The sequence below is a fragment of the Quercus lobata genome, chromosome 4, assembly GCF_001633185.2.
Source record: "Quercus lobata isolate SW786 chromosome 4, ValleyOak3.0 Primary Assembly, whole genome shotgun sequence".
Classification (NCBI taxonomy): Eukaryota; Viridiplantae; Streptophyta; class Magnoliopsida; order Fagales; family Fagaceae; genus Quercus; species Quercus lobata.
Window position 1 is genome coordinate 60,062,507 of NC_044907.1, and position 64,732 is coordinate 60,127,238.

Sequence of the window (64,732 nt, forward strand, 5' to 3'; positions counted from 1 at the left end):
AACTATCTGCATTGCACGAGTTGCATTTGTTAGCAACTTTTATATATATATATATATATATATATATGAAATTAAGAATAATTTGACATATTTTTCGAGGTTTATTTCTTGTACTGTGCCTTGACTACCACAAAAATGCATATGTACAATGATATAATTGAAGAAAACCCCTACTAAAAGGGAACATGTATATTTAAGACTTAGAGAAGTACCTGGATAGAAAATCATGATTGATATAGGGTAAAGATTTCTATCTTAACTACTTGACATTACATTATCCTGATATGCTTTAAGCACAAATTTACTGAATGGTTGTAAGGTTTGTGTGAGCGGTTCATCTCATATATTTCCTAAATGATTTCAGGATATACAGTTTCTTTACTAGCATTGCTTTTGGTTGGATTATCACAAATTGTGCTAGCCTTGCCTCCCTAATTGATACCATCTGAAGAAGAATGATGACGATATTTAGTGAAGTTGTCATATATAAGAGCCTCGTTGATGTATTCTCTCAAATCCTTAAGAATGAGTGTTCCAAATCTCTCTTCAAGGGAGCTAGCTAGTAAATATCCTCCATATATGGAACCATTCTTTACCTACTTTTTTTATTATTTATTATTATTTTTTTTTCTGAAAATTCTTTACCTACTTGAATAACTTAGAATACTTACACTCCTAAAAAATTGTTGCCTTCTTGAAATTGGTTTCCTATAGTTTGATTGTGTTATTTAACAATTGAAACAAATCTCTAACTTACGACAGCATCTCAAACTACAACGAAATTAAAAAAGACATATTCAAGAGAAGAAGAAAAAAAACACCAAGATATTATTAAATCTAATTTTCAATAGCTTTGTCATGCATTACATGAGTTTAATTGATCATACATAATATGATTATGATATATAGATAAAAAGCTAAAATTTGGCTACAAACATATTTCAAGCTATCATTTTTTAAAATCTTTATGTGACAATTTATAAAACTATTAATATAAATTATTTTAACAAGTCCCATGACTCATTGAAAAAAGTCATATAACTAAAATAATACATGGATGGTCTCTTTAATTGCCACATAATAGGTAATAAGTTAGAGGAAGATAGCTCTAAACATGTTAGAAGCCAAACTTTTTCCTCATCAAAATTTACTAATTGGTTGTTAGCATGAGTAATAGAATTTTGATAGATGAGTTTGAAGTTTTTTTTTTTTTTTGGTGTGCATGTGAAATGCATAGTTTTTGCATATTTCTTGAGTACTTTGATGATTTTTTTCCCCTTTATTATCTGATGCTTTGTTGATTTTCAGAACAAGATAAAAAAGCTTTTTGTCCTATGGGATGTTGATCGAGTGTGAGTTTGGGAAGTGTGTTTTGTGCGGGTGTGTTTTTTTAGTGAGTCCTGTGCATTGTTTATAGGACTTACAAGTACTTTTTTAGCAAAAACAACTTTAAAACTAGGTCTCACGATACTATTCACATATTTAAAAATTATTTTATTACAGTGTTTTCAGTTTTCAATAATAGAGAGATGCTACGTTCATAATATTTTTACAACATTTTCACAACAAATCACAGGTGGTTAGTTGTTATTAGTTCAAATTTGAACTTAATACTAAGATTACTTTTTTGTCTCAAAAATAATTACCAGTAACAATCTGCCACTTATAATTTATTGTAAAAATATTGTGGACGTATCATTTCTCTTAAAAAAAAATAGTATCTAAACAGAGCCTGATTCGAAAATGACATAAATTCAAATAAATTATTATATAAGGTATGCTGCTGCTAAAGAGAATTCTCTGGTAGGTGCCGATAAAGGTAAAAAAACAAAGTCTTGTGTTAGTTTTATCTACTAGTACTAGCACGTGGGTTGGATTGGTTGTTGAGGAGTAGAATTGGAAACTGAATAAATCATTAATCACTTCATTTATAAATTATTATTATATAAACCCCTGTAGCGCTTTTATCATTAATCACTTCCGAGTTTATGTTTCAAAGTACGAAGTGGTGGGGACTGTGCAGTAGGACTTCCAAACTATGGCTCACCCGGAAGATCAGCAGCCGCTGCTAAATGGGCTTCACTCAAATACTTCAATTTCAGACTTGAAATCAGATGCAATTGAAGAGTTTTTAGAACACAAGCCAGTATCAGTCCGATGGTGGATTCGTTTAGTGGGGTGGGAGTCAAGGCTCCTCTGGATTCTATCAGGGGCTTCTATTATTGTTTCTGTATTCAATTACATGCTTACTTTTGCCACTCTCTCCTTTACTGGGCATTTGGGTTCATTAGAGCTTGCTGGGGCATCCGTTGCTAGTGTGGGAATTCAAGGTCTTGCTTATGGGATTATGGTACGACTCCTCTTTTTTTGCTAGAGAATTTATATGTTGCTTGTTTTTCAAGGGAGCAGAGTTGTAGGAAAATTGTTTTTCACATTTACCCATTTCAAGACTGTCGTGCACACCACACAAATATTGTGGATAATGAATGTCTGCAATGTTTGTGTAGTGTGAAACGGAGAGTGTGAGACAATTACAATCCAAAATTCTAGTTACACGTTATATGTATATATATTGTCTTTCATTATATGTTTCATGTATGTAATTTTTTCTTTATGATTCAAAAAAAAAAACAACAGTTGGGCATGGCCAGTGCTGTGCAAACCGTGTGTGGACAGGCATATGGGGCCAAAAAATATGGGGCATTAGGCATCATATGCCAGAGAGCAATAGTTTTGCATCTGGGAGCAGCAGTACTCCTTACCTTCCTCTATTGGTTCTCGGGCCCAATCCTCATAGCAATTGGCCAATCTGAGAGCATAGCTGAGCAAGGCCAAGTTTTTGCACATGGTTTGATACTCCAACTCTATGCATTTGCAATAAGCTGCCCCATGCAGAGGTTCCTCCAAGCACAGAACATTGTAAATCCTCTGGCTTACATGGCTGTTGGGGTATTCCTCTTGCACATCTTACTCTCATGGTTAGTGGTTTATGTTTTGGATTATGGCCTTTTGGGTGCTGCTCTTACGCTGAGCCTGTCTTGGTGGATCCTCGTCATTTTAAATGCACTTTACATTCTTCTAAGCCCCTCTTGCAAAGATACTTGGACTGGCTTCTCTATGAAAGCCTTCACAGGAATTTGGCCTTATTTCAAGTTAACTATTGCTTCTGCTGTCATGTTGTGGTATGTGACTGCTCTCTCTTGTTTAGCTGTAAATGTTTTTGTCCATGTTTTTATACAAGATCTAAAAGAGTATGAACATGATGCGAAATAATGTGGATATTACTGAATGTGACAGTTAAAGCCCTTTTGTTCTTACACAACTTATTAAGTGGGCTTTTGTCATATGTTAATGTAGTTTGGAGATATGGTACAGCCAAGGACTAGTATTGATATCTGGGCTCCTTTCCAACCCAACAATCTCACTAGACTCCATTTCAATTTGGTAGGACCACACTATTATTCTTTCTTTTATTTTCTTTTTTTTTTCACTAGCATTGTTATCTAACTCGTCAATTTCTGTGGCGCAGCATGAATTATCTGAATTGGGACATTAATTTCATGTTAGGCCTATCAGCAGCAGCCAGGTTTGTGACAAATTTGGTGGATCAAATAAAATTAGAACTTTCGCTAATTAGTTTGCACCCTGGTTTAGTTTTCTGGGCAAGAAAAACACATAAGTAGTAATAGTCAAAGAAACAAAATTGACGAGTTTTAAGGGTGATTGCAGTGTTCGAGTGAGTAATGAGCTTGGGGCAGGGCATCCAAAGGTGGCAAAATTTTCAGTATGGGTGGTGAATGGCACCAGCCTTCTTATTAGTATAATTTTCAGTGCATTGGTTCTAATTCTTCGGGTTGAATTAAGCGAACTCTTCACAAGTGACACTGAGGTTATTGAGGCAGTGTCAAAATTGACTCCATTGCTTGCCATTTCTGTTCTGTTAAATGGAATTCAGCCTATACTCTCTGGTTAGTAGATGAATGAAATTCACTTATTTTAATTTAATAATAACTATTATTGATATATCATCTTCATTTTTTTCTTAACTTTTCAGGTGTGGCTATTGGAAGTGGTTGGCAAGCTATAGTGGCTTATGTTAACCTGGCCACTTATTATGTAATTGGTCTCCCCATTGGATGTGTTCTTGGCTTCAAAACTAGTTTAGGGGTAGATGTAAGTTCAATTTCTCTCTCTCTCTCTCTTTCTCTCTCTCTTTTAACAATGTAGCCAAGAACTTCCTAGTTGGAGGTAAGCCATTAGGCCTGTTATATATATTAGCATAAACATGACCGAACCACGTAATCCTAGTATACTGTCTCTCTTTGCTTCCGCATCTTCTACAATTTTCTAGTGCTCTCTTAATTTGAACGGATTGAATGCATTTTCAGGGGATTTGGTGGGGAATGATTATTGGAGTTCTTCTACAAACAGTGACTCTTATTATTCTTACGGCCAGAACCAATTGGGACACCGAGGTAAATTAATTACTTTTTTTTACTAAAATATCATTTTATGTTAAACTATCACATGAATTTCATTAAAAAAAAAAAGAAAAAAGAAAAAGATATCATATGATTTGCATTAGCGCAATGTTTTGTCAATGATCATTTTCTTTATTCTTATTTTCTTTTGGGTGTGTAGGTTCAGAAGGCCATTGACCGCTTGAAGAAATCCGCAAATGAAGAGACCTTAGAATTGCTGACCAGCATTTAGTAACTTAAACCTCTTGAAGGACACAATATTAAGCTTTCTTTGTTCTTATCTTGTTTTTGTTTTTTGTTTTTTTTCAAATTGGTCTGGACCTTTTATGTTGTTCAGCCCTAGCGTTAGTTACACAAATCTTAGACACAAGTGACATTTCTTGTGTCAAGAATCTTGCAATTCAATGGCATTAGCTATTCTACCTTGGGAGAAAATTTTAGATTTCAATTCTTCTCCCCCACTTGAGGTAAAAGTTACAAAAAAATAAAAATAGACAATGTAACTCAATAGTATTACTAAGTTTTTAGTTATGAAAAAAAGAAGTTAGAAGTCTCATTTTCGTCATTATCAATTGATGAATCAATAAGCTTCTATTTAAAATCAGTGGGAGTGATGGAAAGTGTGTACAAGAGACGTGCTTGAGAGAAACAAAGGTTAAGAAGTCCAATCACCCGAGCAAAGTTGGGAAACAAATAGTGTGCAACTATTATTTTTCTTTTTAACATTCTTCCCCCACTTCCTTTTTGTTATCACCGCTTTTTTCATCCTTTACTACAAGATGGGACATTCAGACTGAGGTTGTCAATTTCATTTTGTTTCGATCGATCACTAAATTTGTCTTTTAACGCTTCAACAGTTTTCACTTCATCTTCCATAACACCTATGATTCTGTCTCCACTATTTTCAACTTCCCATGTATGCTCTTTAATGCTATAGACTCTCACTCTCCTCACTACTTGCCTCTTCCTTCGCTTTGCACCCAATTAGTTATATATGTTTAGTTGCCACCATCCCTATAAAATCAAAGAGACGATACATAAATTATTAGACGTCTTCTATCTCTCTTAACCGGAAGGAGAATGATTTTGGCCTTAACTCCTGCCAGGAAAAAGCTCATTTCAGAGCAGCAAACCTTTTTTCTTAAATGGAGATATCGTCTATTCTTTAAAACCATATGGTCTGTCAAGTGTGATTTATATATTGAAGTATTATTATTATTATTATTATTTAAATCTCTTTTACAATGAATTGCTACCAATATTTGCTCTCTCTTTCGATGCTAAAGATAATTTCAACATTTGCACTTCTATGTTTCCACAAGTTTGATAAAATGACTAAGAATGATTTAAAAAAAAAGAAAAAGGAAAAAAAAAAAAAACAAACAAACAAACAAAGATGGTCGAAGAAGAGATAGGAAGAACGAATATTGGAAAATACTATCTATAATATATTATAAAAGTTGGATCCTATAACTAATAACTGTTAGATGTACACAATTATGACAAGTGATGCAATATTCTATCTATTTAGAGTGATAATGACAAATAGTGCCACATAGTAAATGGCAATTTGCTCATAACACATTTGACATTTGTCAATACATATGGCAATGACATGGCTAAATAAATTAAAACATAAAGAAATAAATGCATTGATTTAAATTATTATTTGTGAGCATTAATGCATTACTTATATGGTACAAAATTTAATGGCATATGAAATTCCCTAATTTTTAACTTTTGAACTTCTGCACCACGTGGCTTTCCATCTTGAAAGAGGATTACAATGTTTTTTTTTTTCCGTCTTTCTTGGGAAAAATGGTGATCATCCCACGTTTTTTTTCTTAATATAAAAAATAATTAAAATAATAATAAGCTTAGCATTTGATAATAACATTAGCAGATTCTAAAATAAATAAATAAATAAATAACCTTAGCAGTGAGCATAATTAATGAAGCTTTTATGATATATATTGGGAAAATTATTAGATACTCTCAGAGTACCATAAATGCGTAATCTCTCCTTTCACATGAATGGTGAGTCCCACCATAAATTTAATTAGTAGCACTCATCATTCATGTGAGAGGAGATAATACGTATTTATAGTACTCCAGGAGTATACAATAATTTTCTTATATATTGAAGGTCATTGAAATGGGAAGGAAACTTTTCAGCTTTCTACATATAAATTAAAGGAAAATTAGTGGCATTATAATACATTAGCATTAATTTCCTATAATAATACCCTTTTGTAATTAACATTAAATGCATAATAACCAAGAATTACAAAAAAAAAAAAAAAAATACTAAAAATGTTCCTTTGACAATGGCCTACGAGTAATGCTACAGCCACAGAATATTTTACAAAATTTTTACAAACTATTTATGTGGCGAATTCTTACTAGTTCTAATCTAGGCCAACCACTAATATTATATTTTTATTTACCGATAATTATTTAGAAAATGCTAAAGTCACATAGCAGTTTGTAAAATTTTTGTATCTATAGCATTACTCATGGCCTATCCAATAATTACCACAAAAAAAACAAAACAAAACAAAAACAAAAACTTCTGAAAGAAGAGATGGCTAATTAAACCAATAATTAAAAAAAAAACTACAAAAAAAATTTAGTGGCATCACAGCGCTTTTGCATTAATTTCTTTTAATAATCCAACACTATAATTATTATCAAATTCAAAATGGCTAATCTCTATAAATAAATAAAAAATCAAAATTATTATTTTAGCTGTGTGCAATACAATATATTAAAAAAAAAAAAAAAGTCTTACAAAAGGATATTATTACTACTACGTATTATTTGATTAAATCTTCCAAATTCTTTTTTTTAAAAGATTAACATTGCAAATGACGTAAAAAACAATTAGCAAGGTTACCATGAAATCTCATTAGGGAAGATCTAGGGTTGCATAACAGTCTTTGGTTTGGTTCCACTTTGATTTAACCTTTTGTCTTCTTTAACATATTCATTTAGTAAGCACTATATACTTGAATGTCAATCTCTTAATTGGGTATTATCAATTTTTTCTTCACTTGCCCAATCCAAAAGGTACATGCTCTTTTCTTCATTAGTTGTTTTGATGCATTATTTATTGTTGGGTTTGATTTATGGATTATGTTTTGTTCATTTTGAATTATTTTTTTGTTTATAAAGTTTCACCCACCAGTTGTTTGATGTTTTATGTTTACTGTTTCTTTCTTTTAATTTCAAATGTTTGGTTACTGATGAACCATAGAAAAATAATTAAAAAAATCTACATTTGTCTTTGATTTTGTTGATGTTAATTTTTTTATTAATATAGATATCTCTTTTACTTTGAATTTTTGCAAAGTAAAGGAGCTTTTCTTGGTTTCTATTTCTTGATTTCTCTCTATTTAATTGTTTAATAAATTGTAAGAAAATATTCTTAATTTTCCTTGTGTTTGCTAACATATCTATTTGTAAAAAATAATATCACAATGAAAGGTTCTCTAAGTTTGTGCATATAGATCAATGAAGAGAGTTTGAAACTTCCAATGGTTGCTTGAAGGAATCTTCCTTCTTTATCATTTACCGGAAGATACCTATTGTAGACAACCCAGTTTGTATTTTTATATAAGTAATAGTTATATTAAAAAAATAAAAAATAAAAAATAAAAAACTCATGTAAGAAACAATAGATAATGTGGGGCTCAAAAATACAAAAATAAGAGAGCTATTTGGATGTACTTGATCTACACAACTAATTTGTGGAAGAGGGTGAAATCCACAATGGGAGAACTAAACAACTAATCAAAGATAAAAATGATTGAATCACTACTTTATATATATGGAAAAGGTTTTCTCGAGGGGGGTACAAGTAGGGATGGCCATACCCATTGGGTAATGGATATCCAACCCTACCCAATCTAAATGTTTCGGGTAATACCCGGTTCTTCATGGGTAGAGCTTAACCGGGTAGGGTATAGATATTATCCGAATTGTTCGGGTAGGGTATGGATATTATCCAAACCTGACCCATATTAAAAAAAAAAAAAAAAAAAAAACCCTAAACCTCTCACCGTCACTCACACTCTCTTTGCCTCTCCTCAGTCCTCACCGTCACTCTCTCTCCTTACCGCTTCTGCTCTATTGGTTTTGTGTTGTGGGTTTCTAGGTTTGACGTTTTGGAAAGGTTGTGTTTCTCACATATACACACATTTATTGGTTTTGGCATCGATTTTTTGCTTGATTCTCGTTCCTCATTCTCTGCAAATCAACTAGGTCTTCCTACCACTCTCTTTCCTCAGGTAAATGACTCATTCTTTTGCCCTTTTTTTGCTAGTTTGGTTTCAAAAGAAAATTCTTTTCTGTGGGTATCTGGGTTTGACGTTTTGGGAGGATTCTGTTGATAATTAGCTTTTGTATCCTTTTCTAGACTGAATTTGTCAACTGGTGAGTTTTTTGTTCTTTGTATGTTATTTACTTGTGTTGTCTTGTTGAATTTATCGCCTAGGTGTGTGTTAGATTTTGATTTTAGAGTTTGAATTCAACTGGGTATGTGTCAAATTTGGTTTTTGATTGAATTTTATCAATTGGGTATGTGTTAGATTTGGTTTTTTATTGCATTAAGGTGTTTGATTCTATATGGGGATATGTCTATTTATAGAGAGGAGTGAATATGTCTAAGTTTTTTCACAAATGGAGCATGTAAGACTTGGTAATTCTTCAAGTGTTTTCAATTTCTTGTTTAATGGCTGAACCTTTCATTAAACACTAATAGTCTGTACTTTGTACACATTTGAAAAGAAATCAAATTGGACCACTTTAATGCTATTGTGAAGTTTTTGTGTTGCTTTTGATAAACCACAAATTAACCTCACGTTCATGGTATATTTAACAATCAAATGATTGAAGGACCCATGTATATATCTTGACTCTGTCCTTATTATGGAATGTTTAATAGTCAATGGTGTGACCCATATAATTAAGTATGCTAGGGTTGAACTAATCTTTCTCTCTCTCTTTGCAGTTGCCTACATGTCTATCACATCCTCTACCTCAACCCCAGCCCCAAGGCCCCTAACTAGCACGACATCAAAATCACAATAGTTGTTTGAAGAGGAAGTTAAGTCCATTCCGGTTGAGAATCCACAACAACAAGACACTAAAAGAAGAACAACTTCAGACGTATGGAATCATTTTAAGAAGAAGAATATTGATGGGAAAGTTAAGGCCTAGTGCAACTACTGTGGAAGACTTATGGCTGGAGCAAGTACATTAGGGACGACTCATTTAAAACTGCACATAGCAAAAAGTTGTCCAAGTGCTTCGAAGGAAGCAAGTCCTTCGAGGAAAGGAACAGATATTAGGAAGCAAGTTCTTGTCAAACAACACAATAGGGCAAGAAGTAAAGGGATCTCAAGCCCTAGTGTTTTTAATGAAAAGGATCAGAAGGCTTCAAGGAGGGACTTTGCCCGAATGGTCATTTTGCATGAGTACCCTCTTGCAATTGTTGATCATGTTGGGTTTCAGGATTTTGTTGGTGGTCTTCGGCTAAATTTTAAGATAGTAGGAAGAAACACATTGAAGCGAGATATCAAAAAAATTTATAATGAAAAGAAGCAGAAGACTATGGTAGAAATTGACAAGAATGCAAGTAAAGTTGCAATCACAACGGACTTGTGGATTGCAAACAACAGTAAGAGGTCATTCATGGTAATCACAGCACATTACATAAGTGACTCTTGGACTTTGGAAAGCTGAGTTATAAGGTATTTTTTTTCTTTGAGTCATTTTGTTGTACTAGTTTTTAGATTCTTAGGCAAGCTTATTAACTTTCTACTTTCTTTAGTTAATCATATTTATGTTTAATTTTTTTAGGTTTATTCGTATGCCATCTCCACATGATAAGTATTCTCTTTCTAAAATGCTTTTGGAATGTCTTTTTGATTGGAACATTGATTTGAAGTCATCTACCATAACTGTAGATAATGCTAGCAACAATGATGGCATGATGAAACTTGTTTCAGATAAGCTTCAAGCTAGTTCACTTATTTTAGGTGGTAAATTGTTACATGTGCGTTGTGCAACACATATTCTGAATTTGGTTGTTCAAGAGGATTTGAATGTAATTGGTGATGGTATTGAGAAGGTTCGAAGTAGTGTATATTTTTGGACACAATCACTAAAAAGAATAGAAATTTTTGAAAAAATATCTCACCAATCACATATTGCAAGTACTAAGGAATTGGTACTTGATTGTAGGACTCGTTGGAACTTTACATATTTGATGCTTTCAACTGCCTTGATTTATAAAGATGTATTTCCTAGTTTACTGTGTTGTGAGCCTTAGTATTAGTCTGCTCCAACTAATAGGGATTTGGAGGTAGCACAAATTGTTTTTGAGAAGTTGGGTTACTTTCATAAAGTTACTGAGTTGCTTTCTGGTACTGCCCACCCTACGGCTAATCATTATTTTCCTTCGGTCTTTTGGTTGAAGTTGGAATTAAATTAGTGGCTTTCAAGTGAAGATGAGTTGGTTAAGAAAATGGCAGCAAAGATTTTAGCTAAGTTTGATAAATATTGGAGTGACGTTCATGATATCATGAGTTTGGCTATTGTTTTAGATCCAATATATAAATTAATGTTATTGACATTTTATTTTAATAAAATGTATGGTAGTAAGGCTAACGAAGAAATTGACAAGGTTAAGAACCTTCTTTTTGAGTTGTTTGCGGAGTTTGACATAGAAAACATTGATAGAGGAATCATTTATTCTCAAGCTTCATCTTCTACATCTACATCAAGTGCTGCACATGAACATGATGATACAATGAAGGACTATGATTTGTTTGTTAGTAATGCGACTACTAACATAGGCCAAAGGAGTAGGGATATTATATCGGAGTTTGAACTTTATACTAGTGAGAAAGTGGCACCTAGAATTGAACAATTTGATGTTTTGGGTTGGTGGAAGCGTAATGCTAGTAAGTATCCTACCTTGCAACGCATTGCAAGGGATATTTTGGCTATTCCTATGACAACAGTTGCCTCAATGTCGACTTTTAGCACTAGCGGGAGATTGTTAAGTCCACACCGTAGCCGTCTTCATCATAATACCTTAGAAGCATTGATGTGTGGGTAGAATTGGTTATGGAGCGAACTTAAAGGTGTACCTAAAGATGCTACCATTCAAAACGTTCTTGATGATTATGAAGAAGATGAACTGGAGGAAAGTCATGCCATGGAGCTTTCAGTCTAATGGATAGGTATTATTATCCTTGACCTTCATGTTAAGGGATTTTGTAAAATTTATTTTAGGAGTTGGCATTTGTTTGACAAACAACTGAAGAGGCAGAGGAAAATGTTGCTTCTTTATTTTATTTTATTTTATTTTTTATCTAATTCTTGATGAGGCTCACGAAAGAACATTGGCAACTAATGTTCTGTTTGGACTTCTGAAGCAAGTGTTGATAAATAGACCTGATCTGAAGCTAGTTGTAATGAGTGCTACTCTTGAGGCTGAAAACTTTCAGAGTTATTTTGATGAACCACTTATGAAAGTTTCAGGGAGGCTTCATCCAGTGGAAATATTTTACATTGAAAAGCCTGAAAGTGACTTTTATTACTATGACATTGACCTTCATGTTAAGGGATTTTGTAAAATTTATTTTAGAAGTTGGCATTTCCTTGACAAACAACTGAAGAGGCTGAGGAAAATGTTGTTTCTTTATTTAATTTTATTTTTTTAAATTTTTTTATCTAATAAAATTTCCATCTCTATCTCAAAAACAAAAAAAAAAAAAAAAAAAAAAAAGAAGCAGATACAAACTAATCAATAATTTTTTTTTAAAATTTTTTATTGATTAGTTTTTTCTTTTTTAAGATTGGTTAGTTTTTACATTAAAATGTTTTGGATTAAAAAAAAATTAAATGGGTTTCGGGTAGGGTACGGATATCCATGAATAATATATTTAGGTAAGATTCGGGTATGGATACTAATGGATATTGATAATTGGGTATCCATGGGCAAACTTTTCGGGTAGGGTATGGGTATACCCGATCCATACCCTACCCATGGCCATCCCCAAGTACAAGGATTCAGAGGGATGAACACTTGTGGAAACTCTTCTCACTCTTTCTCTCTTATTCTTTTCTCAATTTTTTTGAACCCCCTACCCTGTTGCTCTTCTCCTCCTTTTATATCCCACCTCCTCCTCCAGTTGCCCTGCCCTTTAGCTTGATTTTGGGGAGATACTTGTCCCATTAGCACCCTTCTTGCCATTTTTGATAATGAGACAGATTTTGGGGGTGCCTTCCCTGTTCAGGCCAGTTAATCAACATTTAATACAGTCAACATTAGGTTAGAGAAGTTTTAAATGCAAAGGTGACTATCGCATTGGGTTTTGCATTTTTCTCGACATGTTCTCGTGGTGGTTAGATGGAGAGAGGCCTCTTCAGCAACACGGATGGGAATTCCTCAGTTGGATTGCACTTTCTCGGGAATACAGGCTTTGCGAATCTCCTTGGCATTGTCGTCTGTGACTCTGTGAGAGACTACGCACCCAGCCTGTTTTGAAATTGATTGGTTTGGGCCAAACCCACATGAATGGGTGGAGTCGTGTTATTGCCTCTCAAAATGGAGGTTCAACTAATTATATTTTTCCCTTTGATTAAGAGTTTTACAATGGAGTTGCAACTTATTTAATTATCAGAATAATAAGAAAACTGCAATTAAAAAATTCATAGGAAATTACACGGCTTTGGTCCTAAATACAATCTGAAACAAAACCAATCTAGAGATTGAAAATTACATAGATAAGTACTTGACCTACTAACCCTTAATCTAAGCTCAGAGGCTATATTATAAGATGGGAAGATATTAGGCACCCACCTTGCATAGTGAAACCAATCTTCTAGACTATAGTGGCCTACATTCAGGTCATATCATCCAACATATTATCAATCAATTGCATGTTCATTGTGTTGTTTGAATTTAATGTGTTTACATGTGATAAACCCTAACTCTATTTATTAATCATTACATTTGGATTGAAAAATAAATTTTAGTGAATGTGTGTAAATGGTGGTATTCTAGATTCAAGTATTTGGAAAAATTATGAAATTAACATGTTTTTTCATATTTTGGATATAAATTTAAGATCAAAACTAATGTCATGCATAAACATGTGATGGAAAACCAAGAACACATGAACAACAATATGAACAAAATTCAAGCATGTCAAGAACATTCAATCATATTTAAATAATCCACTAGCATGATCTAATCTTAAATTCACATTATAGGAACATTAAAAAAAAAAAAAAAAAAAAAAAAAGGTTGGGTAAAGGGATTATACCTGCATGCAAGATTTATACAGTGGAGGAGGAGGTCTTTGATGGAGGTCCTAAGGGTGGAGTAGAGGAGAAGAACTAGAAGAGGAAGAGTGAGTCTCATTCAATACCTTGAGTATCAAGAATACCAAGATATGACAAGACTAACTCTACTTCATTGGAACTCAAGAGGGGAGAAGAGAGAATGTTTTTGTCTCCTTTCGAATGGAGGAGTTGCAGTTTATATAGTAATAGTAGAGAAAATATAAATGGAATGGCATTTAATAAGGCTTGACAAAGGATCAAAGAGAATCATGACCCTAGACCCTTTTTTAGTATTTTGAGAAAGTTTGTGTATTAAATTTGGAGGTTGGTGGGAGTAATGAGAAAGCAAAATGACTAAAACCTCAGTTTTTCCTTTAGCTCATATAACAATTCTTAGAGTTAACTTTGAAAAATCACATTTTTCTCAATTCTAATCGAAATTACCTCATTCTTATTCCCAAATTGAAGGCCCAGATGTCTAGTTTCTAGAAATATTAACCTCACTCACAAATTCAAAATATATTGAGAGATATCAACGAAATGATGAGTAGAGGTCATTTGTTGAAAAATAGTTTCAGCATAATTAACATTAATAGGCCTTAAATTAATTTCCAATTAACATTAATAGGCCTCAATTACTTCCATTTTAGAATTAATCAGTCACAAATTTACCCTAATTAAAAAGATAATTACACAAATTACTCATTGAATAATTAATGTTTGATTATCTAATTAATCAAGTGTGCGCAACTTTACCATAAGCTATAGTCCCAGCCAATCAAATTTTGACATGTCATTGATTTCAAATTGATTATAATTACAACCAATTGGAATTAATTTTTTATAATTACATATAGTCAAACTTAATTTGTGATAGTGCATCTCAACCATTAAAACTTGATTTGATGATAACTTTTAATCTGATGGTCCAATAAAGGCTTATAACCAGTCATTTTGATTATTACAACATCAAGATCACTATGAATAAAATGAAATTAAGGATCTAGTTGCCACAATTAAGATTTCTATTTCTACCGTTAAATTACTTTTTTATCCTTCATGTAAGGTTAAATGGGGGTTGCAAAATGGGGTGTCAAAAGAATGCCCCTCATTGACAGAGCTTGAAAAGAGAATGTCAATGTATGAAAAAGACACCAAACTTTGCAAGTAGTATTTAACTATGGTGAATGTATGATGGATGTAAATCAAAATGTGGACCGAATCTCGAGGGAGATTGCCTACGTACCTCTTAGTGAGAGGATTAGGTCTAAACGTAGTCATGCATGCAAAGTTTCTCTTTTTTCTTAGAAAGCGTAAGTGTAGGACATACTTACCAGATGTCAAGGAAAATGGGGGACCTAAGATTAAATTTGAGAGACTCAAAATATTAAATATAGTTGTGGGAGAAAAGTTGATAGACTCATTAGTCAAGAGACTAGAAAATGAAGTTGAAAGACTCTTCAATCATGAGATTGGAAAACTTGAACAAAGTCGATAGACTCTCCAATCAAGAGATTGGAAAATTTAAACAAAGTTGAGAGACTCTTCAAGCGAGATATTAGAAAATAAAAACAAAGTTAAGAGATTATTCAATTGAGAGATTGGAAACTAAAGTTGAGAGACTCTTCAATTGAGAGATTGGAAAAAGAAAGTCAAGAGACTTTTTAATCAAAAGTTTGAAAAATAAAGTTGAGAGATTCTTCAATCGAGAGATTGGAAAACAAAGTCGAGAAACTCTACAATCAAGAGATTGGAAAATTAAGTTAAAAGACTCTTTAATCGAGAGATTGGAAAACAAAGTTTGGGGAATCTTCAATCGAGAGATGGAAAAATTTAGTCGAAAGACTCTTCAATCAAGAGATTAGAAAATAAAGTCGAGAGGCTCTTCAATCGAGAGATTGGAAAATTTGATCAAAGTTAAGAGACTCTTCAATCAAGGGATTGGAAAATTTGAACAAGTTCATAAGGCTCTTTAACATGGATCCTTATTTTTGAGAGGTTTTTATTTCCTTCTCAAATGACATTATTCATGTCACTGTATGTATGCCTTGAAATATCAGGCCTTTTACCCTGGTTCCTGCAAAATGAGTATTTTCAATTAGTAACAGAGTTATTCATTGAAAGGAAATGGACATACCTGGTTATGCCCTTAGTTTGTGGCATGTTGCAATGCTTGGATATGTTTTGAGATGAATACTTTGATGTTAGGCTTGCTTTTTGTGGGGCCATCACCTTTTTGGTTTAGAAATATAGGAGAGCCACTATTGATCTTATAGATTGTTAGGGTACATTTTTTTTTACACCTAATATTATTTAAGTAACACCTATTTATTTTCAAATACCACTAATAAGTTATTGGTTTTTCCCAAATATTTTTTACTCTAATATTATGTTAATCACAAAAATTTCATATCTCATTATCTAAATTGGGTCATGATATAAACTATCACAAAAAACCTAAAAAACTCATATTTTATCCAATTTTATTATCATTATTTAGCTAAGCCCAAAATCGGCCAAGCCCAAAATCGGCCCTATGAGCCTCTATTTAAAACCCAAAAATATTTATGCTTGGCAATATTTGAAAAGCTTATGATTCAAGTCCATGGCAAAACAATTTTATCAATGGAATTCAAATCCATAATCAAAGCTCATGGTTTAAACCCATGAGAATTTATTTATCCAAAGCCCAATTCACATTGGCAATATCAAAGCCCAATTCTCTTTGGCAATATCAAGGCCCAATTCTTGCTGACATTATTTAAAACCCAATTTTCACTGGCAACATCAAAGCCCAATTCTCATTGGCAATATCAAAGCCCGGTTCTCGTTGGCAATATCAAAGCCCAATTCTCATTGGTAATATCAAAAGCTCAACTTACGTTGGCACTATTAAAAGCTCAAATTAACTACTTGGCACTATTTTATCAAAAGTCCAAGATTATTGCTACTTGGCAAAATACTATATCATAATTATTTCATTTTAAAGTCCAATAATGAACAATACTTTAGATTCTTAAACCTATTACTATAATATTACAAGCTCATGGAATTTATGAATTATCTATTCTCAAAACCCATGGCAATCATCTTATAAGAGTCCATGGAAAGTTATGATTATTTATCTTAGACCCATGACATTTATTTATTTCATATCATATTATAAACTCATGTTCACTATCTATCTTACATCATAGCATTCATGATATTTATTTCCAAAACTCATGACAATTATTCACCTTACATGCATATTATGATAAAATAAAAAAATAAAAAAACCATGAGAATATCACATTATTCCACTATAGTGGTTGTTACCATGTTTTATTTGAAACCCATGGACATTGCCTCTATTTAAAACCCATGGTAAATGTTGTTCTCAAGAAATATTGGAGGTCATTATTTAAAAGCCCAAAAAAAATATCATTTACAAAAATAATCCATAGCAAAAATTATGAGAAACTATACAAATTGTTATTTAAAACTCATGGAAATTAATACCCAAAACCTATCATAAATATTTATTAAAGCTCATGGATTCATTTTATTTCTACTAACAACTATAGCCCATGTGGAATAAAAATCCATGACAATATATAATAGCTTTGTCCATTTTGTAGAGCTCACAATGAGAAAGCAAAAGGATAAGTTAGAGGCCCAACAAAATACTCAGCCCTCATGGCCAAGCCTAACATGAAATCTCAGCCAAAACAACCCATGTGTGCAAACTGACCCCGCTGGAGAACTCCATTTAATTTTGCCTTTCGTTGGAGGTCACCTCAAGAAGTAACCAAACTCCCAAACCAAATTAGGAGCTGGCCACCTGTCCTACTGCCAACTCTGATGTGGGCAGTACCAGAGGCTAACATCTAAAGGCTAATAGGCAATAAATATCATTCCTCCCCAAGTTTTGGTCACAACTCAAGGAAGCCATAATCAAGACCTCCAAGCTCATGAAATCCTTAACCAAATAGTTTATTTTATTACTAAAACTGTATGTAATTGGTTCATGAACCAAGCCCATGAATCCTAAAGGGGAAAATTTGGGAACATGTGGTTTGGATGGCATAAAGAGATCTCTAGCGGAACCCTCTGAAGTAGACTTAAACTTTGACACCTGACTTGGGGTGTTGAATCCTACTTCCTAGGGTCCAAATCTCAGTTGCAACACTAGGATTCCTCCTTAATACCTGCCTTAATCCCATTGACTGAACATAATCTCAGAATTCTTAACATTTAATGCAAGATTATGTTGATTTTTACCCATGTGTGACATTGCCTAAAGAAGCAAAACAGTCCCAAAAGTAAATCTCTCATGTTAGGCTAAATTCTAGGATAATTATATCAGTTATTCTGCCCTAGAATCAGTCCTACGTTTTGGATTTTTTCTAATTAATGCTCCCTTAAACTCCCCTATACAAGCCTAAGCATACTAGCTCACAAGACACCAACCAACCAATCTGAAATTTATGATTTTCTTGTCACTTTACTTGTGGTTCAACTCTCCCCAAGCTCATAAATCATTCCCCTTAGCCCACACTCACTTAACTTCAAACATTCCCTTTCTTTTTCTGCATATTCACAGCCCATAAATGTTTCCTAATTAGTCACAAACAACTCTTTACCCAGTAAAGCTTTAGCCTCAACATTAACTCCATCACAAGCTTAAATACCCACTCACTCAAAAATAGCCTACACTACACCATTCATGCCCCCCATATAGATATTCCAAAAATCTTAGTTCAATATGTGCTGTACTAAGTTGGAATCTCTCTCTCCCTTCATTCCATCCTATTTTTTCCTCTTTTACTTGTAATTATGGAGTTTTTAATCCTTGTTTATTTTTATTATGATGAAAGCCATAATGTTTTGGATACTATGGAAGTTTTCCCTTATGTTGAATTAATAATAATAAGAAAAACATATGATTTTTATCATGTAAACACACTAACGAACCTATTAGACTTCTACCGCTAGAGGTCTGTCATGTTCATTACTGGACCATTTTTCCTCTTGTGTACTTGTTATAATGGGCCCACTTTTATATTAACCAACTAATGAAGAAATGCATAATTTTTATTATGCAAATACATTTATTGATTTTCCAAACATCTACCATTGGACTTTTCTCTTACTTACCGCTAGACTATTATTTAAGCACTCATTGTGGTGGGCCATCCTTTATTCTAGCTTATCTTTGCAGGAGGTATTTTGGGGTCTAATTATAATATTTATTGGATGTAACCTAGACCTTGAGCAAAATGGACCTTTCACACTTCCCTAATAGTCTTTGGGCCATGTTTCAAGTCTAAAGTCGAGTCTCAGTCTTGACTCCCCTAACATCATATGGGCGATGAAAAAAAAAACGCCCTCGACATAGATTTTGGGAGAGCTACAATCAATCCCTTGAAGGTGGGAAAACTACTGTTGATCCTACATTGTATAGGAGAATAAAGGTCAATCCTATAGGTTTCGGGAGAACTAAGATCGATCCCTTGAAGGTAGGAGAGCTACTATCAACCCTATAATGGATATGAGAACTAAGGTCAATCTTATGGGTTTCGGGCGAACTAAGGTCGATCCCTTTGTCAACGCCTCGTAGCTGCTTAACCACCTATCGCGGCGATGCTTGCGCACTTCCCCCTTTCGGTGTGGGAGGAATATGGAGGTGTGCTGTACCTCGAGTGTGTGACTAGAATATGAGTTGATTTTAAGGAAATTACTAAAGGTAAGTGAAGTCGCCACCAATCATTGGGCGACTTTCTCCTTTCACACTTCCCCGACGGCCTTTCGGCCATGTTTCAAGTCTAAAGTCGAGTCTCGGTCTTGACTCCTCTAACATCATATAGGCGACGAAAAAAAAAAATGCCCCCGACGAAAAAAAAAAAAAAAAAAAAAGCCCCCGACATAGATTTTGGGAGAGCTACAATCAATCCCTTGAAGGTGGGAGAACTACTGTTGATCCTACATTGTATAGGAGAATAAAGGTCGATCCTATAGGTTTCGAGAGAACTAAGATTGATCCCTTAAAGGTAGGAGAGCTACTATCAAGCCTACAGTGGATATGAGAACTAAGGTCAATCTTATGGGTTTCAGGGGAACTAAGGTCGATCCCTTTGTCAATGCCTCGTAGCTACTCAACCACCTATCGCGGTGACGCTTGCACGCTTCCTCCTTTCGATGTGGGAGTAATATGGAGGTGTACTATACCTCGGGTGTGTGACTAGAATATGAGTAAATTTTAAGGAAATTACTAAGGGTAAGTGAAATTGCCACCAATCATTGAGTTTTTTTAGGTGTGATTGGTCGCTTAACTCTATTTGATTTTATTACTGATCTTAGGCTAAGAAAAAGGTTGTTTTTCCTAATTTAATTTGGATAGGTAAAAAAATCTTGATTCTTAAGTTCGGAAATTTGATTACGTGTGGGGAAGGTGTTAGGACCCCACAATGCCTGTCCGTAGAAAGTCATTTGTTTTGGTATAATCATAACTTTTAGACATTAGTAGTTGAAAATGAGCTAGTGGCATTAGCTTTCGAGGCTTTAAGCGAATTAGGCTTTGAGGTTTGGATTCGGAAAGGGTGTGGTCTCGATTGACACTTCCCAAGTGTGTTTGGAGTCATTGCCAAACTTCCACAGTGAAAATTCGACAGTATTTCGCCTTCTTTTTATGGCAAAAATCTAGCAACGCTTCACCTTAGATGCATTATAACACACAAAATGCTATTCTCACCAAGCTTTCGTCGTGAGAATACAGCAATGGGGATGCCCCATTTTCATGGCGAAAATATGGTAGAGTTTTACATTTGGTGTGCTATGGCGCACCAGCAGGGTTTCATGCCTGTGTATACAACGCATGCCAACGTGCTCTTGCTAGGATGAGCTAGTGCCCCTCAAAGCATTAAGCACATTGATACGTGTTGCATACACGGGGAAACCGATGTCACTTGGTTTCATGGATCAGGACGATCACATCGTGGTGACTATGCATATAGTATGACACGAATATGCACCTACAGCAATCGCTTTAAGCACATACCCATGCCATAACGTCAAGAGAACTCATGGCTAGAAAGGGTCACTCATGTAACCATGGGAGTCCATCATACAAAGTGCATGATCACCCACACACATGCAGGCATATATATATACATACATCATGCACAATACTATCACACAGGGCAGGAAAGTAAAACAGATATTGCCAACGTTCTAAAGGTATGGCCCAGCAAGGTACAGGAAATGTAAAAGAGACATTGCCATACCTAGGGAACGCGGCCCAAACAAAGAGTAGGAAAAGAAAAGGGAACAAGGAAAGGGAGAACCCTAATACATACTTTAGAGAAGAGGCTTATAGAGAGGGAGAGAAAGAGAAAACCATTCAGGAGGGGCTAGGCCCCCTAATCTACTAAACATTGCCCTTTGTGGGCTTGCATCCTTGCCCATTTTGCTTGCGCCTAGGTAGTCACACTCTTGCTCCAAGCATCCATGCTTCATGCGTGGACATGCAATGACAAAATAAAAAAGCCAATAGACGAGCAAAGAAACAAGTAGAAGGGAAGCATGCTAAAAGACAAGCTATCAAAAGGTGCCAAATAGGGGTAAACAAACATGTGTTGCACACAGAGTGGCAAACAAACATGTTATCAAACAAAAGAGGGTATCCTAGGAGGACAAATGTAGGTTTGGATCAAATGTCCATAATTTCATTGGATTGGAGTATGGACGACACACAAACTCATACATGAACATGTAGGCAAGCATGTAAAGATGCAAAGAAGCAAAGGAAGTTGTATGGGTGGCACAAAGCAAGCAAGGCAAGCATATCAACATCGTACAAAGTAGAGAAAGGTGTGAATCAAGTACACCAACACCACGGAGGTGTATCTCACAAGTGGTTACATCCAAACAAACCCTAGGAGGGACAGATGTAACCACAAAAGCACATGGCCCCAAAGACCAACAAGCACAAGCCCACGGAGGGCACAAAGTATGGCAAAGCCTAGATCTAGACAGGTAATCATGGATATATAAAATAGAAGCAAGCAAGCAAACATAGACATGCATAAAGGAAATGATCCAAACCCTTTGATATAGGCCTAGGTGTATAGGTGTAGGCCTAGACCACAAGATCTAGATTTACACCCTTCCAAAAGGGCCAAAAAACAAGAAAAGGGAGATAACAAGAGATAGAAAGGCTTTAGAAGCTCATGACATAGCAACCAACATGTAGATCTAGACATATGAACAAGGCATAGAGCACTCTAAGATATAGATTTGAGCAAAAACATGGCAAGGAGCACATACGCATGTAGATCTAAGCATAAACATGGCAAGGAGCACATACACATGTAGATCTAAGCATAGATATGGCAAAGAGCACATACACATGTAGATCTAAGCATAGACACAAAATTTAGGCATATCCTAGCCTAAGAAGGCTAGGCTAACATCATCAAAGCATTAAAACATGGCAAAAAGCAAGGAGATATGCTAGGAAAGCTATAGAACATGCTAGGAAGCAAGAAAAAGCTAGAAAAGACAATAAAGCAACTTATAAAGCAAGATAAAGCAAATGGTGTAGATTGTAGATAAAAAGCTACATCTACACCCTTTAAACCTCAAGTCTTAGGTCCTAAGACCAAAAACAGGAAAAAAAGTGCAAGAACACTTCCTCTTGATTGTTGAGAAAAGAGAGGAATCAAAAGTTTTTTGATGTGTTTCTGGGAGAGAAATGTAGAGAAAAGAGAGAATATGCCTAGAATCCAACTCCAAAATCCCAATTTTTCGTTTTTTTTTTTTTTGGTTGAAATCTGGGGGTCTACTGGTTAAAAATTTTTTTGGCACACTTCCCAAGGCTTCGGGTCGGCAGCCCTTTAGTGGCTATCAAGTCCGTATGCTGACATCAGCAGTTTGACTTTTTCTAGTTTTAACTTTGACCACATATTTGAATTCATTCCTAAATTCCGATTGAGCTGATCTTAGTGTCCCTAGAAAGATTTGGATGTCTAGTTTCTATAACACTAAAGAAATTGAAATTCCAACAGTTGGATCAAAAGTTATGGCCTTGAGAAGCGAGCTGATGTGTTTTTCACAGTTTTCAAGATATCTCAACCATTTTGACTCCGATTTCAACCCATGAATATTCGTTGAAAAAGGAATTCAATAATATTTGCAATGATGCTAGTCCCAACTAGTTTTGATGGTCAGATTAAAATTAGGGTTCCTAAGCGCCCTTGGGAGTCAACTTCGGGTCAAACTTGACGAAAATTTCCAAGTAGCTCGGGTTTGATATAGAAACATGAAAATTTTTATTTTGGGATGATTTTGACCACTTTGACTTTTAATCAAACTAGGGTTGACCAGGGGCATCTTGGTCAATTTGACCTAATTGGGCACTTTAAGTGCTCCGATGCCTGAACGGGTTACACCACGTCACTCTAGATGCTTTCACAGCCCCTTAGAGAAAATTTAATATTTTTGAGATTTTCATTGTCTAGCATGCAAATCGAGGGCGGACAAAATACAGTGTTTACACACTTGAAATTAGGAGAGCTATTGTTGATCGTATAATGTATAGGAGAACTAAGGTCGATCCTATGGGTTTCAGGAGAACTAACATCAATCCCTTGAAGGTAGGAGATCTACTATCCAACATTTTTGGGTAATGAGTAGTGTTGCCGAGCTTAATAGGAGACTAGGGCTGCACTTGACCGAGCATGACATAAGCTTCATCTAAAACTGCCAAGACAGCAAGACCTTGGATTATTATGTTAGGAATCATCATGGTGAGGTGAGGTTGATGTCCTGACTCTGACAGAGAAACTGAGGTGGACTTTCTCGTGATCACTGGAAACTAGCACCCTAGTAAGATACCATGCTTGATGTCCAGGGGTAGGGTAGGAGGGTAATATACTAGGTGTGTTCATTCTCTTTTATGGGCTTAATGTAGTATTTCTCCTTAAGTCCAATTTTACAGGCCAAAATTGGACTTAAAATAGACAAGATATTACCAAAATACCAAAAATCCTAATAAAATCCTCACTTTTTTTTTTTCAAGAAAAAACAGACAGTTTTTTACTTGACTTTGCACAATAAAATGTACCAATTGAGCAAGATTTGGAGTGATCCGACTGGACCATATTGACGAACAAGGTCTTATCTATTTTTCATAAAAACGGCTCGAAATATCTACCCTGGATTGGAAGATACATAATTTTTAAGAAAAAAAGTCACATAATTTTTCAACAGTGCATCATCTTACTTCCGAGCTTGATATTTCGATGGCTGTAAATCCAAATTGGACAAGTTAGGACCATTGAAAACTAGACATCTAGAGTTTTCTAGGCATATAAAGTTTGAAGAAAACAGAGCTCAGGAAGGCCTCCAAACCGCTGCATGAAAATTGAACCAGAAAATAAGAAAAAGACAAAATAGCCTAATGATGTGGCAAAAATGGGAGGCTAGTTGAAGTGTAACATGTTACACTTTAGCTAGCCTCCCATCTTTTTTAGAATCTCTTTAAATACCCCTTATTTTTTTAGAAAATATATAAGAAAAAAGCAAGAGAAAATAGGAAGATAAATAGAAAAATAGAATAGAGAAATTCTGGAAAAATCCCTAGAAAATTCTGGAAAAAAAAAATTTATTTCCCCCCTTTTTAGGAAACCCATCACCCAAAAAAAAAAAAAAAAAAAAAAAAGCCTCTTCCATTTTTACTTGTAATTTTTTGTGGGTAAGCTTGTAGGGATGGTGTAGTTTCTTAATAACTACACCTTCCCATTTTCATTTTTTATAACGTAAACATCATTTATATATATGAAGTTATTTTCTTTACATTGTCTCTTTATTTTACTTGCTATATTGTTGTGTAAATATCTCTTTTTATCTTTGTGTCCATATTACTATTGCTTGTTTCTGATATTGTGCCGTTTCCCTTGATGGGTATTGGACCATTTCTTAGGATTTGTATGGGAAGTACCTTTAGGGGGAAGAAATCACATCCCACCTAGGCATCTAGGGTTTTATTTTTTATTGCTTTACATTTATGCCGTCCATTTTATTTTCAAGTAATCCCTTCCCCTTTACATTTATGTCATCCATTTTATTTTCAAGAAATCTCTTCCCCCTTTACTTTTATGTAATCTCCTTAATTTCCTGCACAATCTCCATTCCCCTTTACTTTCTTACACTTATATATGTGTCTATATATATATATATGTATGTATGTATGTATGTATGTATGTATACTATACCTAGACACCTAAATAAATAAATAAAAAAAAAGATTTTCTATTTCCTCACTCTTAAATGGTTTTTAAACTTCAAATAAAGCACAATATGGGTATATCTCATAAAATGGTTGATGGCTTAGAACTCCCATTTCTTTATGATAAAGCACCCATAGGGCTTGAAAGAGATTAAAGTCTATTAAGAGAGACATAAAAACCTTTTTAATCAACCTTTACAATATTTCAGCTCTTTACTTTTATGTCATTTAAATTTTAGCTCTTTATTTTCCTCGTCATTTAAATTCTAGCACTTTATAAAGGACAAAGTTTAGCTACAAAATTGTTTGTAATCTTAGGCTACAACCTTATTTAATAAAATAAAAATTATTACATATTCTGAAAATCTAACCGTTGAATTGTATATTCTTTACTCTTTTAATACATATGTCAAATTTCGTGTCAATCAGATATTATTTACTATATGACCTATAAGCTTATATTTTTTGTACAATTTTAAACTACAAAAACTTGCAATTTAAACAATTTATTGATGACATATGAAGAGCATAAAATGAACATGGACAATCTCATTCTACTGGATCAAACATGCGCGACGGTACCTTTTTGGTTGAAATCAGGATGGAAGAGGACGAATTCTTTTTAAAGGACACGCAAGAAGACGGACGAGTACAATCCAGACGGTAACAGGGTCACATAACATCCGCATGATGTAAGACTGTCCTCAAGGTGACGGATGCAATATGGATGGTGATAAGGTCACGTGACCTCCACGCAATTTAAGTAATCCTCAAGAAACTTAAAAAGGAAATATCTTGTGCTTCACGACTAACCCTAATCAACAAAATCGCTATATGGAAATGATCCTGCAAAATACGTACTTTTATGAGAATCTTCCCCATAAGGAAAGACCCTCTTCGTCAAGAAACGAATGTCAACTCTACACTACAATAAAAACTCCAAAGCCCTCACAAACCAAGATATGCATAATTTACCCCAGCTCTAGCACTCTAGAGTTGTGAAGAGTTCTCTAACTTAACCATCGGAGGGTTTTTGGCCGGTACCACACCGGTACTCTCCTAAGGTCTTCTTTTTTTGTGTTGTGCAGGTGTTGTCTTGAGCACGTGAGAACCGTGTAACTGACTGGCGATTTTCAGCATCATCAACATAGCTATTGATCTTTAATTTTCTAAAAATTTTGCAAACATGGAGTTTATTAAAAGAAAATGTAATCCAATGGTGGATTTGTCAAAATTCACCTCCAGATATTGAGTAAGGTTGTAGCCTTAGGCTACAACCTTACTCAATATCTACAACCTTACTCAATATCATTAACATTCCTACATATTTCAAAAATATAACTGTTAGATTGCATGTTCTTTACATTCTTAATACATATGTCAAATTTTGTACCAATCAGATATTATTTATTATACGTAATCTATAATATTATATTTTATGCATAATTTTAAACTACAAAAACTTGCAATTTCAACAATTTATTGATAACATAGTTATTGATCTTTAATTTTTTAAACTCTTACAAGCATGGAGGATATAAGAAGAAAATGTAATCCAAAGGTAGATTTATCAAAATTCACTTCCAATAAAAATATATTAAGATTGTAGTCTTAGGTTACAATCAATTTTGTAGCTAAATTTTATCCTATATCAATATGATTTGGTAAACAAATTCATTTAATATGCATTTCTAAGGAAATGATTTCCTAAAAAAAAATATATATATATATATTCCCTTTTCCAAAATTGCATTTTGATCCCAAAACTTTTCCAAAATTGTATTTTTACTTCAAAGCTTTTTCCAAAATTGCATTTCAACCCCTAATTTTTTCCAAAATTATGTTTTGAACCTAAAATTTTTCCAAAATTATATTTGACCCCAAAACTTTTATAAAATTATATTTTGACCCTAAAATTTTCCAAAATTGTATTTTGATCCCAAAACTTTTCCAAAATTATATTTTGACCCCAAAATCTTTTCCTTACTTTAAAAATGTTCTTTCTAAAAAATAAATATCTTTTCCTTGTTAAAAAAATAAAAATAAAAATAAAAATCTAGAAATGGGGTCTTCTTTTAAAAAAATGAAAATAAAAATCTTTTCTCCTTTCTTACAAAAAATGATAAAAGTAACCTTTTCTAAACTTCCTCCTTTCAAAACAAAATCTTTCTTCAAAAAATATGTTTTTTTCCCCCAAAATTTCCTTTCAAAAATAAAATATAGGATTAACGTTATATTTTTAAAACTTTTCCTTAGAATAGTGCTATTAAGGATTTGTGCCTATTGTTCAATTCCATTGGACCCGTAGGCACCAATCTTGCTTACATTGTCCCTATCATTTTCTTTGGCACTAATGTATTTAGTTTGTCATCTTTTTTGCATGATAAAAATGAGAAAATTGTGGATGAAAATAAGGTGCTACTCTTCCAACTCCCTCTTTTTTTCTTTTTCTTTTTTTCTTTTTTGTGTGTGTGTTGTAGTTTGTTTATTTATAATAGCTAGTATTCACATGCTCTCTATATATTAAATATTCTACTCACATGTCCTTGTAATTATTTTTGAATGTTCTCTCACATGCTACCTATGTGTATATATTTCACATGCTTTGTTTGTAAATATTTCATTGGAGTTAATATTCACATGTTAAATATGTGGTAAATATTTACTCACATGTATATACGTATGTATATTGTTTGCAAAATCTTAAAAAAAAAATGCCAAGTATTCTATTTCTTTACAAAAAGATAACGTTTGAAATAAATTAAAATGAGGTACTATCTTTGGATAGGTGTTGTGGGTGTCTAACACCTTCCCCACACGTAACTAAACTTTTGAGTCCATGATCTTTGGTTCGAGACTTTTGGTTTCCCTCAATTAATGAACCCTTAAATTTTGGTTTAGTTAATTAGGTAACCTAAAATGAATTAGACCTCTGGGTAACCAATCACACCTAATACAAAACCAATGGTTGGTGGCGATTCCTAAAATAAAAATAAGAAAAAAGGGCTCACATACATACACCCCACCCTAGAAACACAAGCAAACAAGGGTCAAGTTGCCAAGGACCCAATGTGTGACAAAACCTGAAAATTCAATTTTTTTGGGGCATCCATAGTGCTAATAAGTGTCTTTTGTAAGGTTGAATTTATTCAACCATCTAATTGGCTTTATTCCATACCAAATTTGCTTGTAATTCAGCATTTAGTAACCCTGTATTTAGGTGGGTTTGATGTAAGGGTAGTGAGTGAGATAGAGTGAAGATTGCTCAAGAGTGTGCAAGAAAACAGAGACTCGCGGCTGGGACTCGCGAGTGACTCGCGGCTGCAAGCCGCCAGAAGCAGCACACGTGCCAAGCATGCTGGAAGATGAATAGTCATGCTAGCTGGAGCACTACAGGACAAAATATGACAACTGGCCATATGGTTAACTTGCGACTGGATCTCGCGACTTAGTCAAGCCGCGAGGTCAAGCCGCGAGCCACCCTTGTTTTGTAAAACCTGACGTTTCACATTCCTCTCCCACTCCAGTATAAATACCCCTTTTACCCACGATTGTAAGAGAGCTTCCAGAGAGAATTTTGAGAGAGAAACCCTAAAGAAAAACCAGATTGTTTCACCCACAATCTATAATTTAGAGTCTCTTTAAATTCCTCAACTCTCTTCCTCTCCATTGTCAAATCCTTGAGAGGCATTATACCAAACCTGGTTCTCACCATCATCATCATTGTGAGACAGCTGTTTGGATTTCTGGGAAGCAGTTAGGAAGGAACCAATCTTCATTGGTTGATGCTACGGTCTAGTAGCGGAATCCAGGAAGCTAGAAAAGAAAAAGGTTCGGCGCAACCTCGTTGGAGCAAGAAGCTTGGAGGGCTTAGGTGCACTGGGTAGATTAGGCTTGGAGGGTCTATTGCTGTCCTTGTATCCCAACTGTATTTTCTAGTGGATTGTTTACCGCTTGGAGGGCGGCGGAGAGGTTTTACGCCGAGGGCTTCGGTTTCCTCTTCGATAACACATCGCGTGTTGTCTTTGTGTTTGCATCTTCCTTCCTCTCTATCTTTGCCTTTTTATTATCTGCTGTGGATTTTATTTTGTTATGGCTTAGATAGTTTTTAACCAATTTCATATTATAGCATATGTTAAGTTTCCGCACACTAGTTGTTTGACATATTGCTTGAATTGGTTAAGTTGTAATTTGGGGGTCTAAACGTTCAAAGGTGTTTTTACACGTTTTTAAACTTTCATCTTTCTTTCCTCACTCGTTCTGTACTCCTCCCTTGCATTAGTTTTTATATTTTTAACCAAGTGTTTGCTATATAGGGCTACCAATGTACCTCTTTGATACAGAGGAGGTATGAGGGCGTGAAGGAGAAATTGAGGGAGATTTAGGTTGACAATGAGGACCTCCTGAATAAGATCTTGGACGTTATGTAGTTGATGAAGTCCGAGCGACTTTGGGTTGAAGCTGAGCAAAATACCAAGGCTATCACTAAAAGGAAGGATGCCTTGGAGAAGGAGCTCGAGGAAACCAAAAAGGCCTTCGCAGAAAAGTCTGCCGAGCTTGAGGCCACATCCCAAGCCATCAACATGGAGCTTCAAAGGGTCTACAACCAAGGTCAGCATAACTACATTTCCTTTGTGAGACCTGAGGTGCAGAAGAACCTTCAAACCTACTATGCCTTTTGTAAGGTTGAATTTATTCAATCATGTGTTGGCTTTATTCCGTACTAAATTTGCTTGTATTTTAGCAATTAGATACCCTATATTTAAGTGGAAATTATGTAAGGGTTGTGTGTGAGAGAGTGTGAAGAAAACTCAAGATGTGTGCATACAGAGAAGCCTCATGACTAGATCTCGCGACTGGCAAGTCGCCAAAGTGGCACACGTGTGAAGTATACAGGGAACTGAAGGGTCGTGACAGCTAGAGCACTACTGGACAAAATGTACAGTTTGGGCGGGTAGTTAGCTCGCGACTCAAACTCGCGACTCATTCCACTCGCGAGACTAAGTCGCCAAAATGCCCTGTTTGGATGAAAACTGACTTTTCGCATTCCTCACATACACCACTATAAATACCCTTATACCCATGAAATATAGAGAGCTTTCAGAGAGAATTTTAAGAGAGAAACCCTAGAGAAAAACAAGATTGACTCATCCACAATCTTTGTTATTTGATTCTCCAAATTCCTCTATTCTCACCCTCTCCATTGACATATTCTTGAGAGATACATTTGCCAAATCCTTATCTCACCATACCCATATCAGTGAGAGGGTATTTTGGTGCTTGGGAAGTAGTACAGAGATGACCAATTTATTTGGTTGATGCAATGGGCTTATTGCGGGATCTGGGAAGCTAAAGAAGATAAGGTTAGGCGTAACCCTGTTGAAGTAAGAAGCTTGGAGGACTTAGGTGCATTGGGTAGATTAGGCTTGGAGGGTTTTCTATTATTCATGTATCCCAATTTTATTCTTTAGTGGATCATTTGACCGCTTGGAGGGCGGTGGAGAGGTTTTTCTCCGATTTCTTCGGTTTCCTCTTCAATAATACATGCCGGTGTTATCTTTGTGTTTGCATCTCTCTTCTCTTACTCTTTACCTTTTAATTGCTACTGTGTTTGTGATTAATTATAGTTTAAAGTATTTTACCAATTTGGATATAGCTTATATTTATCATTCCGCACATATATTATTTGTATATAAGCTTGTGTTGGTATTGTTAATATTGGGGGTCTAAACATTCATTAGTGTTTTACACACTAATTGAACTTTCACGTTAGGTTGGTTCACTACCCTGGATATGCTGTAGGTTGTGGCCACCTCCTCTCTCCAGATCGCCGACGACATTCTATATCCCAAGGACTTAATCATAATTCCTAACCTAGAGATACAGGAGATCAAAGACGATGTTTCTCCAGTTCGCGAGGTGGAGAACATTGCAACGGACCCCCCAATCGAGGCCATGGATCTAGCTGCCAAAGGGGTGGCTTAAATTTCTTTATAACTTCCCCGTTATAGGGCTCATATTTTAATTGTTTTTGGAAATTGAATGAAACAGATCATTTTTTTACTGTGTTGTTATTGTTTGATGTATGTTCTCTTTTTTACTTTGCACACTTAGTCTTGCTACTTCAACTATTTGTAAAGAGGTTTTTCTTTCAAAATGTGGACTTGTTTTACCACAACTGAGCCACTTGCATACATTAAACTTTGGCCTTGCCTCAATTTTCTTCTCTGTTAATGACCATAAGGTTGAGCTAAGGTAGAGAGCTCTATTTAGGGCATCCTCAAGATGAAGACACAATCTAGTGCCCTGAGGAGTCGTTGAGTCACCCGAGGCCAAGTCGTTGTCTTGCTGATGACTTGCATAATTGAGTGTAATTTATCACTCCTCAACTTTAAACTTTAGTCTAATTTTATTTTATTTTATTTTTTGATTTTAGACTTCATTATTGTTATTTAAATTTTATTTCAGATTTGAAGAAACTCAAATAAAGAGACATGAAGCAGCTGAAAAAGGTTTTGAGCTGAACACTTGGGCTAAGAAAGGGCAATATGATGTGGCTAAAGGCAGAAAAGAAAGGCAAGAAGAAAAGAAACAAAAAGAAGGAGGTGTTGAAGTTGAACAGAGATTTTTGGGCTGAACTGAAAAAGTATTTTGGGTTGAAGAAAAATTAAAAACGTTTTGGGCTGAATGTAATATTTTTGGGCTGCAACAGAAAAGAATAAAGCAGAAAAAAGAAGAAGAAAGAGTGGCTGAACTGAAGCTGAAAAAAGTTTGGGCTGAAAAACTTTTGGGCTGTGTTAGGCTGCAACAAGTAAAGGGCTGGACTTTAAAAACATAGGGCAAAAAAGAAAAGCAAGGAGGAACGCTGGAAAAAAAAGAGGACAGCCGCTGAAGCAAAAAGAGGTCAGCCGCTGAAGCAAGAAGAAAAAAAAAGTGCTGAAGCAGAAAGAAAGAGGGGGCTGGAACAGAGAATTTTTCAGCATTTATTTTCTTTCCAATCTTCTCAGAAAAAATTATGGTGAACTCGTTTGTGTTGGATTTAATTTTTAGCATGAACTAAACTTTCTTTATTCTAGGAAAACGATGTAATCTAGTTTCGAACTATGCTTGCTTTTCTATGTTAATTTGAACAAATTCTCTTTATGTTTGTCTGATTTATTCTAAGCTTATTGCTTCTAATTAACTGGCCATTAATTAGATGATTTTAATCTTGTGATTTGCTGTCGAAAGAGGGGATTATAAGATAGATCTTGAATATTTCAGCATAGATAAATATAGAGATCGAAAGACTTGTATGAACCTATGTAGTATTAAAATCATTGGTCTTAATGCTTTCTTGCTTTATTAAATTGCATACTCTTGTGTAAAATAATGAACAAGAATGTTTCCAATTGACTATCGAAAGAGGCTGTTGGATGAGTTTGGAGATTGCTAACAAACAGAGAAAATTAAATTAAATTAGCTAGATAAGTAAAGCATAGTGAGAAATTAGGTGAAATCGATGTCCTAGAAGTTTCTTTCTCATTAAGTTGATTTTCAAGCAACATCTTTCTTTTCCTCTGCGTATCTTTTATTTAAATTGATTTTATTTTGAATTCCAATTACTAAAACCTTAGTGACTTCTCTAGATAAAATCAAGATTAGAATAATTTTGGTATTTGTCAAAGTAAGTTACCAATCCCTAAGGACGATACTCTTCTCATCACTTTACTATAAAACTATGATACTGTGCACTTGCAGTTTTGCACCGTACACTTGCACTCTTAGAACTTTGTGCATCACCCGAGGCAAAGGACTGGTCTAGCATCCCCCCGAGGGGGGGGGGGGGTGTGGGAAGGGGGTTTGTTGCATTCCACATGTTCGATTAAATCCCCTTTAGACTTGATATGTGTCGTTTGGATTTGATTTTTCCTGTCCTTATACTATAATAAATCTAAATGATTTATTTCATTTATGACCAATGAATATGAACAAAAATTTTCAAGGATTAAGTCTATAATATATCAGCATGGTGGATAAAATGAATTATGAATCAAATATGAGATGCAATTGGTGATATTACATAACATGTAAAAAGTTTTTTTTTTTTTCATAGCTATGTGATGGTGTGTGTACTTATTGCAGATAGTGTTGCATCACAATTTCAGATGAATAAGCAACAGTCCTCCAAGAACTTCTCTCGCATTTCCTACCCAAACATCAACCCAATTGTATGTACGTAATTGATGGTCTCTACATTAGAAATACTAGTGTATGGCCCGCACAATGTGCGGGCTAGTTAGTTTTATTTATTTATTTTGAATTAGGATACTCTTATTTGTTATTTATGGTAAAATAAATAAAACTCTCTTACACAGCTTGGCTTAGTTATTTTGATCACTAAGGTGAACTTTTTATTTATCAAAACAAAAGAACCTTGAAAATTATTTTCCTCAAAAGCTAAACACAAAAAAAAAAAATTAAAATCAAGCTAAATTATATTGTATTCAAGCTTGCATAGCCCCCAAATCTTACAAACAGAAAATGGTAATTTTCTGTCTTTCTAACATTTATTTTTCAGCATTCAAGAAGCCCCATAGGAAATTGGGAAAAAAAATCTCTTAATTAATTGAAAATGTTAAGACCCACAGACTGAAAAGCTTAAAGTAAAAACATTTTCCAATATGCTCAAATACCATATCCAATTTTGAAAGGTTTCCATGTGGAACATTCTCCCCTCCCAAGTCAAAGATTAACTTATGACTGAATAGAAGTTTAGCAATTATATATTACAAATTAGAACCAAATCTTACACGAATACCCACAGCAAAACTGCTTCTAACCTAAATACTACCTTAATTACAAAAAAATTCAAATTATTTAAAATAAATAAATCTAACCCAAATACCTAAATCAAAACCAATCCAATCAAAATACCCATGATATTTAACACCTAAGAGATTAGTAGTTTATAAAAGAGATGAGATGGGTAGAGTATTAAGTCAACTACTAATGGCTAAACTTCATACAATAAAAAAGTGTGAAAAAAATGTATTAATTTAGAAAATTATTATAACACAAAATAAATAAATAAATCCATTTTCAAAAGAAGATTTACATTTAAATCATCATTGATCCAAGTATATTGCATACGGAATTATAAACCTTTTTAAGCCCTTTGAACATTTCTGTAAGCTTTCTATAAATCTTGAATATAGAAAAACTACTATGCACTGCAGTTATTTTCCCAAAAAAATGCATCTAAGACTTTTCTTTTGCCAACAAATTTCTATGTACAAAATATAAATGTCTACACTAAGCCAGCAAGTCTCAAATGTCTTCCATCACAGCTGTTATTTGCCAAGGCAGAGCCCCTTTCTTAGATATATCTCCCCACCAATCTTTATCATCAATTGAGAAAATAATCCAAAGGAAAACTCTCAAAGATAAATATTTTAACTTTTTTTTCCCTTCAAAATAAAGCTAAAACAAAGAGTTATTTGGCAACCTAGAGAACAAAAAGGGTAATAATGATTTTAAGCAATTCCTTTGAATTGGGGTTAGTTTGTATATCAAAAGAAAAATTATAAGTAAAACCATCGAAAAGCACAGGAGGTAGCATGTCAAACACATGTTTCTATAGGCCTCCCAAGCATCTTTGGTGTCTCTCTCCACATGGTGAACCAAAACAGAAACTCCTGCAGAAAAAAATCAAGGCATCCATGTTAATTTGTTTTAAATAGGAAAAAACGAAACCCCTATTCCTAGCAAGAGTGAGTGAAAGTTTTGTCAAACAAATGGGGTCCATGTTTCAAATGGAAATGAAAAGAATGTCATATGCTATGAATTCATAAACAACTCCAGACTCATTCTTACATTGTCAAACAAATGGGGTGCATATGTACTTCATCTTGTGGAGAATTGTGCTAAGAAAAAAAAAAAAACTCAAAGTCAGGGGGGAAACGAATAAAAATTGCAGAGAGGGGTGAACCTTAGTGAGAATCATATCCAAAGATGATCTTGAACAACATTGAACAAACAATTTTAATTATGAAAACAAAGAAATTATTTTAACAATAAATAAACAAAAGGCAGTTAAACAAACAAAACAAAATTGAATGTGAACCACTTTAATTAAACAAAGAAAGTATTTACACTAACATAACCGCTTATTTCATTATTCACATCATCCCACTTCAGTGACTCGTCTCACTTTGAGTGAACAAAGATATGATTGACAGATACATACTAATACAAATCAAAGTCACACCTCATTTTAAATAAAACTTACTAATTTAAATAAATAGGTTCACCGTCTCTCTCAAGCCAATTCTAAATCAAAATCAATCAAACCAAGATAACCACGTCTAAGTCATTTTCCTCGAAAGACTACTAATGCAGTTTAAAAAACTGTCAGCTTTGACTATAATTCAATCATAATTAATATCAATCTTAAAAGGAATAAGAATTTTAGGAGTTAGGAGGTTAACTACTATTCAACAACATTGGCACCATATGATCTGGTATTGCCTCTGTTTACCCTTTGAAAAAAATATTCAATGGATATGAAAACCTCTATTTTGGTTCCATACTTATTTCATTATATGGTGTTCTTATTGTCAAGGAAACCCTACATAATAATAGAGTAGGCATGAAGATGTAGCAAAAGCCGGAATAAATATGTTTTAATATTATTATTAAAAGACTTTTCTAAGTAAGGTTGAAGAAGATCACTAAACACCAATCCAATCTAACTAACAACACAAATATACATCAGAATTGAATCTCACATCAAATATTCATTTTTAAATTGCTACACTTCTTAATGCCTGCCTCTCATGAATTCCTTCCCCATTCAAATATTTATATTTACTGAAAACAAAGAAATTGTATTTGTAAAGAACCTGTGATTGGTGCGATTCAACACCATTTCAATCTCTTTTACCAAAAAACAATAATCCCAAAAAGAATCAAATCTAACCCAAATACCCAAAACAAAATCAATTCTAACCCAAAGACCTTAGTTAAAACAAAATCTAACCCATATAATCATCATGAACTGATATCAAAAAACCTATAGTTAAAAAACAATAGTTAATATCCGCACATGAATCTATATAAATATATATATATATATATTCATTTAATCTAAGTATATAAAAGCATACGAATGATGCGAAGCTCATAATTCCATAGATATATCAGAATCATAACAAAGATTCTAGTGCTTCAACTGTTATATGATAAAACAAAGAAGTTATATCATATCTGAATAAACCTAGAAATCTCATTGGCAGCGTGCATCTGTAACCATAGCTTTTACGAATCAAGTTTGTACCCATTTAAAATTATATATATGCCAAGCCACAGTATCCGAAACTTGAATGAATTTATCACATATATCAATCACAGCACACAGATTTATCGAACAATAGTTCTAAAACAAAATTATGCGGGAAAATTACTGCAGAAATTTGAAGAATCAATATTCTAGGGTTCTGCATTATTGTCCATGCCATAAGAATCAATTTTCACAACAAAGCACCAAAAGGGGAAGAATGAACACAGATAATTGATGCGTACCTTTCGCCACAATAGCGCCAATCTCCATCTCCGTATCTCAAAAACTTTGGGACGTTTGATCGTATTTAGCTTTGACGGATGCCGGTTGTGACGGTCTAAGTTCGGAAGGGTATGGCGATGTCTGGCCGTACGAATCTCCACTTGATCGCAGAATCTGAAGAGAAGAGATCGCTAAGGTTTTTTTCCTTTTTCTCTTTCTCTGTATCACAATATCGCTAGGGTTTTTTCTTTTTTTAGAGAGAGAAAATGTTAAGCAGTCTGAAGAGATTGCTAGGATTTTTTAGTTTCTACGTTTTTTTTTTTAATTTTTTTTTATTAAATATAAACAATCACAGTCAAACGGTGTTAAGCTTTTGAAAACAATATAATATATCGCTTTTTAAAGTGAAACATGCCTGAATTTTGGATAGGCATTTTTTCTATTTGTCATCGCCTCCTTAATTGTAGAAATTCACTTTCTCTCAGCTTTTGTTATTATATATAACAAATGGTTTGATAAAATTCTAATGTTGCTTTTATCCTAAAATTTCATTTTCTGTTGCTCATAATCTAAGTTAAATAAACGATGTGTATAATTCTCCCTATATTACTTACATGACCTGACTACCTAAAGCGTTCACTATCTATATACATTGGCCATGCTCAATATTTCAAATCTTTGGCTTCTTTCTCATTCGGGTTTGTATCGGTTTATATTATATTTTGTTTTTGTTTTTATGGAATGAGTCCTGTAATTCATATATTATAATTGTTTTCTTAATTTTATAATCACTATGAAATTAGAGGAGAGAGAGACTTAATCTGACTGTAATATAGGTCAAAGATTAGTGAAAAGATTGGGCAATGATGGAGTTATCCTTAGAAAGAGCAAGTAATTCAGCAGCTTATCTCTATCTTTTGTTATCTGATTACATGAAATTTCAGGATACATGAAAGGAAAAGAGTTTTTTGAGAGGAAAAGAGCTGAAAATAGATGATAAACTTAAGACGAAAAGAAGACATTGGAAGAAACTCATCTTTTCGGTTAAAATTACAGTGTCAATTTTTTAAATATGATAATTGTTTTCATGATAGCTCCTATTTAAGGTTCTATTTTTCATTTTCTCATACAGGTGGTGTACGTGGGAAAAATGAACTTACTCTGACCGTGATATCAAATGCTTCAAATTCTCTCTTTCGAGTTTGTTTTCTACTAAATTGTCTCTTTTTTTTTTCTTTTCTTTTTTTATTAATACTTTGATCAGCACTATATATGATTTTCATTATAAAAATAATAAAGCATCTTATTAAAGTTACCTAATGTATGTGATAGATGAAGATGACATTGCCACTTTTATTTTTGTGGAGAAATTGGTTATATGATTTTATTCCAAGGCCATGAATTCCGTGTTTTTGATTATTAGTAAAGTGAAAAATCGCCAAAATCAAAAGATGAGAAAAAGGAGAAATAAAGGAAAGTCAAAGAAATATTATTTTGTAGAATCATCTTGAGTTGAATCACATTTCTAAGTCTTGGAAGTATTTTGTGTCGTGATATTCCTCTTCCAGCAAATGACATTTTAAGGATTATGATAAGGGTAAAATTGTAAACATACTCATTTATTGGACAGACACAAGGTGATGTTCCAATCAAACCCGCCAACTTGTCTTGTGCCCGCTGGCAAATGACAGTAGAGAGTCTACGGCTTTAAGCTGACGAGGTTATTTGGTGAAGACAGAAAGCTGATGGCACTAAGCTGAAGGGGATACCTAAGATTGACGGTTCTGATATAATCCTAGCTTAGTCTCCATGTATACACGTATAAGGAAACATCTTGTGTCCCACGGCAAGTGTTAGTCTCCTATAAGGAAAGGATTTCACAAAATACACATATGAGGACTCCTATAAGGAAAAGACTTCCAAATCAAGGAAAAGATATTAACCCTCTACTACTATAAAAGCCCAAATACCCTCATTAACCAAGGTACGCATAATTTACCCGCTCTAGCACTCTAAAGTCATAAGAAATTCTAACTTGACCTTCGGAGGGTACTTGGCCGGCACCACACCGGTGCTCTCTGTGAGGTCTTCTCTTTTCGTGTTGTGCAGCTATTGTTTCGAGTACATCATCAGATTACAAGGAGTTTTATCTTTAGCAAAACCTATATTAATTTTAGTTACTAACAAAAAAATTAACATGTTTAGTGGGTTTCTTGGTAGATTTCTATTGATGATTGTTTGTTCTAAACTTACTTTATTTTTTTTAATGTTTTTACAAACTGATTGTAACTTGAAACATCATGACTTAATTAAATCATAGTTATTTTGTTAATATCTTATAAACCATTACATATTTGAAGGGATGCATTCGTGGCATTCTAACTAATATTAGGGCTTTGTAGTTTCAGCCGAATCAACTTATTAAGAAATATTGACAAAATGACAGGCGGTAGTTATATAGTTGTTACAAATCACAAGAAATGTTGGTTAAGGTTGAAAATTTGATGAGTCTTTGTTTCAACCTATATGCATTGATCTGAAGGATAACACACTCTTTCATGTTTACGAAATTCTGTATGTATTATTTTTGTCATCTATATATTACGGGTTAAAAATTTGATAATATAAATGTGCCAAACCTTTTAACAATTGGATTTCTCTACCGAAACCATGCAAGTTTAATAAGTATTTGGAATTTTAAAAAGATGGGAAATGAGTCCTCTTTTTTCTTTTTTCCTTTGTAGACATTGAATAATACATTTGGTTAATCAAATTTATTATTATTTGTAAGGTCAAAGGTAAACATTATTCACATTTTTTACCGTGCAATTTTGTTTCTTTTTTTTTTTTTTTTTTTTTTTTCATTATTACAATCTCTTCCTTCTTTCTAGTTAAGTTTCACTGCTAGGAAAACATTTAAAGATGAAAAGTAATCAAAAAAAAAAAAGGCTATACAATATAACTTGCTTTGTCAGGAATACATTTAAAGATAAAAAATAACAAAATAAAAAAAATTAAAATTAAAATTTAAAAAAAAAAAAAAAAAAAAATCTCGTGCATTGCACAGGTTAAAGGCTAGGTGCATTAATTGCGGAGTGTTTGTATAATATAGAACAATCACAAGTAGGAGGCTTGTCTTTCCTCAATAAGTACATTGTTGAGGTACAAATTTTCGAGCCTTGATTTTATTAGCCCACTCACAAAATACCCACATGAGCTCACACATTATTTAAAACCCACATAAATATTTCTCATATATATTACTCAAATATTCTCCATGTTATTGGGCCTTCACAAATACTCCATACCCAAGCCCATAAATTGTCATAAGCCCTCTCACAAATATTACCTATTATATCCCACATTTCATCCAAGTTAAATTCTCCACAAAATATGCTCATCATATTACTACCGAAATTGGGCCGCAAAATTTCACTATCCCCACACAAAGCCCAACATCATTTGGCTTGTGGGCAAAACTCAAAGAAAGCCCAAATTCCAAAAGTCCCACTACAATGTGGCTAATTCCAAAGTCCCACTACGATGTGGCTAATTCCAAAAGTCCCACTTCCAAAAGTCTCACTACAATGTAGCTAATTCCAAAGTCCCACTACGATGTGACTAATTCAATGCCCGCTACGATGCGACACTATTTACAAAGTCCGTTGCTACACGAAAATTATCCACAAAATATGCTCATCATATCACTACCAAAATTGGGCCGCAAAATTACACTATCCCCACACAAAGCCCAACATCATTTGGCTTGTGGGCAAAACTCAAAGAAAGCCCAAATTCCAAAAGTCCCACTACGATGTGGCTAATTCCAAAAATTCGACTTCGATGTGGCTAATTCCAAAGTCCCACTACGATGTGGCTAATTCAAAAGTTCCACTATGATGTGGCTAATTCAATGCCCGCTACGATGCGGCACTATTTACAAAACTCGCTACGATGCGGCACTATTTACAAAGTCCGTTGCTACACGGCATCTTAAAGCCCGTTGCTACACAACAATACTTTACAAAATCTCAAAATCATTTTCGCAAAGCCCAAATACTTATTTGGCATCTATTTTTTACAAAGCCCAAATACTAATTTGGCACTATTTTACAAAGTCCAAATTCTAATTTGGCATCCATTTTACAAAGCCCAAAACCATTCTAGCAATTATCTTACAAAGCCCAAAATAACATTTTGGCAAAAAACAATTACTTTATACTCAAAGCCCAAATGTTAATTTGGCACTTATCTTGCAAAGCCCAAATAATCTTTTGGCAACTATTTCATGAAGCCCAAATGCTACTTTGGCACATATCTACTAAATTCAAATACTATTTTAACATTTGTTAAATCCCCAACTCATGGGAAATACAAATTACTCATCTCTCAAAAGAATATCTCATTTACAAAATTTTATGGGAACTATGTCTATTATTTCCATAATCAACTAACTATAAAGCCCATGAATATCACTCATGGCAAAACTACTCATCTTGTAGGGTTAACCAAGCCCAAGCAAGCTTATCAACAAAGCCTAGCTGGGTCAGGCCAGCCCATACACAAATCTCAGCAATTGAAGAACACGTGAACTGGTCAACCAAATTTTAGCAATAATTGAACAGCTGGAGCCCCTTCCCATCAGGTCCCAACTTGTCTAAATTAGATCAGAAAACAAACACGTGTCCACTAGGGGATGAATCCTTTCTCCACAAGCTGAAATCCCATCATTTCTCAAGTAACATAAAGCTGAAGGTGATGTGACAAAAAGCTGGGAAAGCTAGGAAAGCTGGGAAAGCTTCAGTCAGCTGTTACTTTTTTCTCCTTCAACTCATTCAGTCAAGAAACCAAAGCTGCTATGACCAGACCATTAAAGCTCCTAAAACGACACAAAATCAGTTCATTTTCATACTAAAAATATGTATTTTCTGGTTCATGAACCAAGCACATGAACCCCAAATGGGGAAACTTAGGGAAATGTAGTTTGGATGGCACTAAAGGGGATCACAGCAGAGTTTTCAGCAAGGGCTCCAAGGTTGACACCTGGCTTAGGGTGGTCCAATATGTCCTAGGGAACTCTGATTCTAATTGTAGCATATCCAAAATCATTAGTCTTAAGCATGCTCTAATCCCATCTGCCAAGGCTAATTAGCATTCAATGCTAATGCCAGAAACCCAACTGTTATTACCCAAAACAGCAGAAACCTTCTAAAGTTAAGCTTACTACTCTTAGCTAAAAATCTTAAGAACGATTCTCTAAGGATTTTCTGGAGATTGAGGAAGATTCAACAAAGATTATTTGCTAATCACCCCTTGAAAACCCTAATATAAATGGAGCTCTCCATTAATGCTTCAACAACCAACAACACACTAAGACATACACCAAAAAAGATTCTGCCTGAACCTCTCTGCTTAAGTTTTCTCTAAGCTTTGAAAAAGCCTCTGAGTACTTAGTTTTAAGCATAGAAACTAAGTCCCCCAGCTCCTAACTCACAAATACTTTCTCATAGCTCTACTCTTAAACAATTATTTGCCCCAGCAAAACATTCCAGCAGTACTACTATACACTCTCACTCATTACTCATACTTCTCACAAATGATTCTCTCTACTCACTACATATATCACATTCATGAGCATGCCATGACACCATAATGATCTTGCTGTGCTAGCTGGGATCTCTCTCTCTCCCTTCATCTCACACTAAGTCTTCTCCATTATTTGTTATTATGGAATTCATGATATTTACTTATTCATTTACTATCAATGGTTATGTTGTAACTGTTATTATAGAGTTTTTCCCTCATATTGTTGTATTAAAAGACTCCTCTCCAGAGCTAACGGATGATGAGTCTGAAAGCATAAATATTTCCCTTAGTCTGTAAAATAACTAATGGCTGGAGACCTATCTTGTTTTGCTTTACTTTACTGCTGGGCTGTTTTCTGCAAAAACATTTCACTATTGGGCTATTTTCTGCAGAAATGCTTTACTGCTGGGTTATTTTTTATAGTACGTTTTTCAACCATTATGACGTGTTCACTGTAGGAATTGTTCATGGGTCACTCTTGTCAATTCCAATCTAAGCCTAAGACATAAAATATAGTGGACTTTTTGGATTTTCACCGATAGCCTTTGGGCCATTTATCAAGCCCATCATCGAGTTTCGGTTTAGACTCTCCAACTCAACATAAATCTTATTTGTCAAGAAGGAAACTTTTTTCGCCCCCGACATACATTAGATTAGATTAAAAAGAGAATTATCAAATTTTTTAATAACAAAAAAGTAGCCACTGAAATTTTATCAAAAACGCCAGTCTATGCTTTAAACAAAATTTCAATCTAAATCTAGTTCTCCCTAATCCTAAAAGGCTATATAATATTTTATAGAGTAATGTTGGAGATTCAAACTTTTTTACAAAAAATTTAACAAACGACTGATGTGGTGAGCGGTTATGAATTTTTTTTTTCCAAAATAACACCATTTTTTAAAAAATTTCATTAGCTAACATCTCGAGTTTGTTAGACTTAATTTTGCTATAGCAACTCGAGATTTACAAACTTGATTTCTCCCTGGAAATCGAGTTTTTAAGACAAGATTTGCTAGCAAAATCGAGCTTATCAAACTCGAGATGTTAGTTTCTTAAATAGTTTGGAAACTATGTTAACTAACAAAATTGTTTGAAAAAAAAATGTTATTTTGAAAAGAAAAAAAATCTAGTGGTTATTGGTAAATGAAAAAGTGATATTAATGATGAGTTTAGATGAAAACCAATAAAAAGTTGGACACATCAACAATTTGTAAAAATGTTGTAAAATAATTTGTGACTGTAACGTTACTCTATTTTATAAGCCTAAACACATCACAGCAAGTGTTTGCTTGGTGATCATTCATATACAAAAGTGTAGTCCATTATACATTTCTAACTAATTTTAGTAAGTTTAGTTGCATGCCTGTATAAAAATTACAAGTTCTCAACAGGGAAACCGGTTACAGGTCTGATCTCTGAGGCCAGAGAGCGCAGCTCATATATTTCTTCATCAGCAAGCCTCCAGCCTAGTGCACCTGCAAATTCCTCAGCTTGCTCTGCTGTTTTGGCTCCAGGTATTGGCACAACATTCTCCTGTGCTATAAGCCAGTTGAGGGCTACCTATAGAGAGAAACCCTATTCTTAGTAAACCTCAGCATCACAAATCAGTCATGTAAATCATTTGGAAACCCAAGAAGCCTCGTAGTATTTTCAGGAATTTTGTCAATGATAAAACTATTGTTATGTAGTTTTACTGTTTGATGAGAGTTTACAGTAATAATCTGCTTGACTCAAGCCACTGAAGATGGACTAGATAAAGGGAAACCAGACTAAAGTTGTTTGAGATGTAAGGTGTACATATGTAAACGAAATGAATGGGAAAATGGAACTCATTATCTGTGTCTGATACTTGTGTATGTACCCTAGCACAGCTTAAGTTGCTAAAATAAAGATTTGTTGGCTAAATTGGTCTTGCTAATTCCACAACAGGCTTGAGACAACAAGCTTCTATGGTGATGACTGACGCATTAGTTTCTTGGCTAAATTGCTGTTGCTTATTCTTCAACAGGCTTGAAACAACAAAACTTAGACCTTCTATGGTGATGACTCATGATTATAAGATATGTGCTATTCAAAGGACAGAAACAAACCTGTGTGGGAGTTTTACTGTAGCCCTCTCCTATTTCTCTGATTCTGTTCAGCAGAGGTTGAAGCTGCACAGCACAAAAGTATATCAACAATTCATTTGGAACTTAAAGGTAATGGATTTTCATAATGTTTCACAAGTCTTACCCTTGTTAGAAACTCAGGAGTGTAAATCCGGCTTCTAGGACCGGCTGGTGGATTTTCTGGCGAATACTTTCCCGTAAGAACACCTGCAAATGTTAAAAGATTATATATCATTGCACTTCTGACATTATATAGTCTAATTATATACCACATTCAGCCTACACTATATCAAACCTGGACCAGGCTAAACGATCAAACTACAACATGTAGTCTAGGAGCACCCAACTTAAAGTAACAAGATGTGTGCAAATAAACTGAAGAGCTTATAAGATTAGAAGTATAACGTATCATTGTAGACTTCTCTATATGGTAACCATATTGTTTTCCCCGTTCTGCTTTCAACATGTTGGCATCTATCGTCCTTTTTTTCTTTTTCAAACAAATTTATCAGAGACCACAAATTTTGATGGGTGATTAAAAGATGTATAACTTGTGAATTGGATTATAATGGCACAATAAGGGTTTGACTTTAAAAAGCAAACTGTATGCCAATAAAAAGAAAAAAGAAAAACACCCATCACCTATTGTCCCACTGACTTATGTATCAACATTTGCTGGGCAAGGTAAATATTCCTATTTTATCTACAGTTAAAAGCAACTATACTCAACTGTAACAAATGCAAAACTGAATATGTTATCAGAAGATACATATGCAGGGGCATGTGCAAGCATGCACTCACATATATAGAGGAAAAGTAATAGATCAACAAATGTACTTAAAAAAACAGCAACAATAGAAACCACAGAGATAAGAAAATCAAAATGTTGAAGAAAAGAAATGCCTGATGTTGAATTCTAGGGAAAGCCATTTCAACCTCAGATAAAACTTTTGCTTTTTAAATTTCCAATTGAGTTGCTCAGGTGTTTATATCATTGATCGTCACCATTGAATACATGATGGGACGCCTAAGATGCATTGAAATGAGAGTTTTGCTTTTTAAATTTCCAATTGAAATGCTCAGGTGTTTATATCATTGATTGTCACCATTTGAATACATGCTGGGACACCTAAGATGCATTGAAATGAGAGTACATTGTTTCTTCTGGCACATCTTACTGCTAATTGGAGCTCATAAAAGACGATTTCAGTGGCTAGGAACTATAACTAGCAAATAAATAAACATAATGGAGCAATACCATAAAAGTGTAGGTTCCTCACCTTGAGCTATTGGTGAATATGCAATCAAAGATATCCCAAGTTCATCACAGGCAACCTTTACACCATTCTCCTCCGGAGCCCTGTATATAAGGCTGTAATTGACTTGGTTTGAAGCCAGTGGGATTCCTCTTTTTTTAAGCTTTTCATATGCATCACGAAGTCGCCTCTCTGAAATAAGGAACAATATTTGCCATCATTCTTTCAGAAAATTGGAAAATAAAATAAAAGGAACTAAAATGATGGTTCAGTGGAAGTTAATTTATGCATGGATTAATCTTCATAACTGTGAATGGTAGAAGTATACCATTGTAGTTTGAAACACCAACAGCCTTCACTAGGCCCTGCTCAACAGCATCTCCAAGACCATCAATATACCCTGAAAATATATTTTCAATGACCCAAGCCTCTTCAGAATTAGGGTTTTTATAAACATCTGATTCTAACAGCTACATGAAGCCAATTGTTCAATTAGATGGTGTACACATGAAGTCATAAACTACCTTCATTCCCCCATACTCCAGGCCTGAAATTATCAAGGAACACTTGGTTAGCTAATGTTGTCTTAAGCTGACAATAAATGAATATTTTCTAAAGAACACGTGAAGCAAAATCACAAAAAGGGCTCATGAAACACAGACCAATGGAGTTGATAGAGTTCCACTGAAGAAACTCCAAGACGACAGAGGGAATCCTTAAGGGCATTGAGGACACTTTGACGGCCCAGTCTCCATGGCAAAGCTGCAAACTTGGTTGCAACAGCAACCTCCACTTTTGGATCCTTTTCTTTCCTTTCCTTAATAAATCTATAACATAGTGTAAAAACCTTAGCAGTTTAATTTATATAAGTACTTGATCTGAATGTAAAAATCTAAAGCAGAATCATAATCAGAACATACCTTCCTAATAGAGTTTCTGAATTTATGGCACCCAATGAGAGCTACAAGAACACAAAATGATAATGTTGTTCAGAAAGCTAACAATTTCACTGCATTTCATGGAGAAAAATGGAAGGATAATAGGACCCCTTTCTCACCCGAGAGCCATAAACTTCAGCAGTATCAAAGAAGGTTATATCACAGTCAACACTAGTATCAAATGCAGCCTTAGCAGCCTTCAATTTTCTATCTGCAGTCATCACAAAGAAAAAGGAAAGATTTCTTCAAACTAGAAATTTAACATCTTCGCCCAACTAAATAACAAAGAATAGCAGATCATCAAATCAACTACAAATGGAAAATCAAATCCAAACTAAGGAAATATAACTTTTGTTCCACTCACGAAGAATAACAAAGAATAATCTTGAATTCTGGTGAATTCATTAATATAAAAAATAAAAATAAAAATGAGAATTCTTTATGTGAAAAATAACCTCACAGAGAAACACCTGCAACAGTTTTACTAATTACCCAAATTCAAGATTCTGGAAACTATTTTATTAAATATATGATATTCTATGTAGGAACACAAACCAGAGGAAATAACCTGTATGAGAAAGACATGAGCTCTAGCTCAAATTACACTTTATCCTCTCACAAGAATGGATGGAGCGTGAGGTCTTGGGTTCAAAACCCATTCAAAAAGAAATAAAGGGAAGAAGAAGAGTACGTGTATAAAAAGATAAATTTTAGCAGGAAAAGCTAATTAAAAACTTAGTTGAAAAAAAAAAAAAAAGCATGAGAAACAATTTGTAGAGACTCAATTGGTCTTATTTAAGGGGGAGATTGTGGATTCAGTTTTAATTACTCATGATTATTTGGATAGAAGCTTAAGGCATGAATTCCAGGATGCAAGCTGTTGTAGGTCTAAGATTATTTTTCCCAAATTGTTCTCTACAGGCAATAATTAGGAGGTCTTGTGGCTAATCACTTAGGCTGGTGTAGAAGGTTATTTCTTTTGTGGCTACTCTCTCTGAATAAATACTGGGAATTAATGGCAGTATTTTTTTTGTCCCAAGAAAAAATTGTGTTAAAAAAGGCTGAGTGATTTCTTAGTACACTTTGTATTAGATTAAAATTTTAAAAATCCATGAGAATTAATTGGTGTGTAAATAACAGGTTAACCATTCAAGGCTAAATCCCTTTATCACAAGTTGAGCAGAACAAAATGAGCTACGCTCAATTGGAAGAGTATCTATTGCATTCCTGCAACTTCTAAAGTACTTTATTGGTTTGACAGTTTCCTTGGGCAAGAATCTCAGTGTGTAGAACCTCATTAAGCATTAGAAGATTATTATGAATTGGTTATGCATCTGCAGGAGCAATGGGGATCAATGGATCATTTTCTACTTCATTTTTCAGTTGCTAGAGATTTTATTTATTTATTAAGCAATAATGAAATTTATTAGAGGAAGGAGACACCTTAAATATTAAGGAATATATAAAAAGGCTCAACTGAAAAACACAAGCTAAATTCTTCTGGTCCATAAAATTTAAAACAAAAAAACCTGGATCTAGACAAAAGCGAACATCCAACCATACTATAATGTCAAACATACATATTTAGGCTAACGCGTGGAAAGTTCAACTAATTTAAAGGTCCTAATGTTCCTCTCCCTCCAAATAGTGAATATTACCTATAGAGGAGTAGTAATTCATACATGTCCATTACCTTTTTGTCAAAACAAAACCTTGCAACAAAACTGTACATCAATTGTCTGCATAAACATCACATGATTAACCCCAAATAAACAGAAGACAATATAACATAACTCTATAGCAACCGAATAATGGAGCAATACATGCTCAACATATTTGCCACTAGGCTTACTCATACAACCCCAAATTACAATGATCATAAACCTTTTAATGAGATTATCCAAAGCTAAAATCCTAACCAAGGAAGTATGGAATCCAAAAAAAGCTTCATACATAGGAACTTTGCTATGCCATATATGTTAAGAATATCTGTCAAGATGCACTAGTCAAGCATTGCTGTTGCTTTGACTGTGCATTGCTTCAATATTGATCACAGGCTGAGGTGTACTCTGTTGTATTCCATCACGAGTTAATTGAGTTATTCACATTTGTTTATTAGGCTTGACAGATTTAGTTAGAAGATCAGATTTAGTTAGAAGATTAGTTAGTTGTTAAATGGTTGTTGGGCTGTTAGAACAGATTGTTAGCTTAACCAAGTACATTGAACTCTTGTATAAATTGGCTCATTGGCCTCAGTTAGTATGCAGATTACTCAGTTCAGCTTTTCTCTTGCTTTCTTTTCTCTCTTTTCTTGAAACTTTTTTATGCCCTTCCCATGAAACACCACCTCCTTAGATCCTCACAGAACATAATAAAAAATCAAGGTCAAATTTACAAATATGCTTGAGCTTCCAAAAGAGAGACTACTGGTTCTAATTTTCAATCCTTAAAAGCACAACACAAATAAACTTAAGAACCCTTAAATGAACCATCTTCAGATAAGTCTAAATAAGAATAAACAGAAGCATCACTTATCTTAAACAATTAAAAATATATCAGGATAATAGTCTTTGAAGGCAACATCCTGCACCACACATATTTCCAAAAGCAAATTTCCATACCATCCCCACCTGAAATTTGCAATCCAGAAAACCAATTCCAGCCTCCTTTGTACTTATCCAAAGGCTAAACCTATAAGGTATTCTGATGAAATCTGTCGGTCTACTCTATCCCTTGGACTCCCTGTATTACCATAATTTTTTGATAATTCAATAGATACAATGGGGGAGAGAAGATTTGAACCCTGAATGTCTTTATTGGAAACGCCAGGAGATGCCAACCATTTGAGCTACAAGGCTCTTGGCAACCATAATTAAGTGCGTCAAAAAATGATATCTTTCTTTAACAAAATGCCCCAACCATTTATGCAACAAATCTTAGTTGAAGTGCTTAATTTGCCTACTGTAATTCATCCATATCTGAGAGTGGAATAAACACATTCCAATCCAGCAAGTGAAATTTAAACTCTCACCAATCCTCCCAGTATAATTTTTTGCTTCAATTTACCAAACTGTTAGCCATGCGACAAAAGTTTAGTGAAATTGAAAGAAACAAATATGTGGGTAAGCAAAAAAAAAAAAAAAACTCTTGATAAAAATAATTTCCATTCGGAAATAATTTAAGGTATGGAACAACCCTAAAAGCAAAAAATTGCAGCCAACTCCATCAACATTCCCCACTTGGACCAATTAACTTTTTACCTAGTTAACCCTCAAACTTGATACTGCTTCAAAGCATAAAAGAACCAACCCATATTTACAGCAGTCAAAATCATTGTCACTAAGAACGATGCTATAATCTGCTAGAGGCAAATGTAATAGATTTGAATCTCCTCCAGAACCCCTCACAACCTGAAACCCAGAAACAGCCCCCATTCCACTTCCGTTATAAGTATATTGTCATGAATTTTCATGGTTATAATGAATAATTAAGGTGATAGTGGATCAAGTTGCCTAAATCCTCTGGAGATATTGAAAAAAAACCATATAGGCAGCCATTAACCAACACTGAAAATATAACAGATATATGCAAGAGAAAATCCATTTCTTCCGTTCTCTCCCAAAAATATATATATTAAAAAAATAAAAAATAAAAACGGATTTCCTAAGCAAGGAAATTAAACAACCTTAATTTATGTGATCATAGGCCTTCTTAATATCCAAATTAAAAGTAACTCTAGGGGTATGACTCATGATTATGCAACAACTGAAAGGATGGAATCCAAAATCTTTCTTCCGTAAACGAAAGTGTTCAGCAATTCCAAAATAATTTTCCCCAAAATCCTATTGAGTCAGTTATCCAATACCTTAGCCAGAAGTTTGTACAAACTTCCTATGAAGCTAACTGGCAAAGACATCTAATGTTACGAGCCCGGACAGTTTTGGAATAGGCAAAGACCACTTGGTCTTTCCTGCAAATTTTGAATAATTTAAACTTTTGAGCTAATCTTTTCGTTTAATTTAAAGTTAGTGAAAAAAAAAAAAAAAAAAACACGTTTTAAACATTCACTTTCATTGCAAAAGCATACATTGCATCAAACAACTACATCAAAGGTCACCTAGGATAAGTAGAAAAAAAAAGGACAAATGTGGCAATCTGGGAACTCTAAATCGTAAAGTTTCTTGTTAAAGAAATCGAGGGTCAATCCTAGTCAAGGCACAAGTATGTTAAATAACCCGAATTTATGTTCATTATATCTAATCCTACTTGGAGTGCAAATAAAGTAATCATAATCCTACTTGTAGTTCAAACATTGTCGGTTGTTTATTGTAAGTCGTATTTAGCCTGCTATAAATAATACCCATGAATGGATTTATTGTAATATACATAGCTTAATAGTAAAGATGTAAGACATCAAAGGTTTTCCATTGTGGATGTAGGTCTCCAAGGTCAAACCACATTAATTCTGGTTTTTGTGCATTCTCTCTGTCTTCTTTATTTTCTTCTTTCATATTTTCTCAAACACTTTATACTGGTATCACAGCTATGTCTCATCTTTTCTTTTCTAACATGGCAAATAAAATGACATAATAATTTCTTAAATGAAAGATTTTCTGAGTGAATTTTGAAGGGACTTACCATCCCATTCAAAGTTGTTCCAATAGCTGGTGTCACCCCAAGACCAAGCTCCAATCCCAAGCCTTGTGACCTTCAATTCAGAGGCCCCCAACTTCAGCTTCTCTTCCTCTGACGATTTCAAAGCAGCGAAGTCCTCAGAGGCGACGCCTCTTCTTACTGTTGTCGTGTGAACTCTCCTATTCCCATGACTGAAAACACGAAAAAAGCATGTAGCACTGCTAACTTGCAATGCCATTTCGTTTCTTAAATACGAAAATCTTTTCAAAACAGAGCACAGGTTTGATTCCTGAAGAATTGGAGAAAGAAATCGAATGGATGGTTGGCGCGTGAGCGTGTAGACGAAGACGCAAATTTTTGAAATCCAGAGAAACAGAAATGGTTGTCAAAAGTTGGGTACACGTCAGAAGGTGCTTTATTTGGCCAGACTCCTCCACACGATATTTTCACACGATATTTTCACTGGAGGCTTTTTGGTACATTTGGTACACTAAATGAGAATTATGATAAGAATTTTAATATTTATTTATAGGAATAAAATGTGTTATAATGTAATAACTAAACCTATTCATTAGTTTGGTTGTGAGTTATAACATTAGAATGAAATTTAACATTTATTTTAGGAAATTTCTTACTTATACAATTATATTTCCTTAAAAATTGTTATTTTTAAATTTAGGAGAGAAATGTGTTATTTTTTATAATTTTTTATTTTTATAATTGTTAAATGTATATGGAAAGTTTGTTTACTTGGAAATATATTAAGTTTTGAAATTATTGCACTTACTAAGGAATAGCTAATACAACCTTTTAAAGAGGAATAATTATTCCTCATTTTGAAGAATAGCTATTCATATGGAATGATTATTCATTGTAATAAAAATATAATCAAACTAAAGAATAACTAAACCATAGGAATAACTATTACATTACAGTGCCTATTACAGTCTACCAAACATGCCCTAATTCTACAACTTTGTCAAAAGTTTTTTTATGGTTCGATAAGAGATATGAGATTCAAACCCCTCCTATACCAAAAATTGATTGGTGTATTGGTGATAAAGAGGTATTATTAGGAGCAGATATCATAAGTTAAAACTCCAAAAAAAAAGAAAGTTTTAGTGGTAGTTGGTCGGTCCACTATTAAAGTGATGTGGCTTCAATCGCAAATTCCCAATAGGTCATGTTAGGGCTTTTGTTGTGATTTATTTTATATTTATTAAGATTTTGTTGTTATTGGTTTATAATAAAAGTCATGAAAATAAAAGTTTTATATATATATATATATATATTAACTTGATATATTTTTTTTCTTCAGAAGGTTGATAATAGTTGTTGATTTAGGATGAAAGTGATAAAAATAGTGTATAGCATTACTCATCTAATATCCATATTTAATAAGCTGCAATATTGTATACGTTTGATTTTTTAATGAATATCTAATTATTTATTGGTTTTGTTTCAAAAAAAAAAAAAAAAAAAAGCTCTCTAGGCAAATGTATTAGCCTATATTGGCAAAAATATTATTTTAGTCTCTACATTTTAGTAATAGTTAATTTAGTCCATGTTATTTTTAACTTACGTTAAATTTCTATTAGTAAATTTACGGTAGAGATCAAATTGATTGCAAGTTGAAAATAATAGAGACCAAACTGAATAATACCAAAATGTATGAACTAAATTGATTGTAATCACAAAATGTAAGGATCAAAATAGTATTTTCCCTAGATATGTTTGGTTGGTGTTTTTCAAATGCGTTTCTAGCACTTAAAAGCAAAATCGTATGAGAGCCATTAATAAACTTGTTTGATTGACTATTTTCAAAAAACATCTTTAAATTAAGGCCAAAATACACTATTAGAGCATTCACATCAGCCTCTCTAGCAGTTTAACTAAACTAATCCCAAAAACTCCACTTTTATTATTTTAGCAAATAGACACGTATAACAGCCTCAATATTTATTTCTCTACTCTATTCAAGTATTATTTGTTCTGTGTGAAAATAAATAAATAATTCTTTTTCTCTTCCTCACCACTTTGACAGCAACACATTACACACTTTTAACAACACCACCACCCAACCCACTTGCACCACCGTTCATCACCAATTACCCTTCCCACCACATGCACACCATTCATTGCTAATCACAAACATTCACTATAAACAAAATCACAAACTAGTGAAATCACAAAACCATCAAAAAATCATAAACCCAATGAAACCACAAACCCCAGCACCGTCGAACCAAACCACATCTACCACAAAAGTCAAACTTAAAATAAATAAAAACCTAGCAACCGCCACACCCACCATCAAAGCCACCACACCCACCTCACAAACCAAACTGAAAATCAACAAAAACCCAACAACCATCGCATTCACCATGAAAATATCCCTACAAACCCAAATCTGCCACATCTACTAGCACTGCCAGATCGTAACATCTACCGCCACCACCAAATTGCGACAAAACTAGCACCGCCACCACCGATGAGATAGGAGAGAAAGAGAGAGATGAAGGGTCAAATGATGAGAGAGAGAGAGAGAGAGAGAGAGAGAGAAACAGTGTCATGCAGAGAAAGAAAGAAAAGGGAACAAAAAAAAAAAAACATTTTTATTAGTAGTAGTAAGGAAGTATGACTCGCTGGTTGTGGCGAGTCAATGCTCAATGTTAAATATTTTTGGTAATTTGTTGAGACTAATGTGTGAGTTTTTTGCTAAGATTTTAATATAGGGCTAGTTTGACTAGCCTAATGCGAATGCTCTTAGTCCCTAAAGTTTACCTAGTGAGCATTTTTGGTTCCTAGAGTTTCAAATAAGCGCTATCAGAACCTTAAGTTTAAAAATTGAGCATTGCTAGTCCCTCTAGTAACTTCTTTTTTCTTTTTCTTTTTTTTTTTGAGAGGAAACGATAGTAAACTTTATTCATTCAATATCATGCTATACAATGGGAAAGAGAAAAGATGAGCATTCTTCTAACCAAATGGTCTCCTCATTCTCTTTTGTAACTTTAGCTAGAGCTAGAGCAACACAAATACAATACATCTTAAAAAAAATAATAAAGGATATACTAACAAATTGTCACAAATCAGCTTAATATCCTTCAAGATCCATGCCACTTCTAAAGAACACATCTTATCTGAAAGAACAATTTATTTCGGCAATTCTGATCATCCAACAGGCCACACACAAAACTTCAAACATAGGTTCTAAATAGTCGCTTAAAAGATTTCCAAAAAGAAGCTTGAAGCCAAACAATTTGTGCAAAAGGAACATTCCCATAGCAGGTAATTTCAGCTACTTTAGAACATGGAACACATGAAAATTAGTTTGAGAATTTCCTAGATTAGAGGTTGAAGTCATGCTATCTTTGGAAGCATCATCAACGTATATTAAGTCTAGTTTCACAGAGAAACAAAACTTGGGGACCTTTTTCAATTGATAAAACAACTGCCTATGGGATCCCAAGCCCATGACAATTGAGGCTAAGAGTTTTCATGGTTTGGAAGGGAGTTGAGTACCAACCCCAGTGATGGGAATAGTTGTGTTTCTTAACTTTCCCTGTTGCTTGTTTCTTGCGTTGTGAATTGGTCTCAAAGTATAGAGTATCACTAGAAGCATCGAGAAATCATTTGGAAGAAAAAGAAATAAAATTACTTGGGTTAATTGTAACCAAAATTGCCTTATTCCAAATAATAAGAGGCTGTTTGGAAAAGGGCTAACTCATTACTCAAAATTCATCACTTAAAACTTATTACTCATATCTCAAAACTCTATCTCACCAACAACCTAAAACTCAAAACTCTTTGATTGGTTCATAACTCAGAATTGTGTTCCTTTTCACTTTTTCCCTTTTTTAGTGGAGTCCACACCCTGCCAAGTATTCAGAACGGTAACTTGCGTGTCCTCTCAGCCAATATAAAAATTGTTTAAAAACAATTTCCTTCTCTCCCACACACTCCAACTCCAGCATTTCATCAAATACCCTTCTTCCCAAATCTCCAACACTCTCCAAATCCATCTCCAGCGCCTCCCACACACTCCGATTTCCATCTCTAACACATTCCATCAAATACCCATCTCCCTAATCTCCCACACACTGCGAATTCCATCTCTAGCACATTCCATCGAATACCCATCCCCCAAATACCTATCTCCAGAAAACAGAGAGACCTATGTCCTCATTTAGGTTGCAGACCCATCTTCAACAAAGTTTGAAGCTTCTATCCTTCTCCAGCAAAAGTCGAAGACCATCTCTAGCAAAAATAGAAGATTATCAGTGAGTTTTTTTTTCCCTTTCTTAGTCGTAGTGCTTTGTTAGTCTTGATTTTATTTTCTTTCTTTACCCCGAAAGGAACACCGAAATTCATGAATGGGTTCCAAAACATTCTGGTCTACTTGCTTCATTATTTTCCCCTCATCTCTTTTTTCATGATTTATGACTTCATGACTACTGAAAATTGTGTTTTAATTTCGTTTGTGTAGGTTGAATTTGTTTAGCTTTCGGTGACTATGCTCTGAGGTCAGGAATGTGGGTATTTGGTTTCTTGTAACTATGCTATGAGTTTGTCTAGATTGTTCTTGTGTGATTTTGCCCCTGTGGTTTTGTTTGGTTGAGATGCTTGCTGCGGTGACATTGGTTGTTTTGAAATTTGAAAGGAATCTGTAGTCCTATATTCTTGCATAATCTATTTTCTTCCATCATTCACTTTCATTATATGAAAATTTTAAGCTGCAATAAGGAGAAGATTGGTTTACTTTTACAGTATTCCTTGCAAGCATATGGCAATGGGAAATTAAAATACCGCTTATTTTGTGCTATGTGCAGCGGCTGGAGTGTTTGAACTAATGTCGGAAGGAACTAACTACTACTCCGGCTATAATGGCCACCTATGTGACATGGATCGTTGTGTGGTTAAGACATCATTGTCGCTCCATAACTTTGGTAGGAGGTTTTATGGTTGTAGGGAATGGACGCCAGTGAGTTTACATTTGCATTTAGTTACACTGTTCGTTCTATGTCATAAATTCCTTCATTTGGCCTGTATTGATATTGTCATGTATGCTGCAAGATGATGACCGAAATTGTAAATTTTTTAGACGGTTGGACAGCAACACCTGCAAGCGTGGCGTGGAAACAGCACCTATCGTGATAGCGAAGTTCAGGACGCTGGAGAATGTGTCAATGCTTGCTACTGAGGGCGAGAAGGAAGCACATGTATCACTTGAAGAAGCACGAGAAAGGGAAAGAGTTGCAAAGCGAAAGGCAGAAAAATGTAAGGTTGCACAAAGGATTGTTGAAGAGAAGATGAATATGTATAAACAAGTTCTAGTTCTCTCATAAGTGTTATTTATTGTATTCTACCTATTTAGTATTAGGTTTGGGGATGTTGGAAGGACTCAATTGTGTTTGCCATGATAGTGTTGTGTATGTAATAGGCAATATTTAACCCATTGAGTTTGGACACATAATTCCAACAATCTGCTATAACACTTGACATTAAGATCACAAACTTTGTGTAAAAAAAAATGCAGTAACTATAGTGGAAATTATAAAAACTCAAAAAAGCCTTTTCTACCTAACTTGCACCAGTAGAGAAAAACTACAAAGTTTGGATAACAACTAAAAGACCCTTAAACACTATGAAATGTTATTATTACAATAGCTTCAGTTGGATATAGTAATTCCAATTTATACACTCTTCCTTGTTTGATGCTTACAACAAATTCAATGTCTTGTATGCATGTGTTTATGGAAGGCCTCTAATTAAACAGTGTTGGAATAATACATAATCCAAATGAAGCTGTGCAGAACTCTAATACCACCTAAAAACTTATATCCATTATCTTTAACCACTAATTTACTGATAGTGTCACACCAATAAGCTGCCAACCCAATTATCAATTTGTTCTCATATTCCTCCTAACAACTCTCAAGTAAACATGAACAAGCAGATCTTCAAGCTCATGAAAACAGAGGAACATTCCAGGTCATATATTATGGGAAATACATAGCCTAGCTATCAAGCCCTATTCCAGAATCTCCCATACATGCAGGTTTCAAGATACTCTTATATAGTAGAGTTCAAGCCCCTTACAGAAGACTAAAACTGCCTACAACCTTACAGATTTGCAACCAAATATAATTAGAGTATCAAGGTTTGCAACCAACTAAAAAATAGGAAATTACTATTAAAGTATCAAGATTTGCAGCCAAATATACAAAATACTAGCAAATTCATAAGTTTCATTGTCAAACTACAAGATTAGTTCCTAAGTTACAAAAGACATTGTCAACAAGCCTTTGACAATGAATATATAATAATACAACTTGCCTAATGAGTTTCCATCTAACATAATACAACCTATAAACATATATATCTATATATATCCAGTGCCAATAACATATACTGACAGCAAGATACATAGTCTCAACAACCCAGGAAAATACTCCCCCATACAAAAGACATTGTCAACAAGGCTTTGACAATGAAGATGCAATAACAACCTGCCTAATCAATTCTCATCTATCATAATACAATATATCTATCTATCTATCTATATATATATATATATATAAGGTGGCAATAACATATACTACCAGGTGGCTACATAGTCCCAATAGCCTAACAGAATACTCCACCATGCAAAATAGCTGCCAATAACATATTTCTTGATTCAATGTCAACAACGCACATAATCATCCCACATGTGGTCAGTGATATCATCTCTAAACTGATTCATTGCTCGCTTGGCCTAGTCAGACATCTCCCTAACATGCCTTCGGGTCATTATACTACTTGATGCTCCTATAGATCTACCATCACTATTTTGGTTAGCACCTCCACCAAGATCGGTAGTTTCCCTTGTATGAAATGGCTCATCAGACTGGTTGTGGATGCGAATGAAATTGTGCACAGCACAACAAGTAGAAATGATATACTGTTGGCACAAAGGCTTCAAGTTCGGCATCGAGCTCAATATGGGAAAACAGGCCTTCAAGATGCCAAAACATCGCTCAATGACCATGCGCAATGAGGAGTGCCTATAGTTATATAACTCCTTCTTTGTCGTCGGTTGCCTATTGCTCGATCGGAACTCTTGAGCATGGTAATTAGTGGATTTGTGCGGGGGAAGGAATGATGTACCAATGAGGTAACCCGAATCAACCAAGTAGTATGAACCTACATGTTAAATGAAATATTAGTCTATCATTTATTATATCCACAGACATCCAAATTTGTTTTACTTAGTATTTAAATTTAAAACATGCATACCTTCTAGTGGCCATGGAAATCCATGCTTTGGGTTCTTAATGGCTTCCTCCAATACCCTTGAGTCATTCGCACTACATTCTCAACCCAAATGGACATACGTAAACCGCATGTTATGATCACATGTACACATCACATTAGTGGTGATAGTGCTTTTTCTACTCCTATAAGCACTAGTTCTGCTAGTTGAAGCCCGAGCACTGACATGAGTTCCATCAATTGCTCTAATGCATTTCTACAACATAATTGAAATTAAATATAAACAATATCACATTACTCCAAATTACAAAACTCAAACATTTCATACAATATGTTTTCATAGTACTAATTGGCCTAGTAAGTACTCTTACTATATTACTACTGCATCTAGTGAATATAAGACAAAAAATTATGAACTGAACCATTATGACAGCAAAAAAAAAAAAAAAAAAAAAAAATTATACAACCTTACAAAATAAGTAGCATTGGGTGATACCTCAAACCATGGGTGATACTTGTTCACTTGGAGATGTCGTGGGAGGCCAACGACATTGGGATCAGGCTTAATCAAGTGCTAACCATAGGAGTGGATAGCCTATAAAACCCTTCGAAACTTACGACTCATCATCTTTGTGGAATGCTAGAACCTGTCTGCAACGCATTGCATACGAGTGTTATGTCCAATAATGTACAGGAACATGGCAACCGATTCTTGCACATCAACGCGACCCTTTCCTTCTTTTAAATACCCGTGCTGTTTCAACTCATCAACTAGATTATAGAACAACCGCAAAGACATGTGGAACATCTCAAGGCACTGTTGTGGATTTCCATCTCTGACCTCATCCATGTAACCACTACTAATCAAAATGCTTGTGCGCATGGGGCATTTGTCGTAGTGTTGTTGTACATAAGATGCCATCTCCCCTACCAAACCATTTACATAGTCAAACTCCTCTTCGCTATCACAATCCGAATCTGTATTTGTATCTGACCAATCATAATCGATATCATCCCCATAGTGAAGGGTGTCATGGTCAGGGTTAAGGCAGCCGTGCCCAAGATCGTTGCAAAACCCATGCATCTTAGCTTTGTGGTTAAAGAGTGGATCGTCCCAATCATAGCTCCCATTGAATTGCTCCTCATCTAGGTCCGAGTACTCCTCATCAAATTCATTGTCCCCATAATGCAACTCATCATCATTGTTGACGTAGGCATTGTCAAAGTCATAAGTCCAAAATGAGTTAGCATCATTGGGGCTGGACATTATGACATATACACTGCAGTGAAAGATTATTAGTACAGATGAGGCAAATAATATATTGTTGTATGAAATAGACAAAGTGTATAAAACAACAATTATGAATGCTTAAATATTTAAGATAAATAACATGATATAAATAGAGTTTAATAAACATGACAACAAACCAAGTCAAGTCTAGAACAAACATTACAGATCAACAAAAACATAATAAAGTTTTCAGCCATCTAGGATAACATGAGCCATCTAATACAAATATCCCAACACATAAACAAGTTAATTTATAGAACATAGGTTGTAATAATGTGGCAATGTGGGTCCTTTTAGAATTTTGAAAGACCAAACAAAATTTTTGCTTCAAAAATTATTTACAGCAAACAACCTACAACACCTCCACTGGATGCTGGTTCAAACTATATATCATCACAAGACCCACATCAAGCAAGTTAGAGTTTTTACAATATACCATAACAATCTACCAAGTTGATGAAATTTTTCCACAAAATTTATATTAAATGAAACAAAGCATAGTGGGTTTATAGAGGGAGAGAGGGAAAACCTTAGCAATACAAGGATTGGATTCTCAAACCGCTGTCAGAGCCAATATCAGATGGTTGTGTTGGGGTGTGCTCGTTTCTGGCTAGGATGGTTTCTTCTTCCTCTCGGTTTGTGCTTGGTTAAGAGTTGCTTGTGAAAATATGGAACAAGTGAGAGATCTGAGCAATAAAAGATAAGGCAAAAGTGTTGAAATAATGGTATGTTGGTAGAGGTGGGTGAGAGGCGTTAATGGAGAAGCAGTAAATGGAGGAGTAGGAGTAAATGGAGAAGGTGTAAATGGAGTAAATAGAGAAGGCAGAGGAGTAAAGAGAATAGAGGAAAACAAAGGCCATAACTGAAGCTGGAGCATTTGGCATAGCAAAAGCTTCCAACGGCTCTGAGGATGAAGTGACAATACAGTGAAGAGGGTCCCACACATTTGCAATTATTTACGAAAAATGACACAAAACTCATTTCTCAGAAAGTGAAAACAGCCTCTGAAGAGTTCTCATTTCTCATTCTCAAAACTCAAAATTTTGAGATATGAGTTATGAAAACAAAAACTAGAAACTCAACCAAACAATATTTCAGCTAGTAGGTCCCACGGATTTTGAGTTTTGAGTTAAGGTTTTTGAGTTATGTAATTGAAAACAGGCCAATCCAAACAACCTCTAAGCTTCCAAGAATGCAGGGATGATTTGATGAGGTCTATATTCTCAGTTGGATTAGCTAAGGTTATCTCCATCTCTATATCCCCAGTTTCAAATTGTTTTCCATCTCAATATCGGTACTTGCCTAATGTATAGACTTTGAATTTGACAAGGAGTCTAACACTTCCTTATTGACGAGCATTGCCTTATCTTTATCTATAAATTCAAAAGAGGGGATATAAATCACCTTATCAAATAAAGGAGAAGGCAAGCTGGATTAAGTTAAGATTTTAGAGAAGAGATCTCTAGCTAAATCACCTCACGACTATTGTCATTCAAATTTGAACTAGGGGATAAAACCTGATTTCTAGAGACCTTATACCTTGTAGAATTCAAATTCTATTTGGAATTGGAGGTCGTCCTTTGTTCCCGCCCAAAATTAATATTTCCATTTGCTAGAAGAATGCATGGTCATACTAAGTTGTCAGTTGCACCCAGTGAAGGAGTTTCAACTTAAGTCTAGCGGTTCCTTTGCAAGCAATTGAAGTTCATCTTCATCTCTGGCCTCTATCTGAAAATTACTTGATTCTTTATAGGGGTATTTTTGGCTAAGAAAATTTCTTCACTCTTTGACCCCTTAGGATAAAACACTTCACCTAAGACCCATAGGGGAAGATGGCTCACTCAACCTCCATAGGACCCAAAGACCCATCAAGACAAATATACAATGTGATCTCCTTAAAATCCCAATGGTACAAGCACCTCGCTCTCCTTGAGACCCGTTAACCTCCCTTAGACCCGTCGGGTAGCATGCATTTAAGCCCGACGAGTGGCTTGCGTATGTGCCTGATGGCAACACCATTTGAACCCAACAAATGATTTGTATACTGATGGTTGAATGCACTGGGTCCCACGAACTTTTACATGTTCTCCACTTACGCATCCTTATATGGAAAATAACTTGCACACCATGTCCAAAAACCCTACTATACATTCATATCTTCCCAGTATAGGAAGAAAAGCCCTCAGATCTTGGGGCCTTAATTCCAAATCTTTTCCATAAGGAAAGGTCCTACACTGAAGTGATCTTGGTCAGCTCTACGCCACTATATAAGCACTAAGATACATTTCCCTTAAGGTACGTAACATTTCCTAGCTCTCACACTATTGAGTTTTTAAAGATTCTTCTATCACTGACTTAACCTTTGGAGGGTCTTTCGCCGGCACTCCACCAGTGCTCTCTATTGGTTCTTTGTTCTCTTATTCTTCAGGTACCCTAATTGGCATGCCTGTGGACAATCAGCTTACTAACAATTTTGTACATCATCAGTTAGCGCCATTTATGGGAATGAGTGATTAGCCATATCACTGCTTCTAAGACAAAGAGTTGCATGGTTAAGACGCGATCAATGGCTACCATCAACTAGGAAACCAAAAACCCCTCCAACGCCTTGGAAAGACAAGTGCAAACCCTCACTACAGCAGTCGAGCGACTCACCCAATCGCTTATATCTCTCCCTCATCCAATCCCCTTCTAGGACTTTGGTCTCCACTAACACTTTTAAAGATTGTATCTTCATCTTAATAAGAAGCACCACCTCACTCCCAAGCATCAAAGAGTAGGGAGTTGCCCTGGTTGATACTCGAATAGAAGTCCTATAGCCCCATAAAGTGAAAGGGAGTTTTTTGGCCCAATCCTCTTATGCTACTACCGTATTGGCTAGGATATTCTTAACATTCTTGTTGACTGCTTCTACAGCACCATTAGTCTGTGGTCAATACTAAAGACTTATGATGCTCGATCTTATGCAATTCTATGATCTTTCGGACTTCTCCTTCAGAGTGAGACCTATTGTCGAAGATGATCTCTTGCGGTACTCCAAATCAACAGATGATGTTGTTTTCTATAATTCGGGCCATATGCTTGGCTTTCAGCACAAAATAGAAGGCAGTTTCTACATACTTAATGAAGTAGTCAATTGCAACCAAAATGTACTCATGTCCATTCAAGGCTTTAGGAGCTACCCTTCCAATCACATTTATGCTCACTAGGTGGTACATGGTTTAGATTGGCATGTGTTTGGCAGTCATGGCAATACTTCACAAAGTCTATGCAATTGGTTTCCATTGTAAACTAGTAGTATCCCATCCTCAAGATTTTCTTTGCTAGCATCTTTCCATTCATATGAAGATCACAGATTTCTTGGTGGATTTCTTCCATGATTCTCTTAACTTCATCTTTCTTCCATGATTCTATCATAATACCAAGGGACTTCTTCCTCTTCTATGGCTAAGATGCTAGGTCTTCTTTCCCCTTATGTACCACTTGATACTTCTACTCAATCTCTAAAGGACGAGTCCACACTCCCTCGAGTATCTCAACCATGGGAGCCAGAGTAGCTAACATATCTGCAAACTGATTTTGAGTTCTAAAGATGATAGTGTACTCAATCTTATATCAAAAGTCCTTGTCAACTCCTCTAAGTATTTTTGGTAGGGATTTAGATGTTCCTCTTTCACTTTCCACAACTTCTGGGCTTGGGCTATGACTAGAGTAGAATCTCCATAAACCTCAGCTTCCTTTGCCCTCAGCTCTTGTAGGGCTTCCATTCCGTCAACACAAGTCTGATATTCTTCCATGTTATTGATTGCTTCAAAGTTCAACTTAACAACCACGGGTATGTGTGATTCGTAGGGGATAATCAACAATATTCCTATCCCATTTCCATATTAGGTCATCACTCCATCAAAATACATCTTCCTTGCTCCAAGCTTTATGTTTAGTATGCTCTCATCAAGAAAGTCTTCTTTACTACCTTCTCCTTCCATAGGGTTCTCGACGCAAAAGTTTGATATGGCACTCCCCTTGATAATTTTTCTAGCCACATACTTTAAATCAAACTCAGCCAATAAGATTAAACATCTCGATAATCTCCCACTCAAGGCGGGTTTTTCAAACAAGTACTTCAAAGGGTCCATTCTGGAAACTATCCACACTTGGAATGGTCTGATGATGTGTCTCAACTTCTATACAGCCACACAAGAGCAAAACAAGATTTTTCTATGGATGTGTACCTAGTCTCATAATCATGCAGCCTCTTACTCAAGTAGTGCACGACTCTCTCATTCTTACCATCATCTTCTTGGATCAACATGCTCCCTACAGCATCCTTTATGATTGAAAGGTAAAGGAGTAAAGGTTTTCCAGGCTATAGGGATACCAAGATAGGTGGGTGGAGGAGGTATTCTTTGATGACCTCAAAGGCCTTTTGAAACTCCTCGTTCCATGTATGGGATTCATTCTTTCTCATAAGTTTGAAGATAGGCTCAAAGGTGGAAGTGAGTTTAGCAATGAATCGGCTAATGTACTGTAATCAACCTAGGAATCCCTTTATCTCTCTCTCTCACTCTTGGGTGGAGGCATGTCCAAGATGACTTTGATCTTTGATAGGTCAACTTCTATCCTTCTATCACTCACTAGGAAGCCTAATAATTTTTCGACGGTTACTCCAAAGGTGCACTTTTGTGGATTTAACCTAAGCTTGTATTCTTTGATCCTCTCAAAGAACTTTCTCAAGTTGGTTATGTGGCCTTCTCTATCTTTGGACTTCTCTATCATGTCATCAATATATACTTTTACCTCATTGTACATCATATCATGTAACAAGGCTATAACCATCCTTTGATAAGTTGCCCCTGCATTCTTAAGTCTAAATGGCATCATTGTATAGCAATAGATTCCCCATTCCATGGTGAAAATGGTCTCGGTCATGTCCTTGGGAGCCATCTTGATTTGGTTGTACTCAAAGAAACCATCCATGAAAGGCATCAAAGCACTACTAGCAGTGTTATTC

General features: G+C 34.7%; 2 protein-coding genes and 1 long non-coding RNA gene across 3 annotated transcripts; 1 reads left to right on the forward strand and 2 right to left on the reverse strand.

The window, feature by feature from the left end:
* The first annotated feature begins 1,964 nt into the window (after positions 1 to 1,964).
* On the forward strand, positions 1,965 to 5,037 carry LOC115987596 (protein DETOXIFICATION 41-like). Its single transcript, XM_031111183.1, has 8 exons — positions 1,965 to 2,350; positions 2,638 to 3,182; positions 3,358 to 3,444; positions 3,530 to 3,586; positions 3,730 to 3,968; positions 4,055 to 4,173; positions 4,389 to 4,475; positions 4,642 to 5,037. Exons 1-8 carry the CDS (start codon positions 2,039 to 2,041, stop codon positions 4,711 to 4,713), a joined length of 1,518 nt encoding a protein of 505 aa, XP_030967043.1. The 5' UTR covers positions 1,965 to 2,038; the 3' UTR covers positions 4,714 to 5,037.
* A 29,218-nt stretch (positions 5,038 to 34,255) lies between these two features.
* On the reverse strand, positions 34,256 to 36,955 carry LOC115987542. The gene is made up of 2 exons (XR_004091136.1): positions 36,673 to 36,955; positions 34,256 to 34,787 (listed from the first exon to the last, which is right to left on the reverse strand). It is a non-coding gene; the product is annotated as an uncharacterized LOC115987542 (long non-coding RNA).
* A 6,491-nt stretch (positions 36,956 to 43,446) lies between these two features.
* LOC115987702 (uncharacterized oxidoreductase At1g06690, chloroplastic) lies at positions 43,447 to 51,594 on the reverse strand. Its single transcript, XM_031111297.1, has 10 exons — positions 51,180 to 51,594; positions 46,661 to 46,752; positions 46,524 to 46,564; positions 46,266 to 46,430; positions 46,128 to 46,150; positions 45,932 to 46,003; positions 45,628 to 45,795; positions 44,472 to 44,554; positions 44,330 to 44,392; positions 43,447 to 43,799 (listed from the first exon to the last, which is right to left on the reverse strand). Exons 1-10 carry the CDS (start codon positions 51,412 to 51,414, stop codon positions 43,614 to 43,616), a joined length of 1,128 nt encoding a protein of 375 aa, XP_030967157.1. The 5' UTR covers positions 51,415 to 51,594; the 3' UTR covers positions 43,447 to 43,613.
* Between the last annotated feature and the right edge of the window lie 13,138 nt (positions 51,595 to 64,732).

Bases quoted from the DNA above. Each gene is read 5' to 3' on its own strand.
- LOC115987702 (XM_031111297.1), bottom strand. From the start codon at position 51,414: ATGGCATTGCAAGTTAGCAGTGCTACATGCTTTTTTCGTGTTTTCAGT. The intron at 46,431-46,523 runs GTATGTTCTGAT...ACTATGTTATAG, and splicing joins TCAGAAACTCTATTAGGAAG to ATTTATTAAGGAAAGGAAAG. The intron at 46,004-46,127 runs GTAGTTTATGAC...ATATATTTTCAG, and splicing joins TGGAGTATGGGGGAATGAAG to GGTATATTGATGGTCTTGGA.
- LOC115987596 (XM_031111183.1), top strand. From the start codon at position 2,039: ATGGCTCACCCGGAAGATCAGCAGCCGCTGCTAAATGGGCTTCACTCA. The intron at 3,445-3,529 runs GTAGGACCACAC...TCTGTGGCGCAG, and splicing joins CTAGACTCCATTTCAATTTG to CATGAATTATCTGAATTGGG. The intron at 3,969-4,054 runs GTTAGTAGATGA...TTAACTTTTCAG, and splicing joins AATTCAGCCTATACTCTCTG to GTGTGGCTATTGGAAGTGGT.